The sequence below is a fragment of the Mixophyes fleayi genome, chromosome 1 (genome assembly GCF_038048845.1).
Source record: "Mixophyes fleayi isolate aMixFle1 chromosome 1, aMixFle1.hap1, whole genome shotgun sequence".
Lineage (NCBI taxonomy): Eukaryota > Metazoa > Chordata > Amphibia > Anura > Limnodynastidae > Mixophyes > Mixophyes fleayi.
In genome coordinates, this window is record NC_134402.1 from 83,486,306 (window position 1) to 83,558,394 (window position 72,089).

Sequence of the window (72,089 nt, forward strand, 5' to 3'; positions counted from 1 at the left end):
GAAAGGGTGCGACCACAGCGAACACTACCTAAAAAAGAACCCTAGCATACCAAAGCAAACAGAGTTCATCATAGAAGCCATATCGTTCATCCTAAACCACAACTACTTCTGATTCGAAGGAAGCTACTACAAACAGACAACAGGCACAGCAATGGAGACAAATTTCGCACCCAGTTATGCAAACCTCTACATGGCAAAATGGGAAGATGACAACATTTGGAACAAAAAACCTCACCACAACAACATAGTGACATGGAACAGATACATCGATGACATCTTCTTTATATGGAAAGGAAGTAATGAAGACCTTACCTCCTACTTGCACCACATCAACACCAACAACTTGAACCTGAAGTTCACCTCCAACACAAGTAAACAACAAGTAGAATTCCTGGACCTGACTGTCTACGTCGAAAACAACAATATCCACACCAAAACCTACATGAAACCAGTTGACTGCAATAACTACATTCCAGCAAACAGCAACCACCACAAAACATGGCTCAAAAACATCCCAGTAGGACAGTTTAAAAGAATTAGAAGAAACTGTTCCTCCATGAACACATTCAAAGAACAGGCAAAAGCTTTAAACAAGAAATTTGAAGAAAAAAAATATGACCCTGAACACCTCAATAGAGAATTGGAAAATACAGAAAAACTTGAAAAGAGAAAACTTTCTCTCCTACAAACTCAAAGAAAGAGGAAAGAAAGAAAAAAGCACATCCCTCTTCATCACAAACTACCACAGCCACCACAGAAGACTCGAAAGTATCCTAAGAAAACACTGGCACATCTTACTCCAGGACGATCAAATAAAAGAATATATACCACCCAAACCACGAATAGTGTACAGAAAAGCAAGGAACCTGAAAAACATGCTAACGACTAGCTTTATCCCAAAAGACGAAAAGAAGAACAAAGATACCTGGATAAATGAAGGAAAGAAGGGCTTTTACCACTGCAACCGATGCATGGCCTGTAGAACAACGAAACACAGCTCAACCCACCATCAATTTCAGCTCCAACTCAAACGGAAGCACACACAAAATAGAAGAAAAAATGACATGTGACGCCACAGGAATTATCTATGTACTTGAATGCCCCTGCGGACTACAATACATAGGAAGAACAATCAGAGATCTAAAGACCAGAATCCCAGAACACATAAGGAACATAAAAAGAGGAGTACAGAACCCCAGCGTCTCGGAACACTTCAGGACAAACCATAACCAAGACCTCACAGGACTAAGATTCACAGACATCAAACAAGTCCCGAAACCATGGAGAGGAGGTGACTTCTTCAAACTTATCTCAAAGGAAGAAGCAAAATGGATCCACAAGATGGGAACCCTAACCTCGAAAGGACTCAACACACACTTTGAACTAGGAATCTTCCTTTAAGTATAAACCCCCACCCCATAAACCCCCACCCCTACCCCCACAGACCCATAACAGCAATTCCCATCTCACCTACGACGAAGAATCGGCCCAGAGACTCCCAACCCTGCCATTAAATTAGGCTCCCATAACACTGATACTGGAAAAGTGTGGTAACAAATGCACCTCTATATGAAACGAAGTTCATACATCCAACCTGTTTAAATATTTGTGCATAAACCCAACCTGTTACATAGAAAAAAAGACACCGGTCAATTAAGTTCAAACTTATATACATAATAAATACATTGGGGTCAATTCAATTCCCTGCGGAGTGCCTCTGGAACGGTCACGTGGGCACTCTGCGGATTTTGCTTCACACCCTATAGAGGTGCTCAGGAAAATCTGCAATGTTGGGGTACCATAGTACCTGTCAATGTGCGCAGCCAAACATTGTGATGATGTTCGGCAACACATCACACAATTGAATTATCCCCCTTTACTGTTGTGGAGAAGATACATTTTCAGGGATTCTTTATTAATAAATGGATGTTTTTCCAGGATAAAAATAACTTTGGTATGCAATAACAGATTTCCCCTCATGTTTTGCTAATGACTATGGGAGCCGACACATATGACCTGTGCCTTAAGCTATTAGTTTACTGGTCTCTCCTACCCTTCAATTACCATTGATGTACACTATATGGACAAAAGTATACAGACACTTGTCCATTACACCAACAGGGTACAATTGTAATGACATTGTATTCAAATACATATACTTTAATATGGAGTTGGTCCCCCTTTTGCAGCGATAACAGCTTCTACTCTTCTTGGAAGGCTTTCCTTAAGATGTTGGAGTGTTTCGGTGGGAATTTGTGCCCATTCATTCTTTAGAGCATTTATGAGGTCAGGTACTGATATTGAACGAGAAGGCCTGGCTTGCAATCCCCGTTCCAGTTCATCCCAAAGGTATTCGATGGGGTTGAGGTCAGGGCTCTGTGTGGGCCAGTCAACTTCTTCTACACCAAACTCATCAAACCATGTCTTTGTAGTCCTTGTTTTGTGCCCTGGGGCACAGTCATATTGGAATAGAAAAAAGCCTTCCCCAAACTGTTGCCACCAAGTTGGAAGCATCACATTGTTCAAAATGACTTGGTATGCTGAAGCATTAAGATTGCCCTTCACTGGAGATAAGGAGCCTAGCCCAAACCCTGAAAAACAGCCCCATATCATTATCCCTCCTACACCAAACTTCACAGTTGGCATAATGCAGACAGGCAGATAACATTCTCCCGGTCAAACCCAGGCTCGCCCATCTGACTACTAAACAGAGAAGCGTGATTCATCACTCCACAGAACACGTTTCCACTGCTTCACTACTCCATCTGATGCTTGGCATTGGTCTTGGTGATGTGAGACTTGCATGCAGCTGCTCGGCCATGGAAACCCATTCCATTTAGCTCCCGCCTTACAGTTTTTTTACTTACATTAATGCCAGTGGAAGTTCGGAATTCTTCAGCTATGGAATCAGCAGAGCATTGGAGACTTTTACACACCATTCGCCTTAGCAGTCATTGACCCTGCTCTGTGATTTTACATGGTATTCCACTTTGTGACTGTTTTTCCTAAATGCTTCCACTTTCTAATAATATTACTTACAGTTGACCGAGGAATATCCAGCAGGGATGAAATTTCACGAACCGTCTTATTGCAAAGGTGGCATCCTATCACAGTACCACGCTTAAGGTATCACAAATATTTGCAAATGGAGACTGCATGGTTAGGTGCTTGATATTATGTACCTCTGGCAACGGGTCTGATTGAAACACCTCAATTCAATAACTAACTGGTGTTGGCAAGTAGTTTTGTCCATATAGGGGGAAAGTCAATTCCGCCCGTATTTAAAACTATTACCATTATTACAGTAGTTTTAACCCGGCTTTCTGCTCACAGCTCAGGGAGCAAAAAGCCTACGTTGAAACTACCTTAATAACGATAATGAAGCGCATTATTACTGTAATCATTATCATTTATTTAGCGCCACTAATTCCGCAGCGCTGTAGAGAACTCATTCACATCAGTCCCTGCCCCATTGGAGCTTATATTCCCTAACACACACACAGAGTGGGACATATAGAGAGGGAGAGACTAGGGTCAATTTTGATAGCAGCCAATTAACCTACCAGTATGTTTTTGGAGTGTGGGAGGAAACCAGAGCACCTGGAGGAAACCCACGCAAACACAGGGAGAACATACAAACTCCACACAGATAAGGCCATGGTTGGGAATCGAACTCATGACCCCAGCACTGTGAGGCAGAAGTGCTAACCACTAGGCCACTGTGCTGCCCATAATAACTGTAATAATGCACAGGTTGCGTTACTTTTACCTGTAACGTGGCCAAATGAATTCCCCCCATAGTGTATGTTGCCTGAACCATAGCAGTGCAGCACCCATACAACACTTGCCGACAAATCATTGTTTGCAAATGTAGCTCCCCTATGAGTGAAAGGGGAACCCATCAGCCTCTGCTTGCTGCCGCATTTATATACCAGTCTAGTCAGTAATTATTGGTTTATTAGTGGAAAGACCAATAGACATGACCCTCTCTACACAGTTCGTACACCGTGGTGTTACAATATAGTCTGATGTTATGGTGGGTGACATCTAGTAACGGATACGTGTAAGTTTTAAATAAGTATTTTTGGAGGGGAGTTTAGTATTGAAAGTGTATGGAGAAGGAAGAGAATGGTGTTACAAAACAACAGGTGTAATGATATGTGTACATCATATCCTTGCGAATGGTGGACACTTCCTGCCACAGCAATGTGTCCTGTCACACAGCGCAGAGCTGGAAGAACCAGCATGCACACAGGCGGAGTCCTGATAACACGAGAACTAGCTGGAGCTGTTAATATCCCAGTGTTACCGCAGCAACACAGAGAGAGGCTTCCGGCAGCCTGACACCAGCGGCGACCAATGCGAAGCGGACTTGGGAAAGTGAACACTTTTGACCCAAACAGCTTCTCGTAGCCGGCTGACATCACAGTCACGTGACTTGATGTAAAGAAGAGGAAAAAAAAAAAAAAGGAGCCAGTGGGAGCTGAGGGAGCTGACAGTGGAGGAGAGAGAAAGTGGAGAGCGAGAGGGGGATCTACTGATGGGATCGGTGTAAGTCTCCATCTGGTTACATGTCAGTGTGTGTTATCACTGTTACACCTATGTGACATGTCTGTACTGTGTCTCTGGTGCCCAGGGCTGTATGGTTGTAAACATGGATCAGGTGAACCTTACCCTGGCCATTAGTCACACTAGTGCTGTGTATATGGAGGCAGTATTGTCAGTGTGTGCTGGACGTCAGGGGGTACAGCTTACCGCCAGGAGACCTCTGTAATGTGGGGATAATAAATAGCCCGTGATTGTGGAAAGTTATCATACACTATATCCAGAGTAGCTACATCTATCTCTTATCACTTGGCTGCATTCTCCCACACTGAGCCACAGTTCTATTACCTGGTTATATTGCCTTGTATTTAGTAATGGGCATTTTTATATATATATATATATATATATATATATATATATATATATATATATATATATATACACACACTAATAACAATATTTACATGGCATGCTTAGCATTTTGATTTTAATATTTTTTATTTTAAATTGTTAGGGATGCATTCACTTTTCTCATGTTTTTATTGTCACTATTGAATGTTTTTGTTTGTTTATTTTATAATCAACTGATATAGAAAAATTGTGTTATGCTAATTATGTAGTCTGCTGTCCATATCGTTATGTCCGAACGATAATCAGATCATTAAAAGCCAAACTGCACTAGATTCCTAGAGGAGCATAAGAGATCTTTATTGAAATATGGTATTTTGCTTTATGTTCTTGAACATATGTAAATCATAAACATTCATGTATGGTGCCTATAGCACATACATAACTATTGTGGCTGTAACTGTTGGCTATTGAATTGTATTGGGAGTTATAGGTTCAATTCCAACCCTATCAGTTTAAGATTTGCATGTTTTCAGCTGTGTTTAAATGGGTTTCCTCCTACACTCCAAAGACAAACTGGTTGGTCAATTGGCTTCTGACAAAATTAACTTGGCGTGTCTTTGTGATAGGGAATATAGATTGTAAGCTCCACTAGGGCAGGGACTGATGTCATTGACAACATCATTGTAATCAAAACAAAATGTTAGTCTGGCTTATAAAAGTAGTTATGGTTTATATTTATTTGGATATACCCTTTAGGTAAATTATGAAAAAGAGGAAACAATTGCCTCTTAATTTATCAATTGTATATTATTTTGGCAGACTTAATTATAAAATATGTGGGGGTGCCTATCCAGACACAAAGTATATAAGTAAAGAAAAAAAGAAGAAATAGACAATCCACCCGTAAAAAGTGACATTTCATGATTTATTAAATAGTTGAAAAATGTATATACTATAAAATACACCCACAGAGCTCCGCATAAAACATTAAAAAAGAAGACATCTGTCAATCATGGTGATAGCAGTACTTGAGCTGACCAAATTTGAGTAACATTATTGTCCTTTTTAGAAAATGACCATTTTAGTGTGCGTATGTACAGTGTTTTCCCCAGAACATTTTGCCTGCATGGTGGCATTAAGAATTAGCTGGGTGGGGGCAGTTGTAATACTTTTTATTAATACTGGATAATGTTAGTGGTTATTGCCCACGCCCGCCAGGACTAGTCAGACTGATGGTCAGTGGTGTAACACACACTGCTGGCTGTAGTGCTCACATAGTGCCTGTTATAGTAGGAGAAACAATGGTTTATTCTATTATAATAATACTCTGTTGGGCTCCAAGAGCCGGGTGGCAAGTAAAAACAGCCGGATGGGGTACCTGGGAAATAGGTGCTGGGGAGAACACTGATGTATCCCACATTTTAGGATGCATTTATATACTTAGATTTATTGTTATTAAGATGTAAAATGGGTAATGTGTGATTTGTGGACTGTTGCTTAGAAAGCATCCATTACAAAGCAAACATTAAATACCAGTTAATTATATGCTTAAAAACTACACAAGTATTTTTTTTAATGTTTATGCTGAGCGCTGAGATCATTTAAATTTTTCAATTTCTTTTTAATTTTTCTTTAAATGCATTGATTATAATTTAGAGTGCTATGAAGCCATTTCTTCTTGTTCCTAATTTTATTAATTTACTTTAAAAGGCTAACGCACCCTAAGAAACGTATATTTAAAACCTTAAACCTTGAGGGTCATTTATTTAAAGGAATTGCTTAGCTAACCGGTATCATTGGTTAGCCACACAGTCTATTATATTGCATGAAATGTTTCTTTCTCTTTATGACAAACCATTAGAACTGCTGGTGAAAGGGTATTTGGGACATGCTTCTTGTCATTTTCCCAATACCAGTAGGCTCTTAAACCAAGGACAAAATTTGGTCACAGGGATGTATTTTCTAGTTACCATGGTGACCCGGCAGATGGATTTTTTTTGGTTTTGTTTTTAGCCCTGGTTTAAAACCTATTCTACAGGGGACACCCAGCCATCCAGCACACTCTCTCTGACTGCTGGGGTGTAGACACTGGTGAGCGCTGCCCTCTGCTTACCTGTGAGACTGTTAGTTGCACACAGTACTGCGGAGCTCTTAGTCTCACAGGATCCTCGTTATTTTGGCTCTGGCTCCTAACTTCAGAAAAAAATGGTTTTAAAACATCAGGGCAGAAGGCTATTGGCTTAAATATGTGAAACAACAGTGCTGTGGGGGGAAATGATGGGCAAAGGTCTGTATACTGCTTTCTCTGTAGTTCAAAGTTTTTGTTTTATTTTTGTAACACTGTAAAAGAGTGTATCCAGCCAATTACAAATTCCATAATTATTTTCCAAAAACCTTTATTCTAGTAACAAATAGTTAAAATCTTGAACTATCCACTTTAGCTGTTTTCCTCAGCAGGCATTAGGGAACAAATATGTTGTGTAATCCAGAAGATAATTTATACCAACATTCCATTCATAATTCACATTTTAAAATTTTGTAGGCATAGACAACTTGAAACCTAACCTACTTTCAGCATTTTTAAATATAGGCAATTCTCTAGGACCACACCTTCAGTTTTATAATGCAGACACTAGGTTTGTTAGCTGTGAACTTGTTTTGCAACGTTTGGAGAAGGTAAAACTATAAATGGATTCTGTAGCTGTTTATTTGGAGGTCTGAAGTGGGATTATTTTTACAATATTATTCCTGCTGCCATTGCAATACACTGCCACGTATTATTAATTGAGTTGTGGCTTGTTCATGCATTGAGATGGGCAGTAAAGGTATATACATAGCCTTCAAACAGGTAACACCATTGTCCTAAAAGCTGTAGCATCTAAAGCCATAATCTTAAATGGGCTTCCTCTTTTGGACAATTTAGGGATCAATTTATTAAGCTGTGAGTTTGGCAAAGTGGAGATGTTGCCTATAGCAACCCATCAGATTCCAGATGTCATTTTTTAGAATTTACTAAATAAATGATAACTAGAATCTGGTTGCTATAGGCAACATCTCCACTTTTTCAAACCCACAGCTTAATAAATTGAATCCTTAGAGTTTATTGTTTTGTACTTTGCACTCCCATCAAATTTCACTGAATAGATTGTTTTGTTTGTCTAGTTACCTCCTGTGTTTTATCATTTCCTTTGTAAGGCCTCTGTATTGATAAAGCAGAATGGGTGATTTCCTTTGCCCTTTGATATGACACTACTCATTGGTGTCCATCGCATATAATTTCATTCACAGCAGTTTTCTTCATATCCAAGGTGGGGGGGGGACTACAAAGAAAATTCAGATAGAAAGTGACTAAAGCAATACAGTAATAGTTGCAGTAAAGTATATACAAACCAATAAGGCTGCATGACATTACAAGACCATATTAAAGCTAGTCTTTCTGTAGGACACTGCTTGTTATATTTTCTAAATTATACGTGGGGGAAACAAGCATTGTTGAGCCATTTCAGAGTCCCCATCATAAGATTTACATGCTGTCCCACACTTGGCATTGCTGGCACTCTCTCCAGTCTAGACATCAAACCCACAGGAAAAATTTCAGGTGTCCTCCTGGCACTGGATGGCTTCGTAGACACATGGCATTAGCAGTCTTATGGAAATTGCTGTCCCCGTGCATCACAGTAGTTCCCTGTGTATTGATGACATCAAAGTCTGTTATTTCATGTTACCACACGCTGTATCAAAAATCGATCCTTCTTTTTTTTAACTTAAAGTAAACATACAATTAAAGAGCATAAAGTGCCTTAATGCTCGTATTTGGGGAGAGTGTTGTCACATTTAAACCATTAATGTTTCCAATTTTGCTGCCCCATCCAAAATGTGTTTTTAATAATACATGACTATGCTTTCAATGGGTTTACCCGTTTGCTAATGAGATAGCTCAGTCCCAACACCACAACAGCCACTTGCTTACTGTATGGAGAACAATGCAGAAGATTGCTCCTCACTTTTTTTTCTCTTGCCTTAGGGAAGTACTACTACTTTTGCCTAGACTCTTAACCTGATCACAAAGTTAAGTAACACATATACAGAGATATCTAAAACTACAAAGATAACATTACACATGCATATGTAACTCCTTACTTTATAAGTAAACCCTTCTCATCCCCCCAAAATTACTGTGAGTTTGGTAAGCATTGGCCAAATATTAAAGCAAAAATAACACCTTCCTTTTTTTTGTTGCTGTCAGGTTATTCCCATTGGCTTTTTTTTTTTTTTTTTTTTAACATGGCTGAAAGTTTCTTCCATTGAAATTTTCATTTATTCATACCCCCCAATTGTTCCGATTTAGGCAGGACAGTTCTGATTTGTGGGCTCTGTCTCACCATCCTGATAGGTGACACCTTTGTCTGCAGGTGGGAAATTAGGGAGGTACTCTCTGTTCACTGCTCAGCGGTGAACGAGCGTGCATTGCAATAAGAGGTGTTTGGAGGGGAAGAGAGTACGGGGCAGTCTTGCGCATCAAAAACCATGACGTGCCCCCATAGTGACGTGGCCATGCCCCTGTCTCTATGCTGAATTCCCATATATTGGAAGGTATGTTTCTATACTGCATGCAAGTAACTTCCCCCTGCTTTATTGGTTGGTCTGTACTCTACCTGTTTACAGACTGGTGAGAATTAGGAGGTGGTTGCTAAGTAATAACGTACAAATGCTATATGCTAGCCAAAATAAATATATATATATATTAATCTTAACAACAAATATTGTTTAAAAAATATTGCTTTAATAAAAAAACAGGAAACATGCAATAATAACAATGACATCATTATCTGGAGTAGTTGGACCCCTTACTAGGTATGGGTGGTAAATAGATCAGACAACACTACTAACTGTAGCCGGGTCTAATGGTCCTTTGTTCATCCATCCACATCCCCATAGGGTAGAAAGTCCTTGCCTATAATCAACCGATGCATCTCTAGACCAGTGCTTATTCTTTATCAAGGTGGACATGGCGCCTTGTGCACAATGTTAAGTGAAAAAAAAAAAAGATAACTGGGTTCTTCCATGACCTTGTTCTCCCGGAAGAGATTGTACTAACAGCACTATCTTTATGTGCTGTGCTATGCTATATTTAAAGTCAGCCTCCTCCAGCCCTCATGTTGGGAAAGCTACATTGGGCCTGATTCATTAAGGAGAGTAAAGCAAAAAAAAAAAGAGTAAATTTGCAGCTTGACAAAACTATGTTGCATTGGAGGGCAGATTTATAGTTTGGGTAGGACATGTCCTAGATCAACTTTAAAATTCAGTGTACAAATAAAGCTATCAAGTATTTGTGTGCTACATGAAAAAAGCCAGTATTTATCATCATCATCATTTATTTATATAGCGCTACTGATTCCGCAGCGCTGTACAGAGAACCCACCCACATCAGTCCCTGCCCCATTGGAGCTTACAGTCTAAATTCCCTAACATACACACACACACAGACAAAGAAAGAGAGCCTCTAGGGTAAATTTTTTGATAGCAGCCAATTAACCTACCAGTAAGTTTTTGGAGTGTGGGAGGAAACCGGAGCACCCGGAGGAAACCCACGCAAATACGGGGAGAACATACAAACTCCACACAGATAAGGCCTTGGTCGGGAATTGAACTCATGACCCCAGCGCTGTGAGGCAGAAGTGCTAACCACTTCGCCACCGTGCTGCCCGGGAGTTATCTTGTGTGCAAAAAAAAACAAACTAATTTGCTCCCCTTGCATTGTAAAATGGTTCCAGGAGAAAACTTGCTAATTTTATTGCCCTACTTTCCTTAATGAATCAGGCCACTTATGAGGTATAGAGACAGCTGGTCCAATGGAGATCATAGTGTATGCAGGCAGCCTGGTTCTGCTTCAGCTTTAGAGGGCGCCATATTACATTTTTTTTTTTGTATGGATAGGAACCCCATTTTTGTAGTTTTGACTGCTTATTACAAAGTGCACTATTTAACAAGCACATGCTGAAACTGCAGGCAGGTTAGCAGTTTATACAATAACATACACTGTAAGCCCCCCCACCCCCCTTTCCGCTGTTTGAAATGTGTGAAGGTGTTTTTATTTCTTTTAAGTCAAGCTTGGTATGCCTGATGGTTGAAAGACATTGCAAGGAGAGAGTAAGCTTGTTTGTCTCTACGGTCTTCATCTAAGCAGAGGCTTATGTACAGTAAATCCTGGAACGGATTTAGACATATTAGGTCACAGTCTGTCCACATAGATTGTGCCCAATGTAGGTTAATGAAATAATTTTAAAAAAAATGTATACTTTTTTTATTCCCCCCCCCCCCGGCTTGCATTTCAAAGATTTTATGCAGTGCTTCAAAGATTTATGCAAATTTGTGACGTTTTTACACTGGCACACCAACATTTCTTCAAAGATGGAATAGTAAGAGTATACTGTATATAATTAAATTCGGTTAAACTCACTTTTTTGCAAAGAAGTTTTATTGTCAAATAAAAATAGATCATTTTTATGCTAAGCATAGCATTAAAATAAACACAATACATCAATAAAGTTTTCATTGTTTCATTGTTCATTAAATTATTATTTATAGCACTTTTGGACTATCCAACCTTTTTTGTTTCTTATACAGCTATAAGATTTATATGCAGTGCACCCTTTTTGATGCCGTCATCCTTGCCATAGATTGCGCATTGGCACTCTCCTATGAATAACGAACCTATTTCTTGTGGCCCAGTGAGTTAAAGAAAAACATAAACAAATGGTCGCACGAACATGGAAAAATAAGGCTACTCAACACCACTATGCAAATATTCCTCAATATAGACTAGGTAATTGTCACATAGTAAGATGTAGTAAATGACCGTATGCAGCATTGGTGGCATGTATCTGCTTCTAAAACCAGTCATTGTATAATACACAGTTTGACCTTTGGAACAACAATAAATAACATGAATGTAAAGTAACTGATAAAATGCAAAATAGAAAGCAAATGTGTATAGTATCTTTCTGTTGCTACATAAATATTAGCAAATAAATATTGTAGAACCAGCTTCTTTTCTGCAAAGTTTCTGCAGCTTATTTCCTTACAAAAATAGCTGTGCTATAAAATAAGACTGATTAATATCAAACACTGAACTCCCCCCCCCCTTAAATCCTCATATTCTCTAATGTTATTTACATGTGTTCTTCACTGTAGTACAATGCTAATGGGCATGAGAAGAGAATTGCTTGTGTTTAATGTCACCATTCCCACTCACATTTTCATTAGCGTTGAGTCTCTGCTTCAGATCTTGGAACACAGCTTGATCTGTCCATAGGAGTTTACCACAGGCTTATAGAGGCCTATAGTGATCACCTAATGTTAGTAAAAACGGAACTGTTTTATCTTCCATTAAGCACAAACTCATTTGGTATGTATACCTACATTGTTCTCTCCAGAAACTTTTGCCAGCCGGGTGGGGGCAGTTGTAATACTTTGTAACATCATCATCACCATTTATTTATATAGCGCCACTGATTCCGCAGCGCTGTACAGAGAACTCATTCACATCAGTCCCTGCCCCATTGGAGCTTACAGTTTAAATTCCCTAACATACACACACACAGACAGACACACACAGACTAGGGTCAATTTGTTAGCAGCCAATTAACCTACCAGTATGTTTTTGGAATGTGGGAGGAAACCGGAGCACCCAGAGGAAACCCACGCAAACACGGAGAACATACAATCTCCTCACAGATGAGCCCATGGTCGGGAATTGAACTCATGACCCCAGTGCTGTAAGGCAGAAGTTCTAATCACTTAGCCACCATATTATATATATTAAAAAGTGTTGGAGGTTATTGCCCACACCTGCCAGGACTGGTCAGACTGGTGGTGTAACACACACTGCTGGCTGTTGTGCTCACGTTGTGCTGTACTAATAGGAGAACAATGGTTTATTATGTTATAATAGGTCCCTGTTGAGCTTCAAGAGCCAGGTAGCAAGTTACAGCAGCTGGGTGGAGCACACGGTAAATAGGTGCTGGGGAGAACACTGACCAAAGAGCATTTTTTGGGTAGTATTAGTATTGTGGTTTTTAATGAAAGTTTAAAAAAGAAAGGAGAAAAAAAAAAAAAGCAGGTGCGAAATTCAAACCTGTCATGGCTATAATTTGAGCATAAAGCTTCATTTCTGTAGTACTTTAATGTGGCAGTTATAAACAATAAATTTCATGAGAGCAATATAAAGGTGCATGATTTCTGACTAATGTTGATATTGGCAGGATACATTATGTCATACATAAATAAAACAAGACAAAATTAAGTAGACACCAACTAAGCTGAATATTTGAACTATACACAAAAGTAAAATTGCCCCCCCTTTACCATCCTCTTCCAGTAGTGGAACGGTGAGGGTCCAATGATTGGTTCAGGAGTTACATGCCTGCAAACATGACTAAACTGCATTTATTGCATAGTCATCCGTGGGATTGATTGAAAACCATTTTGCGGTTACAAAAATGTGTTTTATCTCTAGTCTAGTTGATATATATTTTATAAAGGTTTTAAAGTGTAGTTAAAGGCAAAAATCCTATTTTACCTTCTAGCGGTGGGTAAACTGTTCGTTCTTGCATGTGTTTGCATATCAGAACAGCTACTCAGAAAATCTCACAGAAGTTGTTTCATGTTGCTGTATTTCTGGGTTTGTCCTTTCCATGTGCCAACACGCCCATTAATAAACTGTTTTATATATAATTGCACTGCCCACTATGTAAGGGAGATGTTCTTTTCATATAAAAAGATAACTTATGTGAAGTTTTTTAAAAAATTAACCTTTTCACTGCTATGGTTTGATTTCACTTTAATATGAAGACATTGCTTTTACCTTGAGTCCTAGTTATGCTGCCTGTTATCTACTTATCTTACCTAGATAATGATGTTGACCTTTAGACATATAGATATACTTTAGAGCATGATTTGAAGCCATTTGCAGCCTTTACTGCCACTTGTTCATTTTCAGATCATATATAGAATAATTGTTTAATTTGAATTTTAGAAAACTTTCTTTATATAAATGTGGAATAGATCTCTTGATTTTTTTTATTTTTTTCTATTTTCCCCTTGTGCTGAGTTGGTTACACTGTCAGTGTTGTGTTTATTTTATGTGTTTATTTGTTTTTCGTCTAGAGCTTAGAATGAAAGCTGATTGGTCAGTGTGGGTGGACCACCAGAAGAGCATATGCTGAGAAGCTGCAATATCACTTCCCATTTGAAGTAAGTTGACTTTCCACTGGCAACTCCGTAACTAAACGGCTGGATTCATTTTTTTAATTTTTTTTTAATGTTAATCACTAAAGTGAAGTAGGTATACATTTGCCAAGACAAGTTTCCATTGCATCAGTGGCATGTGATCTTACTTTTAATGTTCATCATACTTTTTTATTGTGAAAATATCTTTTTAGAAACATAGGTAGAACTTAGATTTAGGCAAAACTGTGTTGTTGTTATCTTATACTTGAATAACTCGCTCAGCACAACTTTATGCCAATGCGTAACTGATATTTGTGGCTGATTTTTGCATGTGATACTACCAATGGCAAATGATATTATCTGGTTTATTGATCAAGAAAAACTCCCTATATATCGTGATTTTTGGATGAGAATCTGCGCTAAGGGGCATATTCAATTCTTTGAAGTCCCTGCGGCGTTAAAACTATTACAGTTATTACGGTAATAGTAAGCTGGATTTCAGCCCACAGCTCCCTGAGCCGCGAGCTGAAATCCAGTGAGAAAACTACCGTTTTATACTGTTTATACCGTTTTAATAACGGTATTTACGGAGCGCGATATTTTCTGCGTTTCCGCCAACAACCGAATATGCCCCATAGTGCCTTCTTGGTAATGACAGGCATCAAGTGTAATTGGACCACCGTAGGAGTGTGTATGTGTAGATATAGATATCAGAGTTGTTAATAGGTATAAATATGCAGAATTGCAGTTGTATTAATACATTTCTTAATCTTGTATTGAGTTATATATCATCATGACAGTAGTCAAAAACTAAAATACAGTCCACAGTTTCTAGGAGTGGTATGCCAATTATTTTGTATGGGCAAGTCTTTATACCATAGTATGAAGTTTCCCACAACTGTACATATACCTGGAGCTCTTAACTGGTCCGTCTTCTGACAAGATTCCAATGTTGACTTGGAGTCTGTTGTGTTACTGTCCTCATCACCCCACCTGTGGTATCAATGATGTCTGCTAGAATGAGTACATGTGAGAGAGATACTGACCAAAAGTTTGTCTTAGATTAAATTATAAACACTTTATTATATTTACACACAATATTCTGTCAAGCAATAATACGTGCTACAAAATTTTAGTTAAGTACAGTTATTCACATGCACTGCTCCAAAACAGCAGTAGAGTGTGAATGTTCAGCTTGATGCATTCCACAGTGCAATTCAGAAAGTCTTTTACGGGTTATGAAGAACTAGTGTTGTCAGAAATGGGTTCCATCATGTTTCGTTACATGGTTACTGTAGTTTTTGTTAAACACCCTTTAAGGAATTGCCCTTTAGATCGCTAACTGGATAATCCTTTCTTATAGGTCAATCTAGAGTTCCAGTTTCTCCATGATGATTAGTGTCAATGTTTGGTATACTGAGTCAATTATCTATTCCAGATTAAGACATACATTTAACATATAATGACCATAATGCAAACGATCTAGAAACAACTTGGACACATCTGTGACAAATCCTATATAGTGGTTGGTTATCAGTAAACAACATAATGACAGTTATATGTATATAATAATTACATTAATGGTACAGTATTAATTTGAAGAAATAGCTGTAGAAAATACATATCTGTAACTGAAAATCTCACTTTAACTTATTACCACCTTTTCTTCTCCCCTTCCCCTACCTTAAGCAAGTTGTAAACATATTATATGATGCAGTGAAAAAAACATTTAATTTGTATGTTATATTAATGGGTGCTCTAATAGTCACCTCCATGTGAAAATTAGAATAAATAGTAACAGGCTTATCTGATAAGGTGGACATGCCTAATCGTATTCTCCCATTGAGTATATTTACCATGTAAAAATAGCCTGTAAGTATCAGAACACTGAACACTATTGTTTAGTAGTTTAAAATGTGATTTTAATTCTAAATCCCATTTAGGTTAGAAACACTGCTTTACTTGATGATCTGAACTGGCTTCTCGTGGTTGTGCCAATATTTTAGAATTTCAGGTTGCTGTTGAGACAGTTGTCAAGTGGCAAGGGAGATACTGGTTCAGATAGCTTTATAAAAAGAAAAATGGCCTTTGGCACTTTAGGAGAGGAATTAAGTGGTTGCAGTAAAAATCAGTTTTGTGGTTTTTTTTTGTCCGTTTCGTTTTTTGTTCTTATATAATGCAAACAATTAGACAAATCTTTAATTAACACCACTGTGGTTCTATGGGGCATATTCAATTAGCCACAAAGTGCCGCTGGAAATTGCCTCGATTCCTGGCTGCCCACCTTGCCAGCTAATACTGATTAGAAATCTCCCTTAATGAACGGAGATTTTATTTCTAAACATCCAACGCGATGTGTCAGTGTGTGTTCCGGAGACTCCTCATGTCACCTTGCGGCTGATTGAATCTGCCCCGGTGTGTAGTCCTTATGCCTTTTTGAGTATGGAGTGAAATTATACCTTTCTCTCCATGTTTATTTCCCCATGCACTAAAAAAAGAAACCATAATGTCTTTCCTGCTTGGGACCAAATAAATCAACCCTCTATGTACTTTCAATTCCTGGTTTCCCCTTGAGGTGGCACATACGGCCTTGCATGACCTTTCAGTAGAAAGATTGTGGAGTTGTGGTTTGCTCATATTGAATAGAGGTGGACCTAAAAAAAAGCCAGGATGTTGGGTATGACTGTAGATTCTGACAGGTGAGTTGCTGGGTTAAGGTGACAGACTTAATACCTCCGTTTGAGGTACATGTCTTTTACACCATTAACGATTCATTTATCAACTGTTAAATATTAGATCCAGTTTTGCCCTGGTAAAAAAAAGCATTGAGCATCGCTAGTCAGGTAAAAATAAAGCAGCAACTAAATATTATACCGAAATATTACTATTGTAGAGTTTAGTTTTTATTAAAGGAAAATAAAAGTAAATACCTAATGTAACTAGAACCACACTGCTACAGCAGTCGTCATCATCGTTTATTTGTATAGGTCCACTAATTCCACAGCGCTGTACAGAGAACTCGCTCACATCAGTCCCTGCCCCATTAGAGCTTACAGTCTAACTTCCCTAACACACACACAGACTAGGGTCAATTTAATAGCAGCCAATTAACTACTAGTATATTTTTGGAGTGTGGGAGGAAATCCACGCAAACACGGGGAGAACATACAAAATCTACACAGCTAAGGCCATGGTCAGCAATCAAACTCTTAACCCCAGTGCTGAGAGGCAAAAGTACTAACCAGTAAGCCACTGTCATGCCCATTAACATGAAATGAAGTGTAGTGCCTCATTGGTGCCGCTAATTCTGTAATTCATAGGCTGCATGCTCATGAATATTTGTTCGACCTACAAAATAGCTGCCTTCACCGTGTGCAAGGGCTTGGCACACTTGAATGTAAATCTGGGTTGCCCAAAATGATGTTGCAGTCCACTAAATACATGTGTTTTGTGGTCCAGATTATATTAAAAACAAAGTCCCACAATAGAGTCCATAGAAGGTTTTAGTATTTGGCTCCAACGCTGCTTCCATGATCTTAAATATTTGTAGAACTCTAGCCTGTAGGTTTTAGTTTTGGCTTTCAATCTAGCTCGCTCTTTGTTCACCATGGTAATTGCATCTGTTGACGGTACCTTTTCCCCCTACCATCTAAACAACATTGTACTCTTGTCCAAATGTAAACAGTCTCTACCTCGTTTCACCTCTTTCAGCTGTCACAAATGTATAGGACAGTGAGGTCTGCACAGTGTCTCACTTCTAAAAAAGTGCCAGCCAAGGCTACTCGCGCTGTAATTCTGTAAGATCAGATTGCCTGTGATCTATTTTTAGCGCACTTTCAGTTAAACGTCGTCTATCCTTATAAACATTTTAGACTTTGAAAAACTAATACAGTGCCTTTGTATTGCAAAAGGCTTGTATTGAATATAATCTGCATTTTACACATCTGTTAAGCACCACTCTAGAGAAAACGAACAAAAGAGAGAGATTCTTGGGTAGTATGCACTATAAAATTATGAATACACTTTAAGGAATTGGTCACACACTGGTATTATTATAACAGCCGATATCTATCTACATTTAATTGGTCTATGGATAGTGCAAAAATTATACTGACCACATAGTGTACAATCGGGTCATTTTGAATCCGCTGCGAAACAAAAAGTTTTCTGAGCAATTTGACAACACACATCCAGTGCTTCATGCAGCAAACGTACAATGGAATGCCACTGGTTTGCATACATTCCCCAGCATGACCTTGTTGGCCAATGTCCGCACACACGCAACAACCTTTTCTGACATGATTGAACAAATATGATCAGACTGAATCCAGAAAGAGAGCAAATATATAAATATGTAACGGCATTTACTAATTCATGTACCTCTGTGTGGGGGCACAGAAATATCTGTTGGGGAACGTTTATAAATGTGGTCATTCCAGCATGGTGGCTCTAGTGGTATAAAAGGGTGACATTAATTCTCAAAACCTACATATGATTTTTTTTATTTATTTTTTTCCGGTACACTGTGGGGTGAGACTTAAGAAAAATGGGTGAAAAGCAAAAATAAGACGTGTGGTCCAAACCAGGCAAATAGTTATAGTTCATTTTAAAAGTTAAAAACAAACTGTTAATTAGTTGTCTGGGCAGAACCATTTTTTTTTTTTATTTTATTTTTTTTTTTCTTAGCACCAGTTTTTTTTTTTTTTTTTATAAATCCCCCGTGTTTGCATGGATCACATTGGTGTAATAATACTGAACCATAGAACTACGCATAGAGAACGTAACAAGCTTCACTGAATTGTTTTATTAGGTAAATGTTTTATACATAATAATGTACAACAGTAAACCTTAGTGCACGGAAGCCTCATTTTCCATCCAAAACTGTCCTAATTCCCATTCATTACTGTAAATGGTTCTATGCCTTTTACAGGCAATAGACCTAGAGAAATGGTTCTCCGTTAAGTAATGTATGTTTTCCTGTACAGTAAATGCACAAAAGACAATAAGTCATTTACAAATTGCAAAATTTGTGGGGGTGGAATATATTTCTACTTGTGCACATATGCCTAAATGTTCTCCTACTCCTTCCAGCTTTTATAATGACCTTTGTATTCACTGTACGTGACCTTTTGTTGGTCCAGCTGGAAACTTGCATGGAAAAATGTTACTTTAAAGTCCACAAAACAAGTGCTTTAGCTTGTAACAAAATTAACCCGTGTGTGTGTGTTCATGCGGTAGGAAATGTAGATTGTAAGCTCCACTGCGGCAGTTACCGATGTGAATGATTAAATAGTCTCTGTAAAGGGCTGTATAATATGATGGCACTATATAAATAAAGGTTAATAATATATTCTTGACCAGAGGTGTCCAAACTCAGTCCTCAAGGACTATAAGCAGTTTTGTGGGTTTCTGTCTGTAGAAACAGGTGGGATAATTTCTGACCCAGTCATTTAGATTAACTCACCTGTGCATGTTTAAAGAAATTCTGAAAACATGAACTGTTGGTAGCCCATGAGGACTGAGTTTGGACGCCTCTGTTCTAGACCATACATTACTTTTGTATTTTAATGACGTTGTCCCATTTACCTGCAGAAAAGGGACGTTTGTTGCTAATGCAGATCAGAGTCCTTAGTGGTATAATGTTTAGCATTCAATTTTTATTAAGTCTGAAATAGATTTTGAAATCCAGCATAATGTCCATTTGAAACAACATTGGAACTCTTCAAAGACATTTTCTTGAACTGAGAGTGTTTTTCAAAGTTTACTTTCTGGAACAAATTCTTTAAATATTTATACTTAACATCAAGCATTTCCTGCAGAATGAACTCAATTTAGACACAATCAGAGAAGTATATTACTGAGCCAATCATTTTTGTAAGTCCTTTATATTTAAAAAAGTCCCCTCTTCTTTTTTTTTTTTTTTTTTTTTCTTCATCTTTACATATTCATATTCTCTAATTGGTTTGACACCCCCCCCCCCCCCCCCACCTTTTTTTTTTTTTTTTTTAATTAATTTCTGCTGCCATCTGATTGGGAAACCCTGGGGCTCTCCATGTTCTAGCTAAGGATTAATAATCCTGCAACAAAGCTTTGTTTTTGTTGATCTGGGATAATTCGACAATTGGAAAGCAGACCTTCGTAACTGATGGCATATTATCCATATCCTGGATAAACTGGAAGAATCCTTGTGACCACATTGGGTTGAAGAGCCATTCTGACATTGGTTATAATGGTCTGTATTGAATTTACAGTGCCAAGGGAAGGTATTATAGAGCTACTATACTTGGGACATGTATTCCAATAATTGGGAAACACCCATTTTGGTAGGAGGTCCATGACAAGGGAAGCTCTGGTTTTGTTTTTGGTAAAGTCCAGGAGATGGACTGTATTAAGACTTTCAAAGACTGATGGGTCCTGTAGATTCTTTTATCTATATACATGAAATGAGCGATCGACTGTAGGGATTGTTGTGCTATTAGCCACAGTCATAAATGTTAATTGGAAGAGTATGTGATTTATTTCAATGTGTTTTGAGATCGGAGAAGATGCCAAACTTGGTGATAATACAGAGGAGAAACACAGATAGGGAAGGTCCTGGGACTGTTGAGGTAAAAAAATGCTTTTATCAGCATATGAGTTGACACTTTCAGTAATATTATCTTGTCGAAAGGCCAATTACACTAGCTGATTGTCTAGTTCATTTGCTAGGTTATGTGAGAGGGGGGATGATGGGCATTCTTGACTGATGTCAATGATAAGGTAGTAAGGCTCAGAGATCCAGCAATTAACTCCTACATGCACTGTTGGGGATGAGTATAAAAGTTTGACTTAGAAAGAACAGACCTTTTCCGACCTTCTTCAACACAGACCAGAGCTAGGTCTTCGACTCAGTCTTATCTGTATCAAGAACAACTAAAGTCCCAGAACCCATATCTGCTTGTGGTATTTAGAGGTTAATATATAGGGGCAGCACGGTGGCGTAGTGGTTAGCACTTTTGCCTCACAGCACTGGGGTCATGAGTTAGATTCCCGACCATGGTTTTATCTGTGTGGAGTTTGTATGTTCTCCCCGTGTTTGCGTGGGTTTCCTCCGGGTGCTCCGGTTTCCTCCCACACTCCAAAAACATACTGGTAGGTTAATTGGCTGCTATCAAAATTGACCCTAGTCTCTCTCGTTGTGTGTGTATGTTAGAGGCTTTAGATTGCAAGCTCCAATGGGGGCAGGGACTGATGTGAGTGAGTTCTCTGTACATCGCTGCGGAATTAGTGGCGCTATATAAATATATGGTGGTGATGATGATGATAGGGGACTAATGTTGATATAGCTTGACTTACCAGGCATATAGCCCAGCTAGTCCAGGTGAATAATCACAATTTCTGGCATTCTGCACGAACAGAACGTCTCTCTGAAATCCGGCTGTCCAGTTCAAAGCACCCAGTGTTCTCCCCAGCCCCTAATTCCCAGGTGCGCCACCCAGATGTTTTTACTTGCCACACGGCTCTTGGAGCTCAACAGATTCCTATTATAAAATAAACCACTGTTTCCCCTATTGGAACAGGCACTATGTGAGCACTACAGCCAGCAGTGTGTGTTAAACCACTGACCACCGGTCTGACTAGTCCTGGCAGATGTGGGCAATAGCTACCAACATTTTTCAATATATTTTTGCAAAGTATTACAACTGCCCCCACCCAGCTACTTCTTAATGCCACCTGGCTAGCAAAATTTTCTGGGGAGAACATTGAAATCTGTAAAATTATACTTCAGCAAATTTAATCATGCTTTATAAAAAAAATTAGCCTCTTGTAGTATTTTGTCATCTGGTTATATTTTTATTTAGGAAGAATACACTCTAGAATATGGTGTAATAGTTTTGTATTGACATTGTGTTTTTTTTTGTTTTTATTTGCATTTAGCAGGATTCACAGATGGGTCAAGGCCTTTGGAGAGTCGCAAGAAACCAGCAATTTCAACAAGGATACATAGAACAGAGCTACTTGTCCTCAGATAATGACGACAATATGAACCATCGGAGACACACACAGGGTGGTATAGATCTCTATCACCTACTGAAAGCTAGAAAAGGAAAGGATGAAAAAGGATTTATTAATCTTGAAAGGCTGCCACCAGAACTAAGCCTTACCATTTTATCCTATCTCAATGCAACTGACTTGTGTCTGGCATCATGTGTATGGCAAGACCTGGCTAACGATGAATTGCTTTGGCAAGGGTAAGTATTTATTGTATAGACAATTGAGCTACAGAAGAAAAGAGTGGTAATGGGAAGATAGACTGTAGCATAGTAGTCTGCATTTAGAAAACCCTACAAATATTTTTTTTCCTTCAAATTAATTAAACCATATTCCATAGCTGATAGGACTTGCTACAGCACTCCTCACACTCTGCCTTTCTGGTAGTGCTGCATGGTTATAGTGTCTGGCAGGCTGGGTATCAACAAGAAAATTTTTTCACATATTCTGACAAACTCCAAGCATTGATTAGGCAAGAATGGGCGGCGATCAGTCAGTATGTGGCCCAGAAGTTGATTGACAGCATGCCTGGGCGAATTGCAGAGGTCTTCAAAAAGAACGGTCAACACTGCAAATATTGACTCTTTGCATAAACTTAATGTAATTGTCAATAAAAGCCTTTGACACTTTTGAAATGCTTGTAATGTTACTTTAGTATACCACAGGAACATCTGACAAAAAGGTCTTAAAACACTGAAGCAGCAAACTTTGTGAAAACCAATACTTGTGTCATTCTCAAAACTTTTGACCTTGACTGTATGTATGTGATTGTGGTCTAGACTTCACCATGCAGCGAATGTGAGATAAAACTAGGAATTATTGATACCTTATTAAAATGAATTATCAGTCTCTGATGGAGCAAGTTGTGCAGTGTTAAACAAGTTTCACACCACTTATATCTTCTGTGCTGCTTTTTAACTTTTATTGAGTATTGCCTACACATTTTACAGGACAACTAAACCCTAAAAATTAAATCTTTTTTGAATTTCATGACATTCTGCTGGACTCTTGGAAAAGCACTCTCTGTTCATTATCATCATCACCATTTATTTAGTTCCCACCCACTTCTCCACTTGTAATTATGGGCTCACACCCACTGCGTGATAATGCACATCATGGCATTGATGGGGGCATCGCCATAATGATACAATTGCATAGTTACTTCCCCACACTTCCTCCTTGGAGCTCCCCTCCATCCTCTCTCGGAGAGGAGATGGCCAAATTTGGCAAGTATGCAGCCTGTGTACAGCATCCTGAAGATGTTAGTCACTCTCACCAGCTCTGGCTTTATATATTTTTTTTTCTAGATGGAGACGTGCCACCATAAGCAATGTATGCTTCTTCAGAAGGATACAACTTGCTGGATATCGCTCTTTTCTCATTATAATCTCATTGGTTATTTATATAGCGCCACTAGTTCTGAAACGCTGTACAGAGAACACACTTACATCAGTCCCTGCTCCAATCCATTATATCAATTCTAATAATTAACTCACAAATACATTAGTATATACACTGTTAGTCAAAAAGTGGCTTAACTTGGTCTTTAAAAAACACATGCTGACATTTTGTAGATAATTGAAGAAAGTGCCACATATATATTGGGCAGAGACTTAACAAGTTTACTGTAATTGAAACCCTTCTACAAGGGATTAGACTTTTGCTGCTAATAGTACAGTCATACTATTATTTCTGTTCCTTTTTAAGTATAAGAATGCATAGTCCATACACAAACAAGTGAGAGTAGACCCAGAATGAATTACTAGCCCTCATAGGAAACACCTCTGCTTGCAGTGCCGCTGCTGCACTTTGGCTCATTTATGGCACAAAGGAAAAAGGTGGCTATTGCAATTGGTCCGATTCTAACAATCCTTTGTTTTAAAGTGTGTTGTTAAATAAATAATATTTGCTACACACAACACTACGTTTTCCCTTTGCAGTAGTTTTCATAACTGTCCTTGATGTTGTCTGTGCTTACATGATACCGTTTGCTAGGCATTCCGTACCATTCTGTGTAGAGGCTGTAAGGACAATGCTGTGATAATATGTGGTTGGTAAGCTTTATGCTTTAGTCCAGGGGTCAGGAAACTTTTTTTTTACCTTTTTACCCCAAAATATATTTAGATACGCCTATGTTACCCCCTTGATTTGAAAGAAAGGAAATCAATTATTATTAATTATTGGAATTCAAAATTTTATTGAATCAATTCAAAATTTCTTTGAAAGCTTCAACTTCAAAACTTCAGGTTTTGTAGAAATGATGTTGCTTCATTTTTGATACGAGAGCATTAATATTGGGGCATTTTGATGTCAGAGCAATTTGGATACAGTCTTTAGCGTCCAATCAATTTCTCTACTTTGTTTTTATGTTCGTTAGAGTGGAAAACCCTTGTTCGCAAAGGTAGGTTGTTGCACAAGGCAGCAACTTTTTGACTGCCTCCTCGCGCAATTTTGAATGCCTTTGCAGCTGTTGACATCCAAAAATATGACACCTCTGCTTTGCTTTCAAATGCAATACGTGCTTCATTATTGCATCGAAGCTCAAGAAGTGCCTCTGCCAGCCCTTGAGGCTCTTCTGGTACAACAGCAATTTCACATTTAAAGAGGTCTACAATCCAACTGACAGCATGTGATATGGTTAGTTTTTTCCTTTAATTTGCCTCTTATTTTTATCATAAAATATGCAAGTTCAGTGAATGAAATCAGTAATGCTCTGTAAACATTACATTGAGCAGTGTCAATTGCGCAATATTTCCAGGAAGATACCTTGTGTGTGGCTCTCACATAAGTGCTTGCAGTTCAATGACCTTAATTTATGTACTGCTATCTATAAAATTCTTTTTACAGCTACATTAACCCTGTCTTTAGCATCATTGTTCTTGTATACATAGATATACAATTAAATGAATCCTCTTTTCCTTGCAAGTAATTAAAACTTAAATTTTGAAATCCCTTTTTCTGGTCCTCCAGATCTCCAAGCAAAGACAGACTGGTGGAACACTTTTTATTACAGCTCTTAGACTCTATCTGACTTGCTTTTGTAAAGGCAGAATACCTAACTTGGATTTACTCAGTTTCACCAGTTATAGAACCATTCTGTATGTCATATTCATGTGCAGACCTATATAAACTATCGACCACATATAGTAGAAGCTAAAATGGCTGAGGTCTACTTCTGGGCCATTTGTTTTCTGTTGTATAGCAGATGAAATAGAAAATGTTTAGCTTGTTTTTGTACTCTGCATAATTATCTTAAATGTATACATTGGGACCCAGCATAGTGGAAGCTATATGTATTTTTAACCTGAGAGCCAGTAGAAATAGGGATAGCACGACTGGTAGCTACTTCGACGGTCAATGTACTGAAACATGGCAGCATGCTTTTTGCAAACTTCATAACTGCTGTTAACTTCAATATAATGGGGGCAAATTTGGTAACGTTTGCCGTTTCACGACCTCTTTGCGGTTTGAGCCACAAACGTTGGTTTTGTCTTCATTATGCTTAAATAAACCGTACAGTTAGTATATATTGTTCGTACACCCACCCTGCTAATGAACTTTTTTGTGGCTATTCAATAATCCATTTTATATGTGGAAAAACTTACTGGAATTGGTATTACTTGGACATTGGTATTAATTAAAGGCGTTTTAAGGTATTTATCCAATCCTTTTATTAGACTGAAATGATCACACTTGTTTCCCTCAATGTGCATGTCACTAATATCCATTGAAATACTTGAATTGCATATTCAATATCAATCATATTGTTGTCTCTAACTTTAGAGGTTATTTAAGTTCAGTTTTTCTGCCACTGATTTGTCTAGTAGTCAATTAAATCTTTTCTTAACCAAAGAAATTCCTTACCAAAGAATATCATGCCAACACGTAAAACCAGTGTCTTTTGCACATTTTTTAAAAAGTGTCTCTTGTATTTTCTTCCTTGTATTACTTTCTGTGATAATTGCATGGTACTGATTTCTTGAAAACTGAGAGCAGGGGATTCTCTTGAGAGTTTTGTGGTTTGCTGCTATTTGGGAACAGAGGTAGGATCATAGGTAAGAACAGTGGGAAACTGTATTCTAAAAATACACAGAAAAGCCCCTCATAATATCTGAGAGGTGTACGTCAAAGGTCAATTATGTCTAGCTAAAAAGCACCAACGTTGAAGGGCTCACTATGATTTGAACCCACTACTCGGATTACCAAAAAGTGATTGATGTGAAACATGAATGATTGGATTCAGATGTGGCTCAAATGCCACAGTATACGTTAGATGTATTCTGAGGTCTGCTGCAGCCGTGTTAATGCAATATCTGACCCAGAACTCATAAGCATGCAGTTTACTTTTTTAAAAAATAAAAATGTGTATGTATGTGTAATAAAAAAAAATATATATATATATATTTATTCTCAACACATCCTAGAAACTGTTTAGCTGGTAAATGTAAGGTGTGTCTCTTACTGTTATGTGGATCTCATGCACCACAATATTCCAGCCAATATCAGCCAGTTGCCCCAATACCACAATGTTTGGGACATGAGACTTACTGTGCCTGCAGCGGGGTAAGGGGCTGCCAAAGGCGAGGAAGGAGTTTTCTTATCAAACAATGCAATAGCTCCATCCCCTTCCTCACACTGGGCAGGACTTTGCCCTTCCAAAGGCCTAGCTGCCTCATTAATGTTGTCTACTACTGAAAGGAAGGAGTGCTGCCTGTAAGACCTGTATAACCCTCTGTCGGGCTATGAGCTGGTAACTTAGCATCCCATCAACAGGTCGCTACAAAACAGTAGTTGAGATGATCAAACTGTGTTCCTGCACTTGAACGAATAGACATTTTGGAATATGTCTGTCTACAAAATGAAGTCGACCCTTACTCATAGTGACCAATGATAATCCTATGAAAATCGATCACATCATTATATTATACGTATTAGTAACACATGTTTGTAAATACGGTCTGAGGATTACCGCTAGCAGCCAGCCACTTTTGAGCACATTGACAGGCTCCAGTAATGCTGTAAGTGATTTGGCTGCTCGAGAAGCTGCATCACCTTGAACTCAGTCACCTACATGTGATGGGTTCAGCACTTGTGATTGGCCAGGTTTTAGTTGTGCAGGTTAGTTAAAGCTTCCCTTGCGTTCAAAGCAACCTCCACAAATAAACATGTATACTATGTTTTCTCTATAAATCTTGTAGAATGCATCTAGTAGCTCCTCTTCCCCCTTTTGTTTTAGAAAGGTTTTCCATCAAACTATTTCAGCTAACAAGAATCTGATATAATGACTCTTCTTGTGCACCATGTACCTGGCAATAACCTAGTAAACACTGGGTTGCCCTGTGACCTGGTTCACACAGGAGAGAGTATTTTAATACAGAGCATTCTTTATGCACTGTGCTCTCTCGTGTTCTGGCTTCCTCCTGGCTAGCACACACAAGTGTTGGAAAAACAATGCCTGTGGCTTCAAGAATGCACATTAAACACCTGATTTGAACACCTAAATCTTCAGATATATTAGGAGAATATTACTATTTGTAAATGGAGTTAGCTATTCAGCTGAGCTGCTGTGACATATTTAAGTTCAACTTTTTGAATCAAGCAACAAAAATATCTGAAATATGTACTGTGAAAGTATGTAAAGAAAAGGTGTAATGTTTTTAGTTTCCTGTATTTGTTTTGTCCGTTTAGTACCAATGTTACACAACAAGTTTCCCATTTCTATTTACCATATCGCTTCGGGATAAATCAAAAACTATTATTAATCCTCATAACCACTCAGTGTCCCATTTTAACATCTGTTTTGGAACACATCCCATTGTTATGTAAGACTGGAACGACCACTAAAATACCAATTCCCTTGTGTGTGTTATTAGTGTGTGATGTGTTTTATTTTGTACTTTGTTTTGTTTTTGGCAGTGTTATATCTTCATTTCCTGTTGTAATATTTAAGTACTGTATTTCATTATCTGGTTGACTTTGATCTATTGGGGTTTTGAATAATTGCCTGCAATTCTGGATCATTTCCACTTATTTTGAAATTGGTTTCACAATCCTTTAGTTTAATGTAATCTAAAAGTCTAGAAGGAAGTCTTTCATGAAATTATGTTTAAGCATAACTGTCAACAACCATAGAAGCAGCAGAGATCAGTAAGCAACTGTTATGAATGGAATATATAGTAAATTGGTACTCACAATTTAAATCTATAGAACATCTTGAAAACGTTCCACTTTAAGCTTAACAGCTCACTATATATATATATATATTATATATATATAATGTGTGTGTGTGTGTATATATATATATATATATATATATATATATATATATATATATATATATATATATATATATATATATATATATATATATATATATATTATATATATGCATAGGAGGTGGAGGGGGGGCAAATACAGCTTATGGGATTTTTTTGTATTGTTTTTACACAACTTTTTTTAGATATGTATTTTTGTTTTGTACCTTTCTCCCGCATCCCGCTACTGGCACCCCAAAATGATGCAATTCACGGTGTATCTCGTAATTTCGGCCCCGCCCCCTGCGACAAAACTGCATTTTTGTTACAGAGGTGGGGCCAAAATGACGCGTTTGGCCGCGCCCCACCCCCTCCCACCCTCCAGTCACACTCCTGTCCCGGAAAGAGCTATGTAGCTAAAGTAGGCAAGTATGATTTATGTAGCGCCATAAGATTCCGTAGAGCTTTACAATTGGATAACCATCATGTATTATTCACAACACTGTCTGTCCCTGTTCTTCTTGCAGTGGTCCTATAGTGTGAACATGGCTGTAGCAAAATCTTCTTTTGGCCACGTTTGAAAACCTCTGCTATAGATTAGTGTTCCCTCTAACACCATATTTTAAAAATGGTAATCTTATCAGCTCGACTTGTTATGGAAATTCCACTGCACTGAAAAATAGACTTCCCACACAGCCTTTCAGAGTGGAGTTCTTATACATTTAGGTTTTTAACAATTGATTTTTCAGAGTGTGCAAGGAAGGCTGTTGGTAGATCATTGCTACCCAACTAACAGGTCAAGGTGTACATGCAACCCACCAGATTTTGTCTTGTTGCCCATGGCATCATGCACAGCATTATTCACACATGCCCGCTGTGAAGCTGGACCAGTCACACTAACTGTTCTCTCACACTTCCCTGTAATAGCAGCAAGCGGTTTTATTTGTTGAAATCCCTATTACTGATTCAGTGAGAAACCATTGTAGCATGGGTACTTGGGATCACTGTGGTTTAGTGAAACACCATCAGTTGTATTTATTCAACCCTTCCTATTACACTGGGACAATCATTAAGGCAATAAAGTAACATTTTTAGAAGTAATTAAACTCTGTTTTTGTGATCGATAAATGATGACCTGAGTTTGTATTGCGCTAACCTTTCCTTATAATGCAAATGATATTGCGCATGGCTATCACACAGCAAAAAAATGTATATATCAATATGCTCATTTTTGTGTTTAGATTATGCAGATCTACCTGGGGACATTGTTCCATCTACAACAAGAGACACCCACTGGGATTTTCTTATAGAAATCTCTACATGCGCCTGGATGAAGGAAGTCTAACCTTTAATGCTAACCCACATGAGGTAAAATAAAGATTGTTATTGCAGGACTTTTATTCTACATAGACTTTATATAGCTCATGAAATGTAGGATGCATCACTTTAATCTCTTAAACAGTAATCGGCTGACTGAATTTCTGGACATGTCAATCATTTTGTGCAACAAAAGATGCTATTGAGGTGTGGAATCTAATATTTGTTTTTCACCATAGTGCCCCTGACATAGCTTCCCACATTACATTAAGTAGCACTGAAGAAATGCTCTGTGAGCATGTCTGTGTATGACCCTAATATTCCTTAACAGGAAAACTGTATTTTTTTTGTATTTTTAACTGACTGGATAATTGGATTCCATACCTGTATAGGACAAGTTTGACAGTATTACCTGCAATATCTTTGAGTGTGCCGGCCAGCATTGCCCTTTATAGAAAATGATTAGCAGAACTCATTTTAATCTTTTCAACCCAACTTGAAGGTGAATGTTTTACTTCATAACGCAGACATCTTCCTTAAATTAAATCACAGTGAATAAAAAAAATTGCAGTTTTTTGTTCCTGGAAAGATCTTCTTAATAAGGAATATGGACTAAATCATATTCTCTATAAATAATGGATGAAAATATATTATGCGCACACACACACAGCGGTCAATATACTAAGATAAGTCATGTCAGATCTTTTTCCATCTCTTAATGTGACCTTGCAACCAACAAAATTCAAATGAAAAATAGACATTTTGTTAGGGGAAAATATGGATATAGAAATCGCAACCTGGTTGCATAAGGGTATAACCTTAACTAATGTGTGGAAACACCTTTTGTTATTACTGTAACAGGTTTTTAAGAAGTCTCTATCAACTTTGCACACCAGGGGGTAAATGTATCAAGCTGCGAGTTTCTGCTGGGTTTAAAAAGTGGAAATTTTGCCTATAGCAACCAATCAGATTCTAACTATCCTTTTGTAGAATGTACTAAATAAATAACTAGAATCTGATTGGTTGCTATTGGTAACATCTCCACTTTTCAAACCTGCCGGAAAGTTACAGCTTGATACATATATACCCTCTGGATTTTGGTATTCTATGAAATACTACCCTGCAAAAAAATTCAAGGTACATCAGATCTCTTATGCACAGTCCTCTTTAGGGCCATTCCACAGGTTTTTAATGGGATTGAGCTCTGCCATTCCAAGACTTTGATTTTTATTTTCTGAATCCGTTCTTTGGTTGCCTTGAATGTGTGCTATAAAGAAATTATCATGTTAGAAAGGGAATACCGCTTCCTCTTCAGCATTCTGACACAGGTTAGCAGATTTCATACCAACATTTCTTGATATTTGGAGTTATTCATTGTCCTCTAATCTGACTAGAGCTCCTGTCCCAGCTGTAGAAAAGCGGAGCCAAAGCATAATGCTGCTTCACAGTAGATGTGGTGTTCTGTGGGTGATTATCGTTGTTGTCTTTGTACCAAACATAGATTTTAGAATTATGGACTAAAAAAATCAACCTTGGTCTCACCAGATCAAATGTCATTTTACCACATAGTTTAGGATGATTGAATGTTTTATTTTGACCAATTTAGAATGTCTTGTAAGTTCTTTCTGGTGAACAATGCCTTTAATCTTGCCACTCCATCGCATAGCCCAGATATGTCCAGTATACAGAAGATCCTTCTCGTTGGCAGGAAGTGACCAGTTCTTGTCAGAAATTCCTACAGCTCTTTTAATGTTTTATTATGCGTCTTGGTAGCCTCCCTGATGAGATGCTTTGAAAGTTCCTTCCGGACCATGGCTGTTCCAGTAAGATGCAACCAACAAAACTACAAGGAAATACTTCTGATCCAGCTGATCTTTATTTGAGGTTAATCACAATCCCTTTCATAGCTGGCGGGTGTATGTTAACATAAGTTTGGACATGATTTTCAATGTCATTGAACAGCTACAGCTCCAATATGAAAGGATGTGCTGACTTATGCAACCAATGAATAGCAGGATTGTAATTATCAGCTTTGTTTTTTTTTTTACTTGAATTTTGTTTGTTGGAAGGTCACAGTAAAGGTGGAAAAAGGTCTCATTAAATTTTAAGTCCACTAATATGGAGGAAACGGGGGAAAAAAATATTTAATGGGTATTTTTGTTTTGTTTTTTTTTACCTAGTTTTAGTGCTAGCCCATAAAGTTGTCCCAAAATTGTTACGCTCCCAGGACTGGAGAGCAGTTCTATACAGAGAGCTGCTTTGTCTGTGAAAAACAGTAATGGGGAGCTTGTTGGTGATCATACTGGGTGTCTCTGGGTCTGGCCATACAGGATTATGTGAATGGACAGGGCTGAAGACCTCTGCTTTATTGTCCTCAATTAGACAAATATTGGAGAGCACTGTTCATTTAGATAAAATACACTCCACCTGCATGATGCTTTTCTCTTTCACCTCCTGATGATGTCACTATTTACATACAGAAGCATTCTGCTTTTTTCCATTAACTTGGTGTCTTGTCTTGTCACCACACTATAGTGTGATTGCTTGGCTAGGAACCAAACACAATGGTTTCTGCCAGTAACAGTCTGTTAGTGACAGCCAGAGTGCAAACTGTAGCGTAGCACCTTCTACTTTATGTTTATAGACATAATATTGAGTTAGTAGAGCTAAGAATTATACAGTCATACAAGTTAATTTAGAAATTAGAAGTGTAACAAAACCATTCATAACAAATTGAAGGGTCTTTTTGTTTTATTTCAGGGAGTTGAATATTTTTTATCCAGAGGTATACTAGATGATGCACCAAAAGAAATAGCAAAGTTTATATTTTACACCAGAACTCTAAACTGGAAAAACCTGAGGGTATATCTTGATGAAAGGTAAAAGTCGTTTATAATGTTTCTCAATGTCATTCATTTGTTTTTTGTTTAATGTTTTATTTATTTATTTTTTTCCAGTAATACTTAAGTCACTCTTGTTTTAAAGTATCTTGCATTTTATGTTTGTTGTTTGTATAAGTCCAATGCATTACAAAGAATTTCATTTTACTATTAGATTTGCATCTTATTAAAGCTCAAAACAGGTAAAAGAGAATGACTAAGCTAAAAAAAAAGGTTAAATTAACTGTTTTATCATAGCTATGGTAGTAGATTGGGGTATTTGATACTCTGCTTATGTATGTGTTTGATCCATTGTGACCTTGTGTATTTTAAATATTTGACTCGTGTGGGATGTTGGAAGACACCGGACAACTCTGCTACATTGAGGGACGAAAATTTAACGGTGGCATAGCAGCTCGCGGACCTCGCCACCGTCCATCTTCTGTCTCCCCCATATTAGATGCAGAGATTTATGACCTCCTAGATGTCTGCAAAGCAACAGAGGGCCATAACTGATCAGAAGCCTGGTGATTCCATCTTGGCCTCTGCAGCGCCCACTCAAACGGTGCAGACTGGGTATATTGTAGAGTCTACAACCCAGTCAGGCCAACATGCAATTGTTGCAGGCACAAGCAAATATTTTTGCAGAAGCCATTAAGGACATTAAAGATCAATTGCTCCAAATCACACAAAGAGTGACTACAACTGAACATAGATTGGGAGAAGCTTTTCAAGATATAGCGTTCCTTTAAAACATATACTTCTACAATTCCGAATGCACAGAAACATACTGAATAAGTTGGCGACCTTGAAAACTGGTCTCTGCGTAATAACCTGCACATTGTGGGGGTTACCAGAATCCCTTAGAGGGCCCACTCTGAATCATTTTCTCACAAGCACGCTGCTGGCCATGCTTAATATAACAGAGGATCTCTAGGATCTTGTGATTGAACATGCTCACTGGCTAGGCCTTTGAAGAGGGCTTACAGAAACCAGACCGAGAGTGGTGATACTAAAGTATTCAAATTAAGTACATAAAAATGCAATATGGTCTGCCTCCAAAGAACAGGACAGTCTAGCCTGGAAAGGGAAGAAACTACACGTTTCCAAGACTATTCAGCAGAGGTGACACGAGCAAGAACATGTTTACCCCAAATGAGGGGAGGGGTTGTCGCCCCTTATTGTTCCATTTGTTCTCTTAAATGTTTAATTGCCAGTACGCTTAACAAAGGAAGTTCTCAGACTCCTTTTTCTGTATGTATCAGGTTTTCTATGAACAAGTGGTGATGTGCCTTGCTTTCAATACATCACCTGAGAACAACCAAAACATTGTACAGCTGCAAGTGTATCAAGCTTGACTATCAGCATCCTGGTCACTGGTACTATCCAAATATGGTCATAAGTCAGAATGAGCGCGAACAGGCAGACTATATCTGGATGACGAAAGCAGTAAAGCTTCAATATTTCCATCTCCTCTCGTTTAATATTAGAACATTCGCTCTTCAGAGGTTCTTTGCCAGTAACAAAGTGAATATTGATATTCGTATTACTGTGTTTTATGCTGAGGGTGATCAGTTGCACATTGTTAATAGAAGATCTTGTTCTGAGATGTTGCCTTTAAAGATCAGTGGACAATGCTTAATTTAGAGTTGAAGAATATTAAAGGGACTTTTATCCTGTACTGTTTGCCGCAAACACCACCTTCTGGTTGAAGACAACAACAAAGCGGATCCAATCTCTAACAGGAGAGATTGGTGTCTAAGAGAACTGGCACAAGATAAATCATTGATCATCAATAAATAATAAAGTCTATTGCGGATAGAGTGTTGATACCATTCCTATGGCAAAAAGTTCCTTAAGCATGGTACAAATATGTCCACATAGTGAGTCAATAAAAATAATTCTTGTAAAGTCCGAGAAGTTTCCATACAGATTGCTAACAAAGAAGCAGAGGCGAATAGGAAAAAAAACCAGAAACAACCTGCGGGTGAGAATGATCGCCCTACTTGCAGATACAGCGTGTCTCTCTCTCTGGTTTCAAACACCCTTTTCTGGTGTAGTCTGCACTAGTTTCTGCCTCCCAGATATGTAGTGAAATCTTGTCACTTGCGGTCCTTTCGTTGCACATGCGTTTAATGTTCCGTAGCAGATAGACTCTGCTGCCGGCTAGAATCCTCTGATGTTAGAAAGTTTTATCTGAATATTCAATGATGAGAGAAACAATGTAAAGCGTCCAATCCAATGCATTTCACCAGTTGGCACTGCCTTCCTTGTGAAGCCAGTTTGAGATTGCACTACACATCTGGGAGGCAGAAACTAGGACGATTCAATAAACCGTGAGGCTCCATAGTAGCATAGTTTCTGAGTATGATATGGTTTGAGAGAGGAATTGTGGGGCTGCACACAGATAATGGCCTTGTGGGGCCAAACATGTAAAATGTGTCCAAGTTCGGTTTTGACCAGGTAAACTTTTTAAATAATAATTTAAAAGCTATGAGGCTTGTCACAAGTCTTTTGAATGACCCAATAAAAATGTGTTGTGTATAGGTTTATAAAGTTGATGATTAGTATGCATTTCCCTGTGACTTTGCTCCGTTACAAGGCCTCCAAGCACCCCAACAATAAGAGAGCATGTTGAAAGTAGTAAATCCCCCAAGATAAGAAAATAAACACATTACATACGTTGCATATGTTGATCATAAATACAACGTTTCTGAGGCAAAATTTAATGTACTCCTAGTATACATCTGTAGGGGGCTGGTGCAAATACACACATGATAATGATAGCAAGCACTAGCTAGTTGCTAACGATTGGCTAAACGTGATTTCACCTCTGAAGCTGCTGGGTGCATTCTTCATTGAACCTGCATATATTAAAGAAGAGAGAGTGTGTGTGATAAAACGTTTTTGTTTCTTTCATGCGTACATGAGGAGGAAGGTTATATCTGGTGTATTATATGAATAGTAGAAGATGTGTTTTTTCCATATTAAACCAGGTGGGTGCACAAACAACAGATGCAGAGCTGAACACCCCTTGAGATGGTCCCAGTCAGCATATGGTCTGACATACGCTATTTTCGCATGCACAGTTTTTGGGACGTTCAACTCTGCATCAGGTCAAAAGTGTGCTGAGGATTTCCAATATTTTATAATGAAAATAAATGCTGCATTATGCTGCTGCTTGCTGAGATAAAAAGCTCTCTAATGTTCTAAATTGTAGTAATGTAACTGTAATTTGTGATTTTTCTGAGGTTTTTGTATCCTTGTACATTCAGTGTCTTTTTCTTTCCTTTAGGCGAGATGTATTGGACGATCTAGTGACACTGCACAACTTCAGCAATCAGTTTCTACCAAATGCACTGAGAGACTTTTTTCGGCATATACATGCACCAGAAGAACGCGGCGAATATCTTGAAACACTCATTACAAAATTCTCTCACCGATTCTGCGCTTGTAATCCTGCACTAGCACGAGACCTTGGTCTCAGCCCTGGTAAGAACTCTACAGCCAAGTGTTAGGGTTATAACCTTCTTTGAGATGATTGCACTGTCATTGTTTGGCATTACACTGAGTGGAATCAGGGAACAATATTTAGACTAATGCCCATATTTGCAAAAGGGTAAATACACCTATAAAATGATTGTGATGCTGACCATTATATGACCCACTTCTGGACTATAGGCCTTCCACAGTCGGTGCCTTGGAGAGGTCAAGGATTTCCATTAGAAAAGTAAACGGGTGCTGTTTTCACTAGAAGAGTTGACTTAAGGTAGAGGACCAGTTATTCTCTGCACTTCTTTTTATAGGTCTCAGGCAAAAGTAAAAACGCAAACTAAAATGATATCTCTGTATATAATTTATTTTCCTTTCTCCCTCTACAAACAAAATATAATCAGAGAATTTTAATAGCCTGAATCAAATGTGTCACTAGAGTAGAACACATATAAAAATTTAACTGCAGACTTTACTCATTATGATTTGATATAGAATTGGCATGTTATAATTTCCATCCCTACAGTAGTTATTATACAGAGGATCCGCAGTAAAGAACTCTAGAAAATAAAGGATTATTATTATTTTTAGGTCATTGCATTTGTTTGTTTATTGACCGAGTCATTATGTTACAGCAGTTGAAGGGGCAGATAGAGATCTGGTTTAATTTGAATAAAAGTGGAAACATATGGAGAACGGAAAACGTCAAATTTAAAAACTATTAGTTGTAATATGGAGACAGGCACGTTCCAAAGATCATCCACTGTCACTATGCCAAGTTTGGCACCCATTTATTCATGTTTTGAAGTTATGTTACCCCTGCGGTGTGAATTTTGTGTTTCATTTAGGATTTTTGATTGTATAAGCCAATGTTCCTGGTACTACCAGACTGTGCTGCAACAATGTGTTCTGTACATACAAATATTATTGGTGTTCTATTCAGTGTTGATCAATGTATATTTGTTTGTTATTGTGTCTGTGCAAAATGTTTTACTTGCTCCCATTTCCAAATCTGGCTGCTAAAAAAATTATTATTTAATTAACGATTGTAAAACTTGCCTGTTCTTTCTAAATGGCCAAACCCATGCTGTAACCCAAAAACATGGGACCCTTTAGGACAGTTTTAAACGGGCACCCACTTTCCTAGTCCCTCCCAGGCTTTGTACTGTGATGGTTCTGTCTGAGATCAGAATCATCACAATACAATACACAAAACTGCAGTGTATTGCGCAGTTATTTGAATTATGTAGAAATTAATTTTATGCTTCGATGCGGTCAAGTTTACTCCAATGTAAAACTACTGGACTGAGGAGACAATGGTTTTATGTCCTACGCCCGAGGGCAGTGGCATTTGCTGATTTGGTTATATGTCTTTGGACAAAGCTTGTAAAAATGTCTCTCTTCACATAAAGGCTTATTCAATTAACCGTGAAGTTCCATAATAGCATAGCACGTTGCATTTATGTACACAAAACCAGTAATTATGGTGATGAAAACTTCAGTCCTTTTTACTCGCACCTAGCAAAAAATAAATGGAGATTATTACTGAAACATGACACGTGATGCTATTAAGGCATCGCATGGCTAATTGAGTCAGCCCCATATTGTTACAAGGATGGCTGAGAATGAGGTTATTTTTTTTGTTTTTGTTTTTTTAACTCATTCCAGGCGTTCTAAGGAAGTCAAATTATTATGCTTTCTATTTTATAAATACTGATGCCTATCATGATATTTGGCATTAAACTCCAATGGCAGTATCTTGGGTATCTGTCAGCTTATTTTTGGATTGCACTAAGCGTCCTAACTTTCTGATGGTTTTTGTTTGTCTTAAATTAATCTTCTAGGTGTAGTTGTTTGGGTTTTTTTGTTTGTAAGAGTAGTAGATCTTTTACACTTCTCTCTGCTTACTTTTTTTTGTGGATTAAAGATTTGTGTGGAAAAGGACAATTACAGCAATTCCTCATTAATGAAATGAAGTTTAAGTTTTTACTTACTAATTATTGGCATAGCATACCTGGTGCGTTTGTATGTTGTCTAGTATTGCACTAAACAATATAAACATATAGAAGATATCTGTCCATTTTATAGTAGCCCACATATAAGTGTCATAACATACATTATTATTTATGTGTTTTAAAATATTTAGCATTTTGTAATTCTCAAAGCATGTGATCATTTAAAAAAATAAATAAATCATATGCAGGTGGGAGTGGAATATTAACTTGTGCATATGGCTTTTGCAATTGGCAAAATACACTTAAATTATTAATATTTAAAGTATATGTTGCATCAATCAGTTTTTGTTTTTAAATATTGCATTGCTCAGTCATTTTTTTATTTTTTTATTTCTGCGAATGTGTTTTTTTATTTTATTTAATTAATGTTAGTCTTTTTTTTCTTTCTTTTTTTTTTTTCTTCCTTTTTGTGTTTCCGTTTAGATGCCGTGTATGTCCTGTGCTATTCATTGATTCTGCTTTCCATCGACCTCGCCAGTCCTCATGTGAAGAACAAAATGTCAAAGAGAGAGTTTATCAGAAACACACGTCGTGCTGCTCAGAACATTAGTGAAGAATTTGTAGGGCATCTTTATGACAACATTTATCTTGTCGGCCATGTTGCTGTCTAGAAGAGCAATCGCTAGGTTCTACATTAGTAACTACTACAGCTCCCCAAAACATTGTCTCAGTTGACAGATAAGGGGGTTACGATAGTGCTGGTCATTCTAACCTCTGTCTACAATCTAATTATGTGTTCTGTCTCCTTAGCAATCTACCTTGGAAAGTGAAAGTTCTTGCAGAATTATTTTATTAATAGTTTTGCGTATCATGTTTTGCACATAGCCGTGCCATTAGACTGACTTAGCCATTTATGACTGTTAAACTGACCTTACAATGTAGGCCTTCTTCAGGGTGTTGGATCTTAACACTAAATTTTGTATTTTAAAAGAGTTTACCAATGCATTATTTTTTTTAAATATCTTGTAATTTGTACATACTAAACTAAAGAGATTTATAATAATATAAATATTAAATATGTGAAGTATTTTAACTACAGTTTGTGTTTTCTGATTTATTTATTTTTTGTGGTTTGTTTGAATGATTTTAATAGTAAAATAAAAAGCACGTACACATGTTCCAGGAAACTATGTTCCTTATAGATCATGTCAACAGGGATATCAATGGTATTTTGGTGACATTGCTTAGTGTCCATGGACAGTTTTTGAAAAAATATATATTTAGTCACATATAATTGTGATAGGTGTTGCTATTTTTCTGCATGGTGTAAACGCATTAGGGGAACAGGTGCCATCTCCTGAGGTAGATATGGTGAACAGCAGCAGAGAAGTCGCACAAATCCAGGGTTTTTGGTACAACTGGCCATAGCCATCTTATTAAACAGAAAAAAAAAATTAAAACACTTCAAAATAAATGCCTTGTCTGTTCGGCCCTAACTAAACACACTGGAAGACCCTCTCTCCTTTGAAGGACCTTGTATCCCACACACATACAAAGCATAGAAGTAATTTCTCACCAATTGCAGAGTCTTTCAGGAGGCATCCAACCAACTTCCCAGGTCTGAGAAACTGAATGAGCTGCTTTGCAGTCTTTAACAGCACCCAGCACAAAATTTAGAAGACCCGGAAATGGGCTAATGGTATGGAGCCAACCCTTCTCTCCATACATAACCCCATGGATTCTTACTAAATTTTGAGCCAAGAAACACACTTTGGGAAGTTGTTCCTACACATATAAACAATATCCCTGGGGTTTTAGTGTACACAGGGCAGAAAGCTTGGAACATAAACCTCTGCCATTCAGCACTTTCTCAGTGCTTCTGTCACGATGATTATGGTAATCTGTCGACAGCGGGTACCAATCTGTCCCTTCTGTTTTGTGGCAAGCATGACCTCTCACCAGGGCTATTCTTGAACAATGTGTTTTGTGATGAAGCAATGTAATAGTTCTATGGGTCTCCACATGTAGTAGCAGTGCCTCATACAGCAATTTTATGACCGTGGCAGGTGGGGAGTTGACTGGGGCGATACACCTGTCAAACCGTAACGCAGGTTTCCTAAGGCGAGCTCATGGAGGACAGAAACCTCACGTGGAGAAAAAGGGCTTTTTTGATTTTGCTATTGCCATATATCCCCTTACAACCCTTATTAATAACCCATGCATCAAGGTCCTGTATGCTGGTTCAGACCCGTTATTGTTGCCAGCTTTGCATATAATTAATAAATCACTGTGGGAAGCGCACAAGCTTAAAGGCAAATTGTCCACAGCGGAAGGGATTGTTAACCCCTTCAGAAATAAGGATGAGTGGGACTCATCCTTGGCACACAGGGTGTTCAAAGAAGTTAAAATGATTTATCTGTCCCTCACAGCTATTTCCTGTTAGTTGTCAATGAGAAAGATGGTGGGGCTTAATGATGTCATTGCAATTGTATCATCAAGTCCCACCTGCACGTACACTGCCTAAAACAAAAAAATATATATTGAACCAGGTAATGGAGAGAGGGAATTAAGTCCTCCCCCTGCTCCTGGCAAATAGAAACTCAGGGGCCACGCTTCTTTAAAAGATAGGAGTTCCCTCTCAATGATCGTTATTAACTGGTGATCACCAGCCAATATTACCCTGCACTGCAGAAATAAGAGGACCATGGATGGGGGAGGAGGGAACAGATCTCCAATTGTGGCTTCAAAAAAAATCAGGGGTTCCCTTATTTAAAAGGCTTTCAAATGATATAACCCCTTAGGAGTTATTTGTCACCAGTCAATAACCCCATACACTACAGAAAACATTAAGGAGCCCATAATGGAGTGGGGTTTTCTAATGCAGAGATTGCCCCCATTCTGGAACCTAGAGACTCGGGTGAACCTTCGTTTGAAAGAGGGGAGTTACTGCCTGGTGATCACCAGACATTAATACCAAACACTACAGAAAGCAGTAATAAGTCCAGAGACGGGAAGGGTTTTAATGCCCACATCTCCCCCACTCAGGCTTCAATAAAGTCAGAGGTACCCTCATTTGGTGCGGTAGTTTTCAAAATAGTATGCCTTGTTGGGAAACCCATATTGTTCCTACACATTTTATTCATAACTGTGTGAACTAGCAAAAAATAAAAACTTTTTTTTTTTTTTTTTTAAGTGCAGATTTTATGAACAACTGTGCAGAATCCTGCCTTTGCTTTTTTTAAAAAAAAATCCTGGGCTAATGTACTAAATGTAAAAATTACAGATTAGTGTTGCCAAAAACCACTTCTCTCGTGATGACCTAGTCCCTTTTAGAGCTGAGAGAACTCTTCTTGCTAGAAAGCTATTGGCACTAAAATGAAAGGATGCTGCTCTTATACATGATAATAAGCTACAGCAACATATACGTGTCTGATACGAAGATCATCCAAGGTCTTTCCTCTCGGTGAGATGAGGTAAAAAGTATAGAGTTTAGACATGTAGAATTTGTAACCTCTTTGTATCCTTGCAAATTGTGGTATTTTAATTTATTTGAAGACCTTTTCACATCTGAGTGGGCACTAGTGAAAAAGATTATTTTTCTCTTAAATTCTTAAAAAAAATAATGTTAAATGTATTGTGCAATCTGTAGCTACATTTGTTGAGTGACTTAGATTTGTAGATTCTAATAGTCTCCTCGACTTTCTTTGTAATTGTCCTTTTCCAATCTCACAAATACAATTACAAAGACAAAGGACAGGCACGGAGGATTTCCTGCTTCTCCCATGGGTATATTATACTTTCAGTTTGACAGAAGGTGGAATTTCAGGATACTTGGGCAAGAAAAGTGCAATCTCTGCGTGACTGAACACTGATTCTTTTATTTTTCTCTGCTCTAAACACTTTTCAAAGTAAATTAACTTCTGGGTTGAAAGAAGGAAAAATGTTTTCCTGGAAGAAAATACTCAGTGTAGTTACTGTACATTTATGCAAACCGCACTGACCACAGTTTGGTGAAATGGTTTGATAACTGGAAAAATAGAAATCTGATACCCAGAGTTGCCTTTTGAATGGTATGAGGAGGAAATGTTCATCTAGGAGCAAAGGTTTTCTCTTCTGAAGGGAAACGTGATCGTCTCATTCATTTTTCTATGTAATTTGTATCCTGGCAATTGTTTGTTTTTCAAATCTGAATGATTTCCACCCCTTTTCCAATTAAAGTGAAGAGCAAAAATAAAAAGGGCACACAACTCTCCTGGAGGGGAGTTGTAATTGCAAATGTTGGCTTTCTTCTTAGACAGGAAGGTTGGATTTAATTTAAAATGATTAATGAGATTTTCTCAGACTCCCTGCCTTCAGCATCACTGCATTATGTCAGCACAACGACTTGAAATAACCGGACGCCACTCTGTCGCCCAAAACAGTGTTCTCTGAGAAAAATAAACTGCCTAACTAATGCCAGGTACATCTCGGTAGCATTGTCTCAGTACTGTTGACAGGTAATGTCAATAGGCCTCACAGTGTTTAACCCCATGATTGGCATTTAACGCCATGTGCTTATTGTTTGGAATTAAAAGCTTTATACCGTTATTTGTTACCATCTTGTATTTCACTGCTAATATTGAAATCTAATTCTACAGCTAACTAACCCACTATTTTTATTTATTTTTTAATATTATTTCTTTGCAAATCCTGAGATTTTTCTTGAACTTCAAGGTTTTTATACTAGTATAAATGTGTGTGGCTGCAAAGGCTTACAACCACTACAATGTAGGACGTGCATTCATCCCACTCTGCGGTAGTGTCTACATCAGTGATGAGCAGCTTGATATGTTGCGGGGGCTGGAATGAGTGGCCCTCTAATCTCAAAAGGGCTGCACATTAACCTTAATCTCAGTAAGAAGTGTAAAATAATACATTTAATCAAAGAAGGAGACCCCTATCTAATATATCTTTAGGCATTGTAAACCTGTGTTAGGATGGCCGTCTGTTGACCACTGCTGCTCTCCATCTTATATTGCTGTCTCTTAATGTTTGATGACTACACCCACATTTTAAAACATTCTGGAAAACGGATCGTAAGTTTCAAGATGCAATATATCCGATAATGTCCTCTGCAAACATATGTGGAAAATAATTATATGGGGATTTGTAATTATCACAAAGTAACTTAACACATAGGTTTTCATAATGATGAGGATTAAAAAAATGTTATAGGTAATAGTTCTTTAGCTCTTCTCTGTTACTGTGGAAACCCCCCAAATAATCCAATATGACCTTTTCTTACACAATGATCACCCCTGCAAGCTTCCCATTCATGTGAATGGAAAGTTCAAGCGGAAGCGACTGCCAACATTACTGCCTGTTTCAATCGGTCCAGCGGTGGTATGAGAGAGGCATTGCTGGCAGTTGAAGGTTTTTTGAGAAGTCTTTAAATTAAACAAAAGGTAACCCTTTGTGTGTGTTTATATCTCCTTATATATTAGTGTAATAGGAGGACCCTTAGTGACCATGATCGCATTATGCTCTAACTAGAACGTTTAATGTGTGGAACTTACATGAGCATGCCCTTACTGTACTGCACGTGAACTCCCCTGACCGGCCTCTTCAGGTACAAGTTACATGTGGCTCTGAATTCGGTTGTAAGTTTTGGTGAACATGCAGTGCATCAAAATGCAAATGGGCTTGCATCAAACTCCAAATGAGACCCATGTGTCAAAATGCCATTTCCAATGCAGGGCTACATTTCTGCAGCCTCAGAAATTACTTTTTCTGAGTTCTATATTAACCAATGGAGTCAAAATAATGTGGGTAGAAAAGGAATTCTTTCTAGATATTACTTGAAAATAAGGTTTGCTTGCTCTATGCTGTCATTTTATTTGTAGCAAATCATTTGTGATTTTGTTTAAGAATTGGAAATAAAAGCAAATATGAGAAGCATTTATAAGATTCACTTTAGAAAACACTGAGAGATTTAAATATCCTAGTTTCATAAAGTAAACATTAAACCATGACATCTACTGCTGAATAAATGATAGATGTGGGCTTAAACATTGTTTTTCCATATTTCCTGGGAAGTCTTTTAGATTAAGGAGTTATATACAGTACATAACGTGACTGTCTATGTTAAAACTTTCCTCCAAGGCATATCCCCCACACCTTGGTAAGTAGAAAGGTGGGAGTCTTTCCCGTGGGATACTGTTATCTTAAGAGTGCTGAGAACTTCATGCTGGTATTTTCTTGGATAAGTAGGCATTGGGCAGAAAGAGGCGAGTTGATAATAGGAAGGGAGAGAGTGTAATGTCTGTAGACTGCAGTGTTTTTTTAGGAGGTTTTCTGTTTCCTTTACAGCAGGGAAACTAAAGTTTTGTAAATTCATTTGTATAGTCTTTTATTTATTTTATTTTGGAGGAGGGAATTAGAGGTCAGGTGAGGGAAGTGGGAATCGGTTGGGGAGTCAATCATCACATCGTTTAGTTCTGATCATAGCTAAAACAGAAAAATAATATGCTACCCTCCCAAAAGCTATCCAATATAACATTAAGAAAGGAACAATCCCCTTTTTTTTTTTAACAAATAACTGTATCTGGGATCAACCACCACATATCCAAACCTTAGACAGATATCTATAAAAATATATTAATTTATATATATATATATATATATATATATATATATATTTTTTCTTGTGACTGCTTGCCAGTGGAGATAGGTGTGTACATAAAGGACCCCTTTGGGATACAAAGTCATTAAATTAGTAACCAACTACAACATCCATGATTTAGTATTCCAGGAAAAAAGCATGATAGTCCAATAGGGAGATTAGCTAAAGTGAATGCTACAAACAAAGTGATGTATAGTCATTTTATAACCCATTTATATCATGAGGGAGACATGTCATGGGAGCTGGGCAACCATTGGGAAGAAGGGGCAGGTTCTAAATTTAATACTAGGAGAGGTGCTGTAAAATTATAAGTAATTAAAGGAAGGTGAGATTTAGGGAAGCAGATAAGTAGGTGGTTCAGAGACAAGTTATACACTGATGCAAGAGAAGGATGGTGAGACAGGACGGGCTTACTCTTCCACATGTCTAGGCAGTTTATCTGTGGTTTTACAGATTTGATTTGGGTTCCCTTTTACTGTCAGCAATGATACTGACTGCTCTTACTGGTGTTGCTCGGTCATGAGACACCAAATGTGAGTTACAACTGCATAATGTACAAGGGCAGTCTATCACCAGGTTCCTTCTTCAGCTGCAGGACTTCTTTGATGGTGACTGTGGCTGGTTCTTCATGACCATTTCCTTAGGTTCACTACTGGAAGGTAGCAGGTAGATAGTTGACTCAAGGCACTGAGTCAACACAGGATAATTTGAGAAGGGATTAGTGTGTTCTCTGTAGGTCACAGGATACAGCTGGTAATAAGCATCATGTAGAGTCTTGAAAGCTGATGTTTATTGCTCAAAGTTAGCCCTGACAAGGGCTGTTGCACATCAGTATGTAGTGCTGAAGACTCAATCAGAAGTGCAAGATGGTACACACACAATACAGCAACATGTACATTTTATATAGAGCTAAAACCAGTCTCTACCCTGCCATAAATTCAGATATGTACTTTAAATACTGCATCAATCCTAGTGGATGTTTGAGCTGGGTGGCTAATCTGGGAAAGTAGGTAGAGTGCAGTGAGCCAACTAATCATGACCAGATTTGACTGGACCAGAGGAAAAAGGCTTTGATTTCGTGCAGTTCATTTTTTCTTGATCAATCATGATGGTAGATGGGAAGATACCGGGTTTAATGTAACTCTCTGTGTCACACAGCTGGCCTACCTGGTACCTATCCAAGGTTCAAAATCACCCAGGCAAATATCTGAAATAAAATAAATAAGTTTATTTAACAAAATGGTAGCACCAAACAGCAATAAACATCTTTAAATAATAACCTGTAACAAATAATACTACACTCTGGCACAGACAAAATACAGGGTATAATGAAAACACCTCACCAGTATCTTAGCCACTCTCAGGGACTGCTGTCTATCATCATCATCATCATCATCATCATCATCATCAGGTATGTTTATAGTACCACTAATTCCGCAGTACTGTACAGAGAACTCACTCACATCAGTTCCTGCCCTATTGGAGCTTACAGTCTAAATTCCCTAGCATACATACATACACACACACACACACACACACAGTTTCTCCCCCTCTCTCCTTTGAGGCTACCAGAAAGGCAGTGGTCCTGAATTACTGTAATTCTGCTTTTGGGGGACACACAGCTCCCCAAGACCTGGAGAGATAGATCAGGACCAAGTCAGTACTCTAGGGACCAATTGTCCCTTTCCTGTCAGGGGCAGAGATCTGTATCTCAACACCAGCCTGTATTCAGCTATCACTGGGTAGTAAATGCCAATTTGCTGTCCTCTGGAGCTCTCTTTTAAGTCAAAAAATTACCTCATCAGCAATTTCAGGACCTGCCTAATTGTTCCATTTCTGTATATACCTTTTCGCAGGTAAACATACAGACAAAGGGATAGCAGATGAGCCACTCTTGATATAATTAGGGATAGGTATTGTTCTGTGGCTATACTATACATCAGAGTTTGTTTAAACAGGAGAGATCACAATCCAGACACATTACATTTAAATACACAATGCAGTCCTCTGTAATTAGACATAGAGCTCTGTCTGTGGACCTAACACATGAGACCTCCTGGTGTGATGTACATTCATACAGGACTGGTGGACAATAATCCTATTGTCTAGGCTGAAACAATGGACTAGTCAGTAACATAACAAAAACATGCTGGCAGACATTATATCTACTTTCAAATAGAATATATACAAGTTTAAATAAGACTGACAAATATGGGTAACTAGAGGGCTAGAAAAAGTATATGTTTTTATAGTCCACAGTTTGTGAGAAACGAGGTGCAGACTGGTTGAGGTGATATTAATACCTCGTTTCTTCGACACCATGATTATTACATAATAATGTTTAGCATCAGGAAATAGCTCTGGTCACTGGGAACAATTAGTTATCTAAAATTGAGATTCAAACACAATATATGGTAATCTGTAATTTAGCAAAGTATGCTTCATCATTTCATTATTCCCTAATTGTCTCTAACACAGACCCAGGATCCCCTTGTGTAAATTCAAACAAAGGAATGTAGCGGCCAAGCTAACACCATCCCCGTCCCTGGCTTCAGACCAGATGATAATTAGAATGATTTATTGCCTCAGTTTTACACAACCATATTGTTTGAATACTAGAGATCAATATACCTTATAAATCAATATACCTTTTGCATTTGCAATAATCCACACCAGACATGCTGGGACGATAAAAGAAATACATTGAAGCAATAAGTTATTGCTTTCTATTTTCATGTGTCAAGTTGGTAATTAATATGTACATTACCCTTACTATATAAGGAACATTTCTTCCCCCCGTGTACATGCCTTGACAAAGGCTCTAGACGAGCCGAAACGCGTTGGATGATGGGGGATTGTGCTTGACGTCACACGCCGGAGACTACGAGAAGGGAGTTCCCGGGTTAACCCCATTCATACTGCACAAGTCAGTGCCCTGGCAATTTGTGGGAGTCATCACCAGAGCAGTTTTCATTGGCTGAAAAATGGTGATGTCATTGAAAGGTGACTGGTTAATGCTGGAACACAGCATTTATATGTCTCATAATCTGGGGATGTGATGATTCACGCAATCAATATAATAATGTGTATAGTATTTGGGATCTAAGTACCTTTCTTCATCACTCAGCGACTGAACATATCATTCGGATTCCTGCACAATATTTACAAAAAGGTATGGTAAGAAGGTGTGTACCAAGATATTGTGATTTAAAGGTGCAGGGATAATAACTATTGGTGCTTAGAATTTAATTTTACTCTATGGTAATAAAACGAGGCAGCAACTTGACATGTACATTGAGCTTTCTTCTTTGTGACCCCTCTGTGGCTGAAGAATGAGCATTATACAGCTGCAGGGACTGGCTAAATGATTATATACTACTTATATTCCAAATTTAGTGTACTTGTAGCTCTATTCTGGTTGATGTTCTTAATTTTCTCACAATCCAAACCCAATTACTACATTTTACTCTTTCCCCTTTTAATAAAGAATAAAGAAAACTGAGAGGTCATCTTCAGTTCCAAAAAATGTATGTACACAGCACAGTAGAATCACTGTGAGATATGCTGCACACAGATCTGTACTATAAAACATACCCCTCACCATTGCCCCACAGTTCTTCATGATTCACTGACAGGCAGACAGCCAATCATGTTGTTTTCTGTGCAACCCAGGTTGAAAAACCCGGGTTTTTCCATTCATAGTGCAGGCAACCCCGGTCCGACCCGGGAATTACCCCTCGATAAATCCCGGGTTGAAGAACCGGGTTTTTAGACCCGGGATTTTTGACTTGTACCATTCATACTGCACCAAGACCTGGGTCGTTTGAGCTCGACCCGGGAAAAACCCAGGATTTTGGTGCAGTATGAATGGGGTCGAGTGATACCCGGGATATCACTCACAATCTCATCTGTTATTAACGCCTTCAGTAAGCTGCAGGACGGTAAGGGTCCATCTGTCCCCTTGTCTTCAGGCTGGATCTGTCGTTCTGCTTGCCGTTTTATGTATGCTGCTTATATGAATAAATCTGTTATCTATGTTTTTACACTATGGAGCATATATTTTCTTTTTTTTTTTTGGGACTCTATGTTGGTGGAGAGTGATATTTAGTAGGAGATCCATTTTACAGAAGGAGCGAATTTCCTTATATGTGTTTGGTTATTTATGCCATCTGGTGAGTGTATATCCCTAAGGGGGCTAATCAATCCCTGAACACACGTGGTGCATCTTTCCCTTTAACAGTGCACGGATACTTTAGGGGTATTCCCTTACACTTGTCATTACGGTCTATACTATGTTTGGTTTTATTTTTATTTTTTATATTGATCTACGCTAAAGCAAGAAGTTTTCAGGACCCTGTCAGAAGATTCATCTTTATCTGATTGGACTATCAGGAATTGTCTACTCGATTTTTTTATTGACTTTGGCTTTCATTTATTGTTTAGTGACTCTTAGGGCTAGATTTACTAAGCTGCGGGTTTCAAAAAGTGGGGATGTTGCCTATAGCAACCAATCAGATTCTAGCTGTCATTTTGTAGAATGTGCTAAATAAATGAAAGCTAGAATCTGATTGGTTGCTATAGGCAACATCCCCACTTTTTCAAACCCGCAGCTTAGTAAATCTAGCCCTTAGTCTCTATTATTATTTTTTATTATTTTTTATTGTTTATATATTTTTTATTTTTCCCTTTTATTGATTCTGTGTATTTTTATTTTAATTTTTATTTTGATTTATATCTGTCACCTTATTCCCTGTTTGGCGCCTGTCAGCAAATTTATATATTTTGCTTGTCTACATTTAGGTACGGGTGTGACCTATGTTTGCTACAAGCTGCCTTATAGCGTGAACATTTGTTGCGCCTTTGGACTTAGAGATCTCTCTGTTTCAATATAGTACAAGTTTATGGTCACACAGCAGCACACAGGAATGGGAGGTAATACACGGAGTAGGGACAGGCCAGGGGTCTTGCGACTGGACAGAGATGATAATGTCTGACTGGCCTGACCGGGCACAGGCGGAGACCATAGGTAAAAGCAGGGTCAGGGCCACAGACAAAGGTTCGGAGTCCGGGTACTGGCAGAAGGTCAGGTCCACAGACAAAGGTTCAGAGTCCGGGTACAGACAGAAAGGTCAGGGCAATAGGCAATGGTTCAGAGTCCAGGATACAGGCAGAGGTCACACACAGAAGTCAATCCAAAAGGTTTTCACCAAACACAGCACAGGAGCAGGTTAGCTAACAGGAAACTGGACGCTATAACCGGCAGAGAGGCTAAGCCCTCCCTCCCTTAGATACTTTTATGGACAAATCAGAAAGGAGGAGGACAGGGCTGACAATCAGCCTCAGGAGGCTACTAATTAATTACTAGCTTAGAACTAGCATAGGTAATATAAACCAGGAACATGTATAAATATATAAATGAACAAATTAAAATCATACGAGAGCTCCCCCTGGAGTTGAAGGATGTCCCTACACCCTCCTACTCTATGCCACAAAGATAACCCCAAAGAATAATAACAGTGCATTGTAACTAATGTACGTGCCCGTCTGCTACATCACGCCAGGATGAGGCGTACCGCCGCGGATCGTGACAGTGTTGAAGTCAATTCAAACTGTAGATAGATAAAATTCATTCTCTCCTTTGTTGTCTGTTTGCCATTGGAAATACACGTCTATAAATGTTATCCCTTTGTCTTAGAGTTTTTAAGCTAACAAAATTCAACATGGTACATGGGTTTCAAAAAATGAAGCATTGATTAGCTTACCATATGTATAGACAAACTAATTCTCTGTTTTGTTAATCCTTACTAATAAATCAGAATTTGGCGCACATTATCTCACACCTTTCAGGATGGTAAGATGATGTCCATTAACTGGTGTGATAAGAAAATATGGTAGTTACATTACATTAGTAATAAAAAAAATATTTTGTTAAATTATTTACTAAACAATGTATTAAGCATTTAGGTTGTGAGGCCTATTTACAAAGTTGTCCTTTATCAGGAACATGTTATATTCAGTCTAACATTACAGAAATTTGTAGCCAATTGTAGAAATTTGTAAATTTGAACCATATAGCTTGTAAATAATTTACAACAGAAAAAATAGGACACACTAATAGTTAATACATTATATAGATGTTTAGACATATTTGCGTTTATCACAAAATATTGCACTCTATGACAATGTAAACTTGTGTTATTTTCCTCAAATATTGGCATTCTGAGGCTAGTGATATGGTGCTGTATCTTTTGTACGTTTTTGGCGAAATAAAGTCTCTGTGCTTTACATTCTTTTAATTATATGGATAACATTTACTAGCAAGTTCATGTTTCAATCGATCCCAGTTTATGTTTTTGTACAGAGTACAGTATTGTTGCAACAATTCAAATCAAATGTTGCCAGTTTTATGACATGATTAATCAGTATAGACTTTTTGGACCTGCAATATTGTACACCATATTTCCATAATTCAATTGTAATTAAAATGTGTTTGTAAGTTCAGTATCCTATACAAAATATGCCTACTTTTGTTTACAAATATCTCTTTATTTTGCTTTTTGTTTACAATATTTTTTTCTACAACAAAGAAAGCTCAGTACAGATCGTTTGAACATTTATAAAGACAAAAATAAACAGTGGATGTATATAAAATTGAGAAACAATTTGATTCTTAATAACCTTACCATAACAATAATAAGTATTTGACACCAAGTCAATAAACATCCAAATGGAAACGCAATTCTTTGTCTGTGTTGTGACCATATCCAGAGATTATGTGCAGGGTCTTGTCGAAGTCGTATAATTGGATGAACGAAAAGTATATTGGTTAATATTGTTTTATTGTGCGATTGCACTCAGCATGCCACGCTACATGGGGCATGGCACTATCACGCGGTAAAATACGCACACACACACTCGCACTACAACATTTGGTTATTTATATATTTCATATTTATTAAAGGTTCCAATCCACATTCATTTATTAGTAAAATGTATTAGATTGTATATTTATTTATATATAATACTGTAGTAAAGGTTTTTATGGTTCAGGTGTTTTAAAATATAAAGAGTTTGGTCTCATATTAAAGGTTATTTCACCAGCATTAACCCGGTGTGGACGGAATAGCGATCGCATCTAGCGATCGCAAGATACAAGCAATATGAGATTAATGCTCTTAAATACTTTTATGTGGGTCAGTTTGAACTGGTCATTCAGAGTCAAATCATGGGAACAATAGGGTGGGGGATGTTCCCCTCACCCTCTGTAAGAATCAAATGAACTGACCTATAACTTGCAAGGTACTGGAATGCCATTAACCCCCGGACCAATGAAGAACTTACTAAGTGTTAGCTGGACAAGTATATACAATGCATGCTGGCTTTTGTCCTCTCTTTTTCTTTTGGAAACTGGAAATGTGACCGCATGGCTACAGTCATTGAACCTGAATGAAACATATAAGGAAGATGTAATGTATACAGTGTTTTCATATTTTCCTGTTTTAATGTAACATCTTTAATAGGTATCATGTATCGGCTATACTGTACTGTATTATATAATAATAATGTATTGAACTGTTAACTTTTTGCATTTGCTAAAATAAATCACTTTGTGCGTTGGAAACACAATACAATCGCCTATGCAATGCTTATTTGAAAACGATAGAATTACTTTAATAATTTGGGGGCTCGAAGGTGAGGTTACGTTATCTGAAAGTACGCAACGCTTGCGGATTTCGATTCCTCAACAAAGGGTGGATGGACGCGTCACATACGGGAAAGAATGCAATGTGTTCAAAACCTGATGTCCATTCTGTGTTTAGAAGCCGAATGTCCGCAGTTGCGTAATCTGAAGGAACACTAACTGGAATCTAGGGACAAGAAAGAAAAATGTTTCTTTTTATTGTCGTTTTTCGTTTTAAAAGGTATTGCATTTCATAGTGTATGTGTACTTCCAGTGATATTGCCAAGTGTTTTAAACAATCATGTTCATAGTCCTATGCAAAGTATAATCACTTGTTAAAGCCTCTGAAAATATATTACTAGTGTTTGGGAAATTTATTTTCTGTACAGAAAACAAAAGGTTGTGTGTGTGTATGCGAATGTTATGCATAAAGACAAAAGTATACTGGTAACGGAATATAGGGTTTTGCACGTGCGGCCAATACTAATCACGATGTTCACTGATAACTAGTATTTCTGAGCAGTGCAGTTGGACCGCATGGTAAGGCCGTGATTGAGTATTGGGAGGGCAGCGTGGAACTATTGAAAATAGATAGCGCTTTGGTTCAGGTGTGTCTGACGGGGCACTGTAAAAAAGGTGACCTGACAACAAAGGTTCTGTTCACAGGGTGAGCAGGATATAAAGAAACCTTTGTGTGAAGTGGTGTTCGGTTCTAACAAAGAGCAGGGGATAAAGAGACACCACACAGTATACATGGCAGGTATAAATTGGTATAACTCCCTGGCGCTTGATCGGAGGGGATAGCGGGTAATTTCAAGGGTCAATACAGGGGTACCAACCTCTACTTGTATTTCCTAGGATTAGTATATGCCTTCGGCACTTGGAATAATAGTCAGGTATAGATAAACACAGAGAAATTTATTAACTGCAGTGTTGGTGGGTAACACCCTCCAGTGTTAATAACACTGACATAATAAAAGATGGCACATATGAAGCTGTTAGCATAAAGACAGACAGAGAAGATGTACCACAATTAAGTGCGGCAGACAAAGTCCATATTCGCCATACAAACATGAGTCTCTGATGGGGCTGGTAGAGTCCACTAGATACAGAGATACAGTAAAGTCAATAGTAAATAGATGTGGCAATCATGAAGTCTCCGTTAGGCTTGTTAGGCCACATAAACACGGTTTTCTGATAGGGCTACTAGAGTCCGCTGAACACCAGGAGTAGCAACAAAATCAATTCTATGCGTGTCAGGCAGGTATAAAGTCTCCTTTAGGACTGTCAGCAGACATTGTAGTCCGATGGAGAGCGCCTAAGAAAGGCTGGGTGATAGAGGACTTACCCTCAATATAGATGGGCTGTGGTATCCTTCCAAGTTATCCTGTTATGTGCCAAGGTAGCCGATATGGTGAGCGCTTGTGCCGTCCCGCTGAAGTGTGATAATCCAAACCCGGAAGTCGCGGTTAGTATCGCAATCCTAGCAGAGTTGCGCATGCGCATGCGTGAAGTGGGTCCGTTTGTTTCCCACAGCGGCGGTTTCTGGTGTATGTAGGGTGTCTTTGAGAGGCACAAATATATTCAACCAACGCGTTTCGCACTAGGCTTCTTCAGGGATCGATAGTGTGCTGTAGGCCCCAGCTGGAGTTTAAATGTAATACTTCCTGGAAGTGCTCCAATGGTTAGTGACCTGGGCTGGGCCTGTAGATGATGAACAGCCGGATTATCCAATCCGCGATTAGTATTGATCTGTTCTGGATGGGGATAGGTTCTCCCTTTAGTTTGTAAACAACATCCACGTGTAGGAGGGAGAGAGTGAACTACAATATCGTACCATACAGCATATAGCTGGTCTTTACTGTATCGTACCATACAGCATATAGCTAGTCTCCCTTTGATCTGTAAACAACATCCACGTGTATACAGGGAGAGAATGAACTGAAATGTCGTACCATACAGCATATAGCTAGTCTTTATGGTTTTAATTCCATTGTTTCCCGTTTCCATATTTATTTCAGAAAAAAAGGGGAAGTGGAGTGAAAGTCACTTTATCAAGTTCAAAGCGGCATTACTATATTCCCTTAATCCACAGAATATTCCTTTGTGGGTTTGATTAGGTTGCTTCCCATGTTCTTCATAATTAAGGATTAAAGTTATTTTGCTTTGAGAGCAATAATAATGTCCTTTTATAGTCATTTGTTCAGGTGACAGGAGGTACATCTTAAGGGATGGGATTAAGGACTCGGAGTTTTGATATCACAAAGGAGAAAAAGAGAACGGTGGTTATGTTAATGGCTAATGGTTAGTTATGGTAAACTTAAGGTGTTTATTGAAATTATCGGAGGAAGTGGTTGAGCTCAAAGTCTATATTTAGACCGTATGGCGTAAGGGTCTTAATATTGTATATTAGTTTGGACTCTTCTTTGGACATGAACTTAATGTAATCCCCTCCTCTCCAGGTCTTAAAAACCTTTTTAATGCCCATGAACTTGAGAAGAGAAGCATCCTTTAAGTGGTGTTTAGCGAAGTGATCGGAGACACTATGTTTATCGAACCCATTCCATATATTTCTCTGGTGTTCGGATATGCGGATATGTAATTTCCTAATAGTTCTGCCTACGTATTGCAAACCACAGGGGCATTGTAGGAGGTAAATAACCCCTGTGGTGTCGCAGGTGATCTTATCATCTATAGTGAAGTTTTCCCCGGTAGTATGGGAAGTAAATTGGGTGGTGGGTTTGGTGGAGCTGGTATTGCTTTCCTTACATGATCCACATCTATTGCAATGATAGAACCCAGTTCTATTCTCATTGAGCCAGGTGTTGCTCTTGGTGGATATGCTGGGTGGAATATTGCTATTGACTAGTTTTGTTTTTAAATTTTGGGCTTTGGTATATATGAATCTCGGTTTGTTAGAGATGTGGCCCTTCAATTTTTCATCTTCCAATAAAACCTTCCAGTGTTTTTTTACAATATGCTCTATCTTCTTTGCATCCTTACTGTATTGATTAATAAAGGGAATCTCAATGAACGGTGTATCTTCTTTGTTCCTATTCATGATATGTTCCCTATTAGTATCTCTGACAGTGGAAATGGCTTGTTCCACAGACGCAGAGTCATAGTTTCTTTCTAGGAACCGATTTTTTAAAACTTCGGCCTGAACATTGTAATCCTCAATTTTTGAACAGTTGCGCCTAATTCGCATGAATTGCCCTTTGGGGATGTTACGTAGCCAGTTCACATGGTGACTACTGTCAGAGGGAATGAAAGAGTTAGAGTCTACCTCCTTAAAGAAGGTTCTGGTCTCTAATGTGGTGTTTTCTACAAAAATCTGCAAATCCAAGAAATTGATGGACTCAGTACTTATACTGGATGTAAATTGAAGGTTGAGGCTATTTTGGTTGATGTAGTCAAGAAAAAGGGTGAGGTTGTGCATGTCTCCTGTCCAGATGAACAGGATGTCATCGATATAGTGAGGCCAGAGTTTCAGATGTTGTAGGAACGGGTTATTGTTCCATATGGCCATATTTTCCCATACAGCTACAAACAGGTTCGCGTAACTGGGCGCGAATTTCGCGCCCATCGCTGTCCCACGAACCTGTTTGTAGAATGACCCCTCCGACCAAAAATAGTTATGGTTTAGAGTGAATGCAATGGCGTCTATGATGAAATTGATCTGTTCTAGTGGGAGAGTGGATTCACGGGTAAGAATATCCCGGACATGGGCACATCCACTATCGTGCTCAATAACAGTGTAAAGGGAGGTGACATCACAGGTTGCCAGAATATATCCTTCCTGCCAGGTGATACCCCCAAGTATTTCCAGAACTTGACCAGTATCCTTAAGGTAACTTCTTTGAGTAGAGACCATTGGTTGAAGAAAAGAGTCTATGTAACTTGAAATGTGTGTAGTGAGTGACCCAATACCCGAAACAATGGGTCGGCCTGGTGGGTTAGTTAAGGATTTATGAATTTTAGGTAAGTGGTATATAACCGGTAACCTGGGAAATTTGACGTAAAGATAATCAAACTCCGCTTTATTGAGTATTCCCTTTTGGAAGGCGGGAGTGAGAAAGTCAAAAAGCTCTTTTTGGTAAATTTTGGTGGGGTCTAATTTAAGGGGCTCATACGTGGTTCTGTCGTTGAGTTGTCTATTTAGCTCCTCTAAATACCTTTCTTTGTCCTGAATGATGATGCCCCCACCCTTGTCTGCTGGTTTTATTATTATCCTAGGATTGGTTTGAAGGTCTTTTAAGGCCTTCCTTTCCTTAGTACGGAGGTTATTATTGCTCCGGTGTTTTCTATTAATGGGTAATTTGTCAATTTCTGATTCTACCAATTTCTGGAAAGTGGTGATATATGGGCCTTTAACATGTTGTGGGTAGAATGTGGATTTGTCTTTGAGATTAGAATGTACAAAGTTAGTGTCTTGAGTAGATGTTTCTTCCTGTATAACCGTTCTGCCATTTCCTGCAAAGAACTTTTTTGAGGTAAGTTTTCGTACAAACTTGTGCAGGTTAATATATACCGTATATACTCGTGTATAAGCCGAATTTTTCAGCACATTTTTTGTGCTGAAAAAAGCACAAAATACTCGAGTCCCACTTACCTGGTCTCCGTTTTCCAGTCTCCCCCGCTCATCTGCAGGCATCTGCAGCCTCTGTGGATCACTGTCAGCCACCATTTTATTGTAGCCCATTTTTGTGTGTTCATTGCACATGGAACAATAAAGTTAAATGAAAAGGAGCCTGTCAGTCAAAGCTAAAGACCGGGACATTTCCATCTAGCCCCGCTGGTCAGAGACACATGTGAGTACCCTGACTTGTCCACTGCAATTATTTGCAGCAGTTTTATAAAGTCCAATATTTTCATTTTTTGTCACCTATTAATAAGTGTCTGAAGATTCTTTTGCATAACTGTGAAATCATTGAAAAGTCTAAAAACATCCCAAACTTCAAGTATAATAAGGGTTAAATCACACAAAGCAAATTGTTTTGTTCTGTTAAAATGTTTCTTCCAGCAAACAAAATCAAACTTATCTTTATCTGAGCTATTATATCAAATTCTATTTAGTGTATGTGCAGCATCTTTTGCATTACTAAAGCCTAAATTACTGTACTGTTCTGAACACTTAGGAGTAACTGCTCATCACCTTCTAAAGGCGAATAAACTTAACTGGCACATGTATTTAGTATCCACAGACTGTCTCATTGATTTATATATTAATGATCTGAGTTGTCTTTAGTGAATGTTATTTATATCTGTGTTCACCTATTAGGCTTGATACCAAGTGCAGAGGATTTAGTTTAACCATTTGTGTACAATTTATTAGGATATGGGTATATATTATGTACTTATAAAATTTTATTGATGTTTAATAACAATAAATTTTGATATATTCATTTACAACCTTACGTTTGTATTATTTGGAGCCCAGTGTTAACAATATCCAGCACTGTTTTTATTTTTGAAACTTACCAGTAGCTGCTGCATTTCCCACCCTAGGCTTATACTCGAGTCAATAAGTTTTCCCAGTTTTTTGTGGTAAAATTAAGTGCCTCGGCTTATATTCGGGTCGACTTATACTCGAGTATATACGGTACATCAAATTTGTTCATGGGTTGTTGGGGGGCAAATTTAAGACCTTTATCTAATATATTTGTCTGAACTGAGGTGAGCGTGGTGTTGCTCAAATTAAATATACCATTCCCTTTTAAGGGTGTTTTCTTATTTTGGGTTTTGCCCCTTGCAACTCTACCTCCTCTTCCTCCTCTAGTGGTTTTTGTCTCTTTCTGCTTATTGGGGTTTGTTCCTTTTGGTAAGCAGCGGTTGTTGGGCTGATTCGAGGGTTGTCTTTCGGGCATATCGTGGTTGGATATACTGGGTTCTCTGCTAGTTCTAAAAAAAGGGTAAGGTTGTCTTCTACCTCTTTATCCAAATGTGTTCTAGAGAGTTTTTCCACTTTGTTGATTTTGTGAAACAGTGTGGATTGGATGTTGTTAACCTCCTGGAAATAAGAGTCCCTCCCTTTGTTGAAACTCTCTGAGGCTAATTTGGATTGATTAGGTCTATCAATCTGTGGGTTCGAAAAGTTGTAGCTCAAATTCCTTGGATTGAGGGGTTTGTAAAACCTCCTCCTATTATCTGTTCTTGGAGTATCTTTGATGAGTGGTGACCTAGAGGGCCTAGAATAATTTATATTCTGATGTCTGCCCAGATGTGGCTTTTTGCTTTGCTCTCTAGGTGGCCTAGAAGTCCTTAGGTCCCTTGGATATTGGTGCCTGGCAGGAAATGGCTTTTTTGTGTATGGTCGTGAGTATTGTTTCTTATCATTCCCTTGTGTGGGTGGGTTCTCGTAATCTAGTTTGTCTCTAGTGAATTTTCTCTCTTTAATCCTAATAATATCCTCCTCTATTCCCTTGATTTTATTAAGGGTGAGGGTCTCTAGATTTACATAGTCCTCAAGATGCTGAACTGGCTTAAGTCTATCTTGCACAAGGGTTAGTTCTTCCTCTATATGTTGCAGTGATTGCTGTCTATCAGAGATGATAAGTTTAATGAGGGATGCTGAGCATGCCTCCAAAATATCGTCCCATGATTTTATAAAGGATTCGTTATGTTGGTTAAAAGTGGGTCTCTTTGTGATACGCAAACCTCTTGGAATGATGTTATGCTCAAGATATTTGGATAGGGTGGCAACCTCCCACCACTGTTTCAGTTCTTGTGTAAGTAATGACTCATATTTGAGAAAGTTGTCACAGAAAGTGTTTTCGTTGTTATCTGTTATTATAGGAGCAATGCCCTTGCTAGTGGAAAAAGGGCCGTCTAACCTGGCCACTCTTTCCTTCCGCCAAGTGTGTATCATGCTTTGAACGTGTGTTTAATACGGTGCAGCTAGAACAAAATGAGCTAGAGATACAGTAAATAGTAAAAATGAATGTTCAGCGCTCCCTATTAAAATATTAGTGGGTAAGCATCCACCTGGGAGTAGGGGGATATAGGGATAGCTCGACCCTATTGGAGTATAAATTGGAATAACTCCCTGGCGCTTGATCGGAGGGGATAGCGGGTAATTTCAAGGGTCAATAAAGGGGTACCAACCTCTACTTGTATTTCCTAGGATTAGTATATGCCTTCGGCACTTGGAATAATAGTCAGGTATAGATAAATACAGAGAAATTTATTAACTGCAGTGTTGGTGGGTAACACCCTCCAGTATTAATAACACTGACATAATAAAAGATGGCACATATGAAGCTGTTAGCATAAAGACAGACAGAGAAGATGTACCACAATTAAGTGCGGCAAACAAAGTCCATATTCGCCATACAAACACGAGTCTCTGATAGGGCTGGTAGAGTCCACTAGATACAGAGATACAGTAAAGTCAATAGTAAATAGATGTGGCAATCATGAAGTCTCCGTTAGGCTTGTTAGGCCACATAAACACGGTTTTCTGATAGGGCCACTAGAGTCCGCTGAACACCAGGAGTAGCAACAAAATCAATTCTATGCGTGTCAGGCAGGTATAAAGTCTCCTTTAGGAATGTCAGCAGACATTGTAGTCCGATGGAGAGCGCCTAAGAAAGGCTAACTAACCCACCAGGCTGACCCATTGTTTCGGGTATTGGGTCACTCACTACACACATTTCAAGTTACATAGACTCTTTTCTTCAACCAATGGTCTCTACTCAAAGAAGTTACCTTAAGGATACTGGTCAAGTTCTGGAAATACTTGGGGGTATCACCTGGCAGGAAGGATATATTCTGGCATCCTGTGATGTCACCTCCCTTTACACTGTTATTGAGCACGATAGTGGATGTGCCCATGTCCGGGATATTCTTACCCGTGAATCCACTCTCCCACTAGAACAGATCAATTTCATCATAGACGCCATTGCATTCACTCTAAACCATAACTATTTTTGGTCGGAGGGGTCATTCTACAAACAGGTTCGTGGGACAGCGATGGGCGCGAAATTCGCGCCCAGTTACGCGAACCTGTTTGTAGCTGTATGGGAAAATATGGCCATATGGAACAATAACCCGTTCCTACAACATCTGAAACTCTGGAGTCGCTATATCGATGACATCCTGTTCATCTGGACAGGAGACATGCACAACCTCACCCTTTTTCTTGACTACATCAACCAAAATAGCCTCAACCTTCAATTTACATCCAGTATAAGTACTGAGTCCATCAATTTCTTGGATTTGCAGATTTTTGTAGAAAACACCACATTAGAGACCAGAACCTTCTTTAAGGAGGTAGACTCTAACTCTTTCATTCCCTCTGACAGTAGTCACCATGTGAACTGGCTACGTAACATCCCCAAAGGGCAATTCATGCGAATTAGGCGCAACTGTTCAAAAATTGAGGATTACAATGTTCAGGCCGAAGTTTTAAAAAATCGGTTCCTAGAAAGAAACTATGACTCTGCGTCTGTGGAACAAGCCATTTCCACTGTCAGAGATACTAATAGGGAACATATCATGAATAGGAACAAAGAAGATACACCGTTCATTGAGATTCCCTTTATTAATCAATACAGTAAGGATGCAAAGAAGATAGAGCATATTGTAAAAAAAACACTGGAAGGTTTTATTGGAAGATGAAAAATTGAAGGGCCACATCTCTAACAAACCGAGATTCATATATACCAAAGCCCAAAATTTAAAAACAAAACTAGTCAATAGCACTATTCCACCCAGCATATCCACCAAGAGCAACACCTGGCTCAATGAGAATAGAACTGGGTTCTATCATTGCAATAGATGTGGATCATGTAAGGAAAGCAATACCAGCTCCACCAAACCCACCACCCAATTTACTTCCCATACTACCGGGGAAAACTTCACTATAGATGATAAGATCACCTGCGACACCACAGGGGTTATTTACCTCCTACAATGCCCCTGTGGTTTGCAATACGTAGGCAGAACTATTAGGAAATTACATATCCGCATATCCGAACACCAGAGAAATATATGGAATGGGTTCGATAAACATAGTGTCTCCGATCACTTCGCTAAACACCACTTAAAGGATGCTTCTCTTCTCAAGTTCATGGGCATTAAAAAGGTTTTTAAGACCTGGAGAGGAGGGGATTACATTAAGTTCATGTCCAAAGAAGAGTCCAAACTAATATACAATATTAAGACCCTTACGCCATACGGTCTAAATATAGACTTTGAGCTCAACCACTTCCTCCGATAATTTCAATAAACACCTTAAGTTTAGCATAACTAACCATTAGCTATTAACATAACCACCGTTCTCTTTTTCTCCTTTGTGATATCAAAACTCCGAGTCCTTAATCCCATCCCTTAAGATGTACCTCCTGTCACCTGAACAAATGACTATAAAAGGACATTATTATTGCTCTCAAAGCAAAATAACTTTAATCCTTAATTATGAAGAACATGGGAAGCAACCTAATCAAACCCACAAAGGAACATTCTGTGGATTAAGGGAATATAGCAATGCCGCTTTGAACTTGATAAAGTGACTTTCACTCCACTTCCCCTTTTTTTCTGAAATAAATATGGAAACGGGAAACAATGGAATTAAAACCATAAAGACTAGCTATATGCTGTATGGTACGACATTTCAGTTCATTCTCTCCCTGTATACACGTGGATGTTGTTTACAGATCAAAGGGAGACTAGCTATATGCTGTATGGTACGATACAGTAAAGACCAGCTATATGCTGTATGGTACGATATTGTAGTTCACTCTCTCCCTCATACACGTGGATGTTGTTTACAAACTAAAGGGAGAACCTATCCCCATCCAGAACAGATCAATACTAATCGCGGATTGGATAATCCGGCTGTTCATCATCTACAGGCCCAGCCCAGGTCACTAACCATTGGAGCACTTCCAGGAAGTATTACATTTAAACTCCAGCTGGGGCCTACAGCACACTATCTATCCCTGAAGAAGCCTAGTGCGAAACGCGTTGGTTGAATATATTTGTGCCTCTCAAAGGCACCCTACATACACCAGAAACCGCCGCTGTGGGAAACAAACGGACCCACTTCACGCATGCGCAACTCTGCTAGGATTGCGATACTACCCGCGACTTCCGGGTTTGGATTATCACACTTCAGCGGGACGGCACAAGCGCTCACCATATCGGCTACCTTGGCACATAACAAGATAACTTGGAAGGATACCACAGCCCATCTATATTGAGGGTAAGCCCTCTATCACCCAGCCTTTCTTAGGCGCTCTCCATCGGACTACAATGTCTGCTGACATTCCTAAAGGAGACTTTATACCTGCCTGACACGCATAGAATTGATTTTGTTGCTACTCCTGGTGTTCAGCGGACTCTAGTGGCCCTATCAGAAAACCGTGTTTATGTGGCCTAACAAGCCTAACGGAGACTTCATGATTGCCACATCTATTTACTATTGACTTTACTGTATCTCTGTATCTAGTGGACTCTACCAGCCCTATCAGAGACTCATGTTTGTATGGCGAATATGGACTTTGTTTGCCGCACTTAATTGTGGTACATCTTCTCTGTCTGTCTTTATGCTAACAGCTTCATATGTGCCATCTTTTATTATGTCAGTGTTATTAACACTGGAGGGTGTTACCCACCAACACTGCAGTTAATAAATTTCTCTGTATTTATCTATACCTGACTATTATTCCAAGTGCCGAAGGCATATACTAATCCTAGGAAATACAAGTAGAGGTTGGTACCCCTGTATTGACCCTTGAAATTACCCGCTATCCCCTCCGATCAAGCGCCAGGGAGTTATACCAATTTATACTCCAATAGGGTCGAGCTATCCCTATATCCCCCTACTCCCAGGTGGCTGCTTACCCACTGATATTTTAATAGGGAGCGCTGAACATTCATTTTTACTATGTACATGGCAGGTATACTCGAAGCGAAAATAACAGGTTTTCGCGGCATTCCCAAATATTAATCGCACAGCTTACTGATAGTTAGTATCTATAAGCGGTGCGATCGGACCACATGGTTGATTTTGTGCAGCCGTGATTGTGACTTGGGAGATGTGGGAGGAAATACGCTGCAACCACTGATATTCTTGATTGATATCGGTTGCTAACAGTGGTAAAGTTATCAAACTAGGAAAGGCAGGGTATTGCGAAGTTGGTACTTGTATGATCCCAGTTGTGTTAGGTTGTTTCTGCGATCAGTACGCTGACAATCGCATATTATTGTTAAGTGGTACTCAGTAGCGTGGAGTTGAGGGGACGTACCTGTTGAAATCGTCCAGGGCCAAGAAGTCATGGCCAGTTGTGTGCTGCCTAATGAATGGCCGGTTGGTTCGGCAAAGTATGTTATGTATAATAAATACGGTGCGTATGCAATGGCATACTGCAACAAATGGGTCAAGATGACCCGGGAGTGAGTGAAACCTTTCCCAAACATAGGTAGTTTTGACTCAGAGGTGTAAAATAATGTTAGAGATAAAGTGTGGTTGATTAAATCAACAAAAATGACAATTGAACATGATGAATGTTTGAAATTGTGGCAACTAGAGGGGAACACATGGCAAGGCAGCGCGTGCACAGCGAAAGTAGGCGTGGCGAAAAGTGCGTGCATAGCGGAAGTAAGCGTTGCCAAGCAAAGAGAAGCGAGCGCAAGGCAGGAAAGTATAAAACACTGAATACAATTTTAAAAAAAACAATTTATAAAAATAGCAAATGTAACTATCTGTGTAACTATTCAGGTTTGAAAGCTGAGTAACTTAAATGTATATTTTTTATTTTTTTATTTTTTGTGTATGGTGGGTGTGATTGAATTTAGGAAATAACTCTGCAATAGAGAAAAAAAAAAAAAAAGAGACCAGGTTTTTCAAACAGTCTGAAGGAACTTTTTTTTTATTCCATGCATAAAGTACAGCCAGGGAAAAGGAAGTGTAATTGTGTCTATGCAAATGGCTTAGATTTAGGAATCTTAGAAAAATAAAATGGTCTTAGTTAATTGACCCTGACTGTAATGAGGCTATATAGCCTTAGAACAATACACAAAAGACTGGAGATAGTGTTGCTAAGGAGTTATTCTGCAGTGAATGAAGAGACAGAGGGTTTTGATTTTGCTTGTTTGTTTTATGTTGTCACATGCTGGCTTTTCTGATCACTGGCCGATGGTAAAGAATGAAAATGTTTGTTTCGTTTGTTGTTTAAAGATAAACAGATAAGGGTACACAGAAGAAATATAGACTTAGGGGTAAATGTATGAAGCTCCGGGTTCTTCAACACCCGTGAGTTCGGAGTCTTCAGAGCTTAAATTTAAAGCGGCGCTGCCTTGTAAAGGGAAACTTCCCTTTACAAGGCAGCGCCACTTTAAATTTAAGCGCTGAAGACGCTGAACTCGCAGGTGTTGAAGAACCCAGAGCTTCATACATTTACCCCCTAGTGTTTAAAGGGGTGGGATAGAGAAATAGAAAGATTACTCTTGAAAGACTAATTAACAATGGATCATTGGAACACTCTTTGTTTTAGGCTGCAGTGAATCATGATAATTTGTTTGGCTGAGAATCATTATCCAAAAATGAAGTATGTACATACTTTGCTCCAAAATATCGTTTTATGTATCTCAGATAAGTCATCAAGAGTTAATTTTTTATATTTCTCTGTCATAAGTCAGGAAGTCCGTCGCAAAGGTATGTAGTCAATGTGATACCAAGTTCTTAATGAACAAATGACGGACGACACTGGATTGCACGGTTGATGTAAGACCCCCTAGTCAAGTATGGGGAGGGGTCATAGCTTAGCAAATAGCTAAGGGAATTAGTGAAATGAATACAGCCATTTTCCCATAGAGTCCAATCCAGCTGTCATTTTTGCTGTAAAATCTCCCTTTCTGCATGTATGTTTGTAAATTGTAAACGTACTCCCTTTCCCCTCCAAAAAAAAAGCCAAGCCAGCACTATTGTTGCTCGTGTAAAGGTAAGATTGGTGAAACAAAAAGTGTGGGTTCCACCTGAAAATGCCAATACTAGCACTGGGCATTAGACTAAGCCAGCCAGAGCTAGTTGTCATAAACTCTTTCAGCCTTGGTGTCATCTGAAAACCCAGAAGCCTAGAATAATGTTTGCTATAGAGAAAGTGCAATGCAAGAGACTTGCTAGGAATTATGATGGGTTGGGTACAGTTGATTGATGTGGAAAAATCCGACATCGACAAGCCCTACAAATAAAATCCGAATTTCTGGCAAACCGATTGTAAAATAAACAGACTTACCTTAGAGATCTCCGATTGGATCACCATGCTGACAGCAAGTTATTCCGATTGGAGAAGTGTTCGGCACTGCAGGTTGACGTCATTGCGACGTCTGTCTATAGAAATTTAAAGCGGCAATATGGGGACCCCTAAAGTTAAGTGTTTAAACACTTGACCCAACATTGCCGCTTTAAATTTCTATTGACAGACGTCACGATGACATAAAGCTGCAGTGCCGAATACTTGTTCAGTTGGAATAACTTGCTGTCAGCATGGTGGTCCAATCAGAGATCTCCAGCGTCGGCTTCAAGGTAAGTCTGTTTATTTTCCAATCGGTTATTCATAAATTCCGGTTTTCTTTGTAGGGCTTGTGGATTACTACCGATTACCACTGATTATGATATACAGTTCTTTTCCAGAATGGTAGCTGGGGTCTAATCTTGCTTTAATTTAAATCAGTTCCTGACACTGGTGGCACTATATCAGGAAAACCAGCAGTGAGGGATTCCCCAACCAGCGTAGGCCCGTCAGCACAGGCTGAATTCCCTAGGGATCAGGCCCACACTAGGGCTATTCCCACAGAGTGTGGTTAAGTAGATCAGTCAGTATTGATGATGGAGCTTTCATTACATCTGTAATAAATTTCCCATCCTTTTTGTTTTTCTTTTACATTTTAAGATATCCACATAACTGCCCAAACTTTCTTTTTTGTCTGAACTTGTGGGCCAACTGGAATAATAATGTCAGACATTAAGAAACATTTATTTATTTTATTTTAGCTGTTTTTCCATTGTCAAGCATCTCCTCAGTATTATTGTACATCTTCATACAGTAGATTTCCAGTTCCTTTGTTCCCATATTGTTTAGGATCATGGATCAATTCAATTTTGGTGGTGTAAAAAGTTTTTCTTGTGAACCTTTTTTTATTAATTACTTTTTGTTTTGAAATAAAAAAAAAATGTTCTCTGTATTTGCTCTTTTCCATATTCTATTTTTAGACCAATTTTCTATTTTAAATATTGTTTATCCATCTAATATTTTTCAAATATGGGTTCCAGTTATTTTAAATGGTGTATGTATACATAAATTTAAGTTTTTTTATGCACTGGTCTTTTCTTCCCCAGTTATATTAAATATTTTCAAACACTGTCCACAGGATTATGAGCCCCCCCAAGTTTGGTTATAAAATCATCCATTGTTCGGCATGAAAGATTCTTGAGAGGAACATAAGCTCTGGAATACAGCCTTGACTTAAGCCCCACTTATCCCACTGATGTGTCCACCTGCTTTCATTTGCTATTAAGAGATATACAAACAGTGCTTTCTAACCTTACCACGTCTTTTCCACTGGACTTTATATTTTGTCATGCATGTGGGAATTTTCATTGTTGAAACTAAAAGCTTGTGTCCATTTAGTGTCCATTTATTGGACTATGCTATCACATTTTTAAAGTGTCATATGGAGGACCCGATGTGACACCTTTGGGACATTGCTGGTTCCTAAATGAGGGCCATAGTATTTGTGGTTTAGAGGTTGTACATGTTATTTATTCTGTGTAGAAAAAAGTTTCCATGTACATTATAGATTACCTTTCATTTAATCAATTTATATGACTGTTTTATGATGTTTTTTATAATGAGTATGGATTAGTTTGAAGCACCTTTATTATTAAATATATATGTATTTTTAAAGACAATTCAATGTGTTCTATTGATATGAATCTTACTATTTAAGTTATTTAATAATAGCGCCAATAAATAATTAATAATAATCTAGGGCTGTTCTTGCAGTTTAATTTTTCGTATCCTACTAGTCTGATTTAATTCTTTGAAACTGTATTTCAATTTTAATGCCCTGGGCTTGCCCCTGGCAGCATTGAAATCACCTACTAATATTACATTTTTTCCCATCAAATTTAATACAAATCAGGATGTCTATAATTCAAATCTGGTAGTATTTACTTTTAGGGGAGAATAAATTGTACTGCCTTAAAGCTATAATCCTGCAAACGAGACACTCAATTCCCTCTAAATTATTCCGATAAACCACTTATTCAGTGTAGAAGAACTCCAATACTTGCTCCTGCATAGTTTATTGAGATTATATCCTTCCTATGTAATTTCCTTACCCAGTATGTTTTGTAATAACCATGTTTCAGTTAATCCTGGTCACATTTTTGGTCCATTTTTGGAATTAATACATCTTATTTATAAAAGTTTTAAATTTCAGATTTCTGATCTTATAAAAATAGACGTAATAACAATAATAATAATAATAAAAAAAAAATACTAGTGAGGCCATCAGCAGATTATAATAGCAAAGCCTTTAGCAAACTACATGTAATGCCTTCATCATCATCATCATCATCACTATTTATTTATATAGCGCCACTGATTCCGCAGTTCTGTACAGAGAACTGATTCACATCAGTCCCTGCCCCATTGGAGCTTACAGTCTAAATTCCTTAATATACACATACAGACAGAGAGAGAGAGAGAGAGAGAGAGAGAGAGAGACTAGGGTCAATTTTTGATAGCAGCCAATTAACCTACTAGTATGTTATTGGAGTGTGGGAGGAAACCGGAGCACCCGGAGGAAACCCACGCAAACACATGGAGAACATACAAACTCCACACAGATAAGGCCATGGTCGGGAATTGAACTCATGACCCCAGTGCTGTGAGGCAGAAGTGCTAACCACTGAGCCACCGTGCTGCCCCAGCCTTCAGCATCTAAGTCATATTAAATGCACATAGTGCCCAAAGTTATAATAAGTTATATGGTTTTCACCCACCCCCACCCCGTCTCTGATCTCCCCAGACCCACTTATCTATTCATCATCCACAGGCAAGAATATTATTGTATTGTGCTCCAGCATAATGCCCACATGATTACATACCAACTAAGTGACCACATAACTATGTACTGGTTCAGCAGACTACCCACATGGTTACATAGCAGCCCAGAAGATTGCCGTTACTAACCATAGCATTATACACCAGACAAGCAGAATCCAAAGTACCCTTATGATTATATACTAGCCCACCAGATTACCAGTGCAATTACTGTATATTTCACCGACAGCACTCACAGGATTTAATACCAGCCCAGCAGATGTGCTCACAGGACTATTTGAAAATGTGTCCATCCTCATTTTCCTGAATAAATTATACTCCCTATGGAGTTATTCTTAACATAATCTGTGTGCAGATTATGAAAGCTTTACAGTTATAGTATCTGTAAACCCAGAAGTAGCATACTAGCACTAAATAACATTGTGTTTGTTTATGTAGTTATAAGGAGTGTACTGTGCTTGAACGGAACCCACAGGGTGATATACCCACCCAACAGAATGTTACAGAGTTAAATAGCAGCCCATCAAAGTACCTACAGAGATAAATACAAGCCCATCAAAGTACCTACAGAGATAAATACAAGCCCATCAAAGTACCTACAGAGATAAATACAAGCCCATCAGTGTACCGACAGAGATAAAAACAAACCCATCAGAGTACCTACAAAGATACATACAAGCCCTCTGTGTGTGTGTGTGTGTGTGTGTCTGTCTGTGTGTGTGTATGTTAGGGAATTTAGACTGTAAGCTCCAGTGGGGCAGGGTCTGATGTGAATGAGTTCTCTGTACAGTGCTGCGGAATCAATGGCGCTATATAAATAAATGGTGATGATGATCATGTTGAGTACCTACAGAGATAAATACAAGCCCATCAGAGCAGTGGCGGATCCAGGGGGGGGTGATCAGGGCGATCGCCCGCCTAGCAGGGGCTTGCTGCCGACAGCTGCACACTGTGTAGGTCCGTTCAGCAGTGACAGTGTGCTGTCCGGCTGCTCTGATTGTGTTTTAAACACAATCAGAGCAGCGGGACAGCACACTGCCACTGCCGAGCGGACCTGCACATACTGTGCAGCCGCCGGCAGCCTTAGAAATAAAAAAAGGGGCGGGGCCTAAATAGCCCCCCCTAAAATCGCCCCGGGTATATCAAGAGTCTAGATCTGCCCCTGCATCAGAGTACCTACAGATATAAATAGCAGTCCATCAGAGTAAATACAGAGATAAATACAAACCCATCAGAGTACCTACCTGCTTCCATGTATATTATGGAATCGGGACACATTTGTAAAGAGATAAGGTGAGAACCTTGCCTCAGGCGGCACTATGAGAGAGCAAGAATGGGCCAGCACAGGCTCCAAGACAGTGACACACATCAATGCATATAAAGGTGTCTGCATTGCCTCCCCTTCATCTTTCTTTATGTTGCATTTTACTTCATTGATTGCTAAACTGTAACAGAGGAAAGGAATGCCACAGCAGAAGTCAGTATACATGGACTGGATGGGTAGACTTGAAGTGTATTCAGGAAAGTTTCATTACTAAAACTGACAGAAATAAATGTGTAAACCAAAGATTAGTCAAACAAGCCATGATCAGGCTGGTAGGCAGGTTGTGGTCAATACCAAGAGTCAAAAAGGACACATAAACAAGGCAAAGACACAATAAAAGGATAGAAGACAAGGTAGCGACAGGATAAACACAAGGATGAGGAAGTACCTGACGCTAAAACCCATTTTGAAAAACCAAGTTCACAGTCACAGTGTGCTCTTATGCCTTGAAAGCTGCCTTTCATCTTGGATCTGCCCTCAGGTATATGTATACTCCCAGGGGTTGGTATTACATTTAGATGGCTGGAACACCAAAATGGCAAACAGAAGCCAACAGGACAGGTCAAAAGAAACACAGGAACAGAAAAATCACAGCATTTAATATACATACAGTCAGAGCCTGATAAAGGGTTCCGGCCAGCCGAAGCTAATACTTACTCACCCGTAGCGCCCCTCTACCAATGTTTACGATCATATTCATCAACAAATCAATAAAAAACGTCTTCCAAAACTTCTTCTAAATCTGTCACTAAGTGCTTACTGGCCACGGTTCTTAGTCCAATCTTGCAAGATGTGGTAATACTTATCTTGCAAGACTGGACTAAGAACCATGACCCACACTGAGCTTAACAGCAATCTGATTTGCTGCTGTTCTGTTTTTAATGGTGACTGCCAGGGCCATCCTCTTTAGGCTAGGGCCAGCCCCAATTAGTCTGGGCAGCCTGTTAAGAAAATGAAAATCTGGTAGTGCTCTACCACAATGCTGCACCCTAGGCTACAGCCTGATCAGCCTATTGTTTGATCAGACCTTGCATACAGTAACAAAAATAGAAGATCCAATGCAAATACAAGGCTGCAAATCATGTGCCATAAATACAGGAACAAGTCACTCAGTGAACTAGCAATCTCCAGTGTTTAATCAGGCCTTCTATAGGCGTGGAGAGTGCTCGGAATTCATTGCAGTTAGGCTTGTTAGAGTGGAGAGGACAGACCAAAAAGAAAACAACATACCACAGCACCTGCTGCAACATCACAGAGGCTAAGAAGCAGCTGCTGAAGCACAGTGGTACTGGGTTTTAAACCACAGCTGAACTTTTTAGCAGAACTGATTGACTGTAAATGACATAGGTCAGGTACTGTATAGACAAGGCAACACCACAATCTGTATACTAAGCATGAGCAATAAGGCTATTAAAATTGCTGATGTGCAAAATATTATATGTATAATGTGTTGACTTTATATATAGGCACACCACATACTGATGATGAGATGGAGCTATACAGTATCTAAAACCAGCTTTTTAAAATTTGCTATACATTTCACTTGATATGTGAGCCTAAGTCTTGTCTGTATTTTGGCCAACCATCACTTTCAAGCTCCAGGCCCACATCTTACTAGTAATTACAACCTACTGACCCCCTAACCAGCATTACTGTGTGACTAGATTATATAGCCCACTAAGTACTTTTTACCTTTGTAATTTATCCAGAAAGATGTAAAATGCTCAGTTCCGTGCCCAATGTAATATACCCATCGATATGTTTGGCAAGATGCCCATTTCTGTGGCCAGCTATATTCCCAGTGCTGCGTCTAATATTGAATTATCTTTCTTCCCTGATATCTTCACTCCAGGTTCTGCCAGCATAAATGGACTGAAGCAGGCTGTGTCAGTGACAGCCATATTCCTACATCACATGAAGTGACATGAGGATGCTACATGTCACACATTGATGAATATTTCACCCATTCAGCCTACATTTATATAATACACTAGATACATTTCTAAATATAATCTGCAAATCTTATATTCCACTGTGTTTATTATAACTAATTAGATAGCATAATTGCACCTGTTTGCTAAACAAAGCCAATTGTTGTGTTGCTGGATGATTTATGGACAAATATGCACAAAAATATGCTCTGTATGTTTTCTGGTTCATAAGTGAAATGATGTCACTGCTTGTGGTGTATCTGTTACATTGTGTCAGTTGTCTACCCAAAGAAGCAAGAAACGGCAATGTAATTAACCTGATTTGAAAATCCAATAATGGCGACGGTTAAAGCATGATCATATC

At 38.5% G+C, this 72,089-nt stretch overlaps 1 protein-coding gene across 3 annotated transcripts; it reads left to right on the forward strand.

Annotated features, from left to right (window-relative positions):
• Positions 1 to 4,383: 4,383 nt before the first annotated feature.
• On the forward strand, positions 4,384 to 39,151 carry FBXO8 (F-box protein 8). 3 transcript variants are annotated; one of them, XM_075197653.1, is made up of 8 exons: positions 4,387 to 4,551; positions 11,524 to 11,722; positions 14,065 to 14,151; positions 22,045 to 22,358; positions 29,654 to 29,780; positions 32,490 to 32,608; positions 35,904 to 36,100; positions 38,539 to 39,151. In XM_075197653.1, exons 4-8 carry the CDS (start codon positions 22,057 to 22,059, stop codon positions 38,724 to 38,726), a joined length of 933 nt encoding a protein of 310 aa, XP_075053754.1. In that variant the 5' UTR covers positions 4,387 to 4,551; positions 11,524 to 11,722; positions 14,065 to 14,151; positions 22,045 to 22,056; the 3' UTR covers positions 38,727 to 39,151. The 3 variants fall into 3 exon arrangements, with proteins under 3 accessions (XP_075053761.1, XP_075053754.1, XP_075053747.1); XM_075197660.1 differs by lacking the exon at positions 11,524 to 11,722 and having other exon boundaries at positions 4,384 to 4,551; positions 22,048 to 22,358; XM_075197646.1 differs by lacking the exon at positions 11,524 to 11,722.
• Positions 39,152 to 72,089: the final 32,938 nt, after the last annotated feature.

Bases quoted from the DNA above. Each gene is read 5' to 3' on its own strand.
- FBXO8 (XM_075197660.1), top strand. From the start codon at position 22,057: ATGGGTCAAGGCCTTTGGAGAGTCGCAAGAAACCAGCAATTTCAACAA. The intron at 29,781-32,489 runs GTAAAATAAAGA...GTTTTATTTCAG, and splicing joins TTAATGCTAACCCACATGAG to GGAGTTGAATATTTTTTATC. The intron at 32,609-35,903 runs GTAAAAGTCGTT...TCTTTCCTTTAG, and splicing joins AGGGTATATCTTGATGAAAG to GCGAGATGTATTGGACGATC.